The sequence below is a fragment of the Argopecten irradians genome, chromosome 8, assembly GCF_041381155.1.
Source record: "Argopecten irradians isolate NY chromosome 8, Ai_NY, whole genome shotgun sequence".
Classification (NCBI taxonomy): Eukaryota; Metazoa; Mollusca; class Bivalvia; order Pectinida; family Pectinidae; genus Argopecten; species Argopecten irradians.
Window position 1 is genome coordinate 17,794,550 of NC_091141.1, and position 67,762 is coordinate 17,862,311.

The 67,762-nt window shown below is 34.5% G+C and overlaps 3 protein-coding genes across 5 annotated transcripts; all 3 read right to left on the minus strand.

Moving 5' to 3' along the window:
* Window positions 1–9,405: 9,405 nt before the first annotated feature.
* Window positions 9,406–33,051, minus strand: LOC138329551 (transmembrane protein 117-like). Of its 2 annotated transcripts, none has more exons than XM_069276624.1 (6): window positions 32,840–33,051; window positions 16,140–16,884; window positions 12,290–12,525; window positions 11,748–12,005; window positions 11,083–11,206; window positions 9,406–10,222 (listed from the first exon to the last, which is right to left on the minus strand). In XM_069276624.1, exons 1-6 carry the CDS (start codon window positions 32,906–32,908, stop codon window positions 9,636–9,638), a joined length of 2,019 nt encoding a protein of 672 aa, XP_069132725.1. In that variant the 5' UTR covers window positions 32,909–33,051; the 3' UTR covers window positions 9,406–9,635. The 2 variants fall into 2 exon arrangements, with proteins under 2 accessions (XP_069132725.1, XP_069132726.1); XM_069276625.1 differs by lacking the exon at window positions 32,840–33,051 and adding an exon at window positions 19,000–19,231.
* A 5,913-nt stretch (window positions 33,052–38,964) lies between these two features.
* Window positions 38,965–60,002, minus strand: LOC138329552 (excitatory amino acid transporter 3-like). Of its 2 annotated transcripts, XM_069276626.1 has the most exons (11): window positions 59,557–59,995; window positions 52,146–52,220; window positions 49,446–49,568; window positions 48,855–48,942; window positions 46,791–46,833; window positions 46,200–46,293; window positions 43,422–43,548; window positions 42,847–43,080; window positions 41,072–41,266; window positions 40,242–40,376; window positions 38,965–39,241 (listed from the first exon to the last, which is right to left on the minus strand). In XM_069276626.1, the coding sequence occupies exons 1-11, from the start codon at window positions 59,747–59,749 to the stop codon at window positions 39,049–39,051; spliced, it is 1,500 nt and encodes a 499-aa protein (XP_069132727.1). In that variant the 5' UTR covers window positions 59,750–59,995; the 3' UTR covers window positions 38,965–39,048. The 2 variants fall into 2 exon arrangements, with proteins under 2 accessions (XP_069132727.1, XP_069132728.1); XM_069276627.1 differs by lacking the exon at window positions 52,146–52,220 and having other exon boundaries at window positions 59,557–60,002.
* Window positions 60,003–62,690: 2,688 nt separating this feature from the next.
* LOC138329558 (uncharacterized) lies at window positions 62,691–65,510 on the minus strand. The gene is made up of 2 exons (XM_069276633.1): window positions 64,402–65,510; window positions 62,691–63,767 (listed from the first exon to the last, which is right to left on the minus strand). Exons 1-2 carry the CDS (start codon window positions 64,945–64,947, stop codon window positions 63,546–63,548), a joined length of 768 nt encoding a protein of 255 aa, XP_069132734.1. The 5' UTR covers window positions 64,948–65,510; the 3' UTR covers window positions 62,691–63,545.
* Window positions 65,511–67,762: the final 2,252 nt, after the last annotated feature.

Genomic DNA, 67,762 nt, shown 5'->3' on the forward strand with positions numbered 1-67,762 from the left:
CTAAAAATAAAAAGGTAATCAGTTTGTTTATATTTATATCTATGCTTATTTAAGACTTTTATTCCATTTTTCTTCTGAAGGCTAAAACAATTGAGATCAAACTTTTATTTGACCTTTTGAAGACAACATAAAGTAGTTCCATAAACCATAATATACCAAGATACCTACTAGGGGCACAATATCTATATGTATAGCACTGGTATGAGCACATGTGCATGATACGGAAATGCACCCAGGGAGTTTAAATAATTAAAATAAAGGAGGAAATGGGGAGAAGGAGTTGACTTATGAGGACTAAATTTAGACTACCCTTTCACGAAATGATTGCACAAAGTAAGCCATTAATTTACCTAAGAAATCAAATAAAGAAAACCAATGGTTTTCATATTTTCAGCCAAAACCGAGGGTTAATGGAAATTTAAGTCAGGGATTCAGATTAATTAATTAATATCTTTGATATTACAAGATAGACAAAAAATTGATAATTCAATAAAATCAGAGAAGCAGTTCGTAAAGTAGAAAGGTAATTAAAAAAGAACTTTGATATATAAAATAATTTGTTGATTTGATGGACATACAGTAAAATGTATTCACTTTACAAATGATAGAGCAATGATTCATGTGTATTTGATGAGGGCAGTGACCATAAAACTAATGAATTACTGTACACGGAAATCCAGAAAATTGATGAAAGAAAAATAAAGATCTCACAAAAACTAACAGGGATGGGTTCAATTACATAGCAATGTAATTAATTAAATTACACATTACATTTTAAAATGGCGTTACCATTACCATTACCATTACCATTACATGTATTTTGCAATGTAATTAATTAAATTACCATTACTTTATCAATGTAATTAATTAAATTACACATTACTTTCACTTTTTACTAGAAAAAAAACCCCTTTTACCCTATGGACTGCGCACTATGTAAAAATAAGTATCTTTATACAATACTATCCATGTACATTAAGATATGCATTCATTAATAAGGTACTTTAGATATCCAAATATTACATTTATAAGAACAGTCGTATTAGTATGTATTTATATTTCACCGGTCAATACAATCATGTTAAAGTACGTTTAATTTTTGAGGTTACATTGATAATTATCAGACTTTAAATATTGGTGTGACCAGAAATGTACATAGTACGGTTACTTAGATAGTCTTTTGTAGAAGTAACAGAAATAAAAAAAATATTAGGTAATAATTGTGTTTACACAATATATTATAACTTTGCCACCTTTGAAATTCTATAGATGTGTGACGGTCAATGTAATGCATTTTACCCCATATTGTTGTCTATATAATTAATGCATATTCTTTTTCTAATGTGTGCTGTAAACTAAATCTTTTATTAAGCCATATACCTAGTGTCACTTTGAATGTCACATTAGGTGTATTTCTAACATATTACTTATTTTAACTATTTGAAAAATAAAATTATTTAAAAATACCTTACTATTTTTTTAATCTGATCTTTTTGAAAAATGAAAATGGAGGGCTTTTGTCCTAGGGCTTAAGGGCTTTTGTCCGGGGGGCTTTGGTACCCGTACCTAACCTTCCCAAAAAGTGAAGGTAACAATCAATTGTTCTCACTTATGCTGTTTGCCCCAAGGTATGATTATCTATAATTATGGGTAGCTGGTCTAGACCCTCTGTTCTTCAAATCAAACTTCATTTTGTACCTTATTTAATACAATTAAGGGCATAGGTGGGAAAGACATTGTTCTCACTATTGATCATGAATGCTATAATAAATAAAGAACTGTTATCAAACTAAATGATAGACAGTACATGTAGCTAATCATAAGGATATTAAAGCTAAAATGTAAAGACAAAAACTTAAGTAAGAACAGAAATCAGGAAAATGTAATATGACAAATCTATCTAAATTCATGTCCTTGAAAAAACATCACATGTAATTGAAATGTAATTGTAATTTATTTTTGTAATGTAATTAATTAAATTATCATTACATGTAATTGAAATCTGCTTCAATTACACATTACATTCAATTACTTGAAAAATTATAATGCATTACAATTAATTACCATTACATTTTTAATTACCCCATGCCTGAAAACTAAACTGAGGTGGATGTTCAGAATGCAGAAAGAGATTAGATGGAAAAACCCTTGATCTGTATGTAAAATAATGACTGGAAAATAATACCTATGAAATCATGAAATTTTACTTAACTGTTAAATTTGATTTTCTCATTTTAGGTGCAAAACATGGAAAATTTTACCCCCAAAAATAACTGCCTATAGTAGTACAGTAGTATTGTATTAATTTTACGAGATTGTCACAGGATGATCTGGTAGGTGTCTATTTCTATTATCACATACACATACCAAGGATGAACGGGAGTTTAACAATGCTTAAATACAATTTAATATAATACAGAAAACACAGTAGTTCTATATTGATATGACACATATCGAGTATGTATACATGGTTCATGTAATTCCTGATACAAGATAATTCTTCACTTAGTGATAATGGCAAGGTATATACTTATACAATGATTATGGTACATATCCCTTATACAATGAAAATGGTATGGTGTTCCAGTGATATGGAATATTCACATGTACAATGAATATAAAATGTCTCTTTACTCACTCGGCTAGTTTTGATTGCAGGCGTCTATGGTATCCACTGATTTATTGCTGATATTAAGCATGCATAAACATATTTAGCTGACTATTCACCTAAAGCATGAAAGATAATTAACAAATGTACAATGTCAAATTAAAACAATAGAAAATGTACATTTATAATGATATTGATGATCCACCTAAAATCAAACTAATTTAATTTTTTTTATGTTACCAGTAATGTCACGTAAAATGACCGTGAAAGGAAACACTATTATAATTGATTCCAAAATGATATTTTGATAAAATGTGTACTAAATAAAAGGGAGTAAACTGTTAGCAATTATTAAAAAAAAATCCCATGTACTTGGACTGCTTCACGATACATTTACCAGTAAAATTAGGTTGATAGAATATATGTGTCAGCTTACTGTACCCAATTTTCCATGGGAATATTGCAACCCACAAAAATGTATTATGATTTTTGATTAGTACAACGCTAAACATATATCCAGCAACATCATAGTTACACTGTGAATGAACGCATGATACACTTCATCAAAGGAGAAGGTACGTTAAGACTCGAAAATGACCTCAAAATTAATTCTCCAGTAAAGAACAACATATTTTGACATATAACTGTTGAATAAATTTGCTAACACATTACATCCCGAAAATATCCCACATGTGCCAATTATGTTCACTATGACATCATCAACATGCAGTTTCCCGCCATTTTTCACAAAAATCCTTGAAAAATCATACTTTTTGAGTGGTTTTCTCTGAAAATGAATGTGGCCGCCTTCGTGGAGCAGAAAGAGATCTTTACACATTGTGTATCGTGTATTTACGCATATCCATGCAAAATTTAAAGTGGCTCCAAGGTGGCGGCCAAATCCATTTCAAGCCTTTTCTAACCTAAAAATGATGAAATTCTAGCAAAATTAGGCGAGAAGAGGAAAATCATCAATTTGATGACATCATAGGTGGAGCACATTGTGTACATGGTTATAAAAAGTTATATTTTGATGAATGGCAAGTATGAGAGTATTTATTGATGTGAAATTGATGTGGATCAGAGTTAATATTTTTCGGCCTGAAAAATTAAGGCCAAATACTGGTCCTATCATATCTACTCCTTTAAGTAATTGCTTTATCAAGCAATACACAAAGTTTTAATTACTGTATCATATTTAGCTCTGCTCTTTGCTAAAATATAATTGAATTCATTGATAAATGATAGATTGTGATAACTAGAATTGATTATGACAAGATCAAGCATAAATAATATATGATGACTGCGAGGCAGTTTTTAGCTACATAAAAATGTAGTAACATTAATTTGTGGTACTAAACAATGGTACATGTTTATATGAACACACAATCACATATCTCTATACAGTAACAGACTTATAATAAAATGATTTTTATATCTAACAAATATATAGGTAGTACATATTAAAAATAGGACAGAATATAGAATATCAATAATTTATATAGTGTACAATCATAACATCAATCGCAGAGAATTACAGCAAGTATCTGTCATGGTGACAGTGACAAATTTTATTATTTTATCCTTGGCTTAATTAAAGATACAATATATCTAAAATGGATTTTTTTGTGTAAATCTTTATATATATCTTAAATTACATGTTGTTTTGTATTTATACATTGCAGACTTATCTGATCTTGAGGGTATTCTATATTTGCATACTACAGTAATCAGCTCTTTCAGGTAGGTATTAAATATGACATCATGTGTTTGCGAAGGTAACATTAGAGAAAATGATGTAAGTTTCACTCACAACAAAATGATGTCACCAATATGGATACCTACCCGCAAGGTAGGTCTCTAGATCTGTAACATGCAAAGACGGAATGGGTATTCATTTTTAATTAAATAGCTTCAATGCTAGAATAAGAGTTAGCTCATGAAGTTATGATATTTATAAACTAATGTTGCCATATGACTGAGATAATTACTATCACTGACAAGAAGCTAAAAAATGACAACATAAATACTGACAACCAAATCATATAAGGACACTGGTAATTCACACATTTGAGATAAATTAATAACAGACATGATACTGATCTTCATCTATGTCAGCAAAATATATATAAAGGGCACATCTGATACAAAATTACAACCTTTTCATCATATTTCTATATTAGGAAAAGTAAGTACCGCTACATGTATGCATACATACATATACATGTACATGTATACGTACACATGTACATGTATTCATTATAAGGGTCACAGAAGTAACATCAACAGGATTTTCCAGATGACACGTGATTCCATTAAATGTAAGTCTGTAGGATACAAATTACTTCAAATGGTAATTATGGGACAAAGAAGTAATTTCAACCGTGTGGACAAAAAAAATATTGTCAAATTTTCAAGGCAATCTGCCCCTTTATCAAGACACAAAACGAACAAGATAACATAATGCAGATCACCTTGAAAATGTTTTTTGTCCACACGATTGGAATTACATTTTTGTATTTGTACCAACATATTAAGGTCTAGCCTTATTCTCGTTCAAAACAAAGGATGGAATATGATCATGCCAATACTGGACAAATCTATTGTCTGCATTTCAATCAGGCAGGCTTATAATTACTATAAAATATTGGGCCTTATCATACCAATGAACATATTATATTATATAGAATTATGTCAATTATTTGTCACAATAACTATGATACTACTTCATCCTTGAGAGTAAATTAAGAAGCAAGGGCAATATGCGTTAGCTGGTTCCAGCTTTAGACATTCTAACGAGTTCATATTAGAAGAGGGATTTAAAAATATAATTAGACAATGCCCAATCAAGCATCATGATAGTTTTTTAAGTGCTGTTTTTTCAAAAAGTGAGTTGAAATACATTAACTTCAATAAGTACAGATTAAAAAATATCTAGCAGAAAAATACATATATATAATGGTAAAACAAGGGACTTGTAAATCATCTCTATAAAAAGTATTATCTGTTTTCTATCCGTTTAAATCACAAATGAATTCAGACAACTTGTAAGGCATCTAGGGCACTCAAACATTATGCATTAAAATCTATAGTTTACTGATAACTATATATGTACGTCTGATGATTGATGAACATTATACCCGCAACACGAATTCAAAATGGTCATTATAATTCTGAATTGAAAAATTCATGAACAATTCTGTATTATTTCTAACATCCATTAACAATTCTATCATGAACAATTCTATATTATTTCTAACAACCATGAACATTTCTATATCATTGCTTATACCCATGAACTATTTTATTTTAAACATTTTTGAACAATTTAACATTTCTAACATTCTTGAACAATTCTATATTTCTAACATTCATGAACAATTTTGAATTCCCAACATCAAGAACAATTTTGATTTTCTAACATTCTTGAACAAGTTTATACTTCTAACATTCATGAATGATTTTATATTTCTAACACACATGAACAATTTAATGTTTCTAATATCAATGAACAATTCTATATTTCTAACATTCATGAACATTTAGATTCAAACATGTATCTGTTATGTTTAACATCCATGAACAGTTTTATGTTAATTTTAATATCAGTGGCTATTTCTATAGTAACTCTAACATCCTACCATACATATATCATGGTAAGTAAAAACACTCAGGAAGTCTGGCAGATGGACGTAGCTTAGAAAAATAAAAATCTTCAGTAGTAAAATACACCTCAATCTAGACACCATTTATTCCAATGCTGTATTTCTGGTTAGGAAAGTTGGCTCCTAACACTTACTGGTATTTTCTTAATATTTTGTAATGCTATATCTTCTTAGGAATAATTATATTGTTGTTTAACAATGCATTGATACTGTTACGCTATAGCTATCTAATGACTTCTCTTTAAGCGACTATAATATTTTCACGATTTCATGGAACATTGCTCTGATTGCCAAAGAAATGGTTGAATCATATATACCCCGAAAGCCTGATAGCGAAAATTTTGACCCACAAAAACATTGCTTTTCCACTTTAACAGTAGCCACAACAAGAGGCCCATGGGCCTTAACGGTCATCTGAGTACCTTGGCAATAATCATATAGGAAATTAATTAGATATAGTGTCATGGTTGCCATTTTCGATTGGAGATCAACCAGAGATGTAACGACACTTTGTTGGGACCATGTCAGGCTCCTTTCATGCAAGTTTCAGCCGAATCTAACCGGTAGAACTTGAGAAGAAGTTCAAAATGTGTTTTCAAGATGGTGGCTTTGGCGGCCATCTTGGATTTCGGATCAACCCGAAAAATAACAACACTTTGTCGGGACCATGTCAGGATCATTTCATGCAAGTTTCAGCCAAATCGCACTGGTAGAACTTGAGAAGAAGTTCAAAATGTGTTTTCAAGATGGCGGCTGTGGCATCCATCTTGGATTTCAGATCGACCTGAAAAATGAGAACACTTTGTCGGGACCATGTCAGGATCATTTCATGCAAGTTTCAGCCAAATCGCACTGGTAGAACTTGAGAGAAGAAGTTCAAAATGTGTTTTCAAGATGGTGGCTGTGGCGGCCATCTTGGATTTCGGATCAACCCGAAAAATAACAACACTTTGTCAGGACCATGTCAGGATCATTTCATGCAAGTTTCAGCCAAATCGCACTGGTAGAACTTGAGAAGAAGTTCAAAATGTGTTTTCAAGATGGCGGCTGTGGCGGCCATCTTGGATTTCGGATCGACCCGAAAAATAACAACACTTTGTCAGGACCATGTCAGGATCATTTCATGCAAGTCTCAGCCAAATCGCACCGGTAGAACTTGAGAAGAAGTTCAAAATGTGTTTTCAAGATGGCGGCTGTGGCGGCCATCTTGGATTTCGGATCGACCCGAAAATAACAACACTTTGTCAGGACCATGTCAGGATCATTTCATGCAAGTTTCAGCCAAATCGCACTGGTAGAACTTGAGAAGAAGTTCAAAATGTGTTTTCAAGATGGTGGCTTTGGCGGCCATCTTGGATTTCGGATCAACCCGAAAAATAACAACACATTGTCGGTACCATGTCAGGATCATTTCATGCAAGTTTCAGCCAAATCGCACTGGTAGAACTTGAGAAGAAGTTCAAAATGTGTTTTCAAGATGGTGGCTGTGGCGGCCATCTTGGATTTCGGATCGACCCGAAAAATAACAACACTTTGTCGGGACCATGTCAGGATCATTTCATGCAAGTCTCAGCCAAATCGCACTGGTAGAACTTGAGAAGAAGTTCAAAATGTGTTTTCAAGATGGCGGCTGTGGCGGCCATCTTGGATTTCGGATCGACCCGAAAAATAACAACACTTTGTCAGGACCATGTCAGGATCATTTCATGCAAGTCTCAGCCAAATCGCACCGGTAGAACTTAAAAAGAAGTTCAAAATGTGTTTTCAAGATGGCGGCTGTGGCGGCCATCTTGGATTTCGGATCGACCCGAAAAATAACAACACTTTGTCAGGACCATGTCAGGATCATTTCATGCAAGTTTCAGCCAAATCGCACTGGTAGAACTTGAGAAGAAGTTCAAAATGTGAAAAGTTTACGGACGGCGGACGGCGCACGGCGGACGGCGGACGGCGCACGGCGCACGACGACGGACGAAGCATGATGACTATAGGTCATCCTGACCCTTCGGGTCAGATGACCTAAAAATGCATTTTGAAATAATATTATGTCTTTTCTTGAAAAATTAAGTATGATTATCCATGGAAGTACATTATGCCATATAGATTAGGACAGTCTTTTCAGTAAGATCTTTTCAGTAAGCTGGGTCTTTTCAGAAAGTTATACTTATTAACAAAAGTTAAAGTCAGTTATAATTAGTTGTAAAGATCATCCTTAATTAACAGACTGATGATGATAATGTGCACTCTTGGCAAACACATGTGATCTTAATTGCTGGAACAATGAGGATGAGAGAAACATAACAGGCTTTATAACTGTTATAACGCCATATCTCTTCAAGTTAAAGATTTCAATGAGGAAATTTATACTCATTAATAAAATATTTATAGTCCAAATGTACAAATAACAGTACATATTATAATCATGATAATCAACAGGTAAGTTTTCATAGTAAGAGCAATTTGACACAAGTAGACATTCTGATGAACATAGAATTTTCTCTCCACAGTAAAATAACTTTGGTCTTTCTAGCATGATAATCTAGAACGGAACATTTATATGAGACTAATTGTATAATCATGATAGTAACTTCACCATCACCACATAAAAGGCATCACCAATCAAGGATTATTCTGTATACACACAAAAAATCTCATTTTGGGAATAAAAAACATTCCTTATCTTAAATGATTTAGCCAAAACATCTATAAATACCATGATTTCCGACTGACACCAAATTCACCAAGGTTGATAGTAACCGATAACTCCTGTGTACAAGGAAAACATTTAGAAAGTACAGAACTACTCTTCAATGCCTTTAGTCAATAGAGAATGGTATGTATGAAGTTGAGATACATTTAGTTAAAGATCTGTGAATACATGTACATCTGCGTGAACTCAGACGTCATTTTACTTGTTCATCTGGTTCATCTGTGTGAACTCAGATGTCATTTTACGTGTACATCTGTGTGAGCTCAGATGTCATTTTATGTGTACATCTGTGTGAACTCAGATGTCATTTTACGTGTACATCTGTGTGAACTCAGATGTCATTTTACGTGTACATCTGTGTGAACTCAGATGTCATTTTACGTGTACATCTGTGTGAACTCAGATGTCATTTGAATGTTATGTCACATATATATATATATATATATAATATATATAATTCTTTGATTTATAATCATTAACCAATCAGTAAGGAGTTGGTTAAAAATATTTCAATTCCTATATATCGCCACATAAAAATATCTTTTAGAAAAGTTCAAAAAATATACTCAGTATCAAACCAGGTCAAAACCAGGAGATGTACAAACAGTCCATATATTAGCTTTACAGAGACCCATTCAGGAGGGTTCGAGTTCTACTTATTGATGTCAGCAGGTGCTGACCAGTTCTCAGGGTAGCCTGATCCATTTGAGGAAGGATCGTGTTGAGAGCCTTGTTTACGACGGAAATGTAACAGTCTAGGTACAGCTTGAACTTTTCTCCGTAATTCCATTTTTCGGAAGGAGCTTGATAAATTTCTGAGAGAGAATCTCCTCTTCTTTCTACGTTTCTTCAGTCGACCTCCATAGGGATCATCCTTTGTAGGCTTATAACGACCAAACATCCATACAGTTATACCAAACACAATGAAAGCCACAAGAGCGGGGACAAACGCCAATCCCTTCAATGCTAGACTGAAGTCATAGTAACGTGTGCTTACGACCATATCTCCCTCGAGATAGGACGCATTTGTTGACGGATTAATGGTGTTGTTTCGGTATGTCCAGGTAAGTAAACTCTCATTGAAGTTTTGAAGGCTATAGTCGTCCAGGACGGTATGAATTCGGCCCTCGGAATCCACATACTGACCGTAGTCGTAAGGTTTATAAAAGATCTGGTTCTTCCACATGTTTAGGTCAAGCAGCATAACGATGAACAAAATCCCATAGTTAAACCATTTTCCTGGTAAAAGAAGAAGGAAGTAATATTTCAAATTAATTTTACTAACACATGTACATTCATCGTTATTCTCAACATGTACAAATATTGTTGCACAGCAACAAAAGAAAATGGCATATTTATAATAAGCTAATTAAGGGCCTATAACTCAGTCACAAAACATTTAAAAAGGTGGTAATATTATTTCACAAACTCTTCAAGAGAGCTTTTAAGCTAGTTATAAGATTTGAAGCTTTGGTTTGTTTGAATTAACGTTCCACTAATAGTCAGGGTCGTTTAAGGATATGCCAGGTTTAGAAGGTGGAGGAAAGCCTGGGGTCAGTACGTAGTATATTTGAAGAAAAATTCCATACATTTTGATGCAGTAAGTGCACAGAACCAAAAGAATAAAATAATGGATATTTTTGTTAATTGTATGCTCCTTACACTTTCAAACAAGCTAGTAATTACAAAGCCTGGCAACATCCCCTAGACCCCACAGTAGGATACATTTTAATATAGAACCTGCTGGTATGTATGTTTCACGAGTACTGATATAAATAGACACTGATATTGTCCTAAATCAGGTTTGGTGTTTCTATTGTAACTGAGAAAATATTAAAATTGATAGGTAACAAATAGCAAAAGGGACAACCGGGGCAGTAGTACAATATATACAGAAAGTTTGAAGGAGCTACATTTGAACGGTTTTGGCTATTGAATCAAAAAAGTATGTCAGACATACGGATGGATGGAATCTAATTCAATATTTCCAGCAGGATAAACAAAATATTGCTACCAAGTTTGAAGTAAATAAATTAACATTCAATGCAAGTTTTCCACAGAAATAAGTGACAGACAAAGAAAAGGAAAAAAATTCTCACCTGTGATATGCACTTGCCAGACTTCTTGCTTGAGACACTTGGGGATATCAAATTTAATGTGTGCTGTATTGACACCAGGCATTTTGATATCTATGGCACTCATAAAGTGGGGAAAGTCCCAGTCCTGTAGAAAAATATGAATGTATCATCTAAGAGAGTCATACAATTATACATGCATGCATAACATCTTTTCTGAAATTTTCTCTTATCATTCTACAAATAATTGACAATATGCTGAAAAATTGGCAAACATTTTTTTATAGCAATGCCTGCAAAAACCTGCCTTAGCGAGTACCTCTGTATAAAGACCACCAGCTTATTATTGAATAAGACCATTTTTCTAGGAACCAAAATGACAAATTTCAACACAATTCAACCTGTGTATAAAGACATCCTAGTTATAAAGACCATTTTCCTCTGTCCCTTGGCCATGGGTGGTCTTTATAGATAGGTTTAAGTGTATATAAAATTTTGTTCATTTTGATAATTTTCTGCTTAATATTAAAATTGAAATGTATTAGTTGCAAGGGCTCAACTCGATTTGCACTCTTCTAAGAAGAGAAGTTGTCTCAGCAGATCTTTCACCTGACATATGGAAGAGCTTCCAGAACCAGAAGAGAACAACGTAAACAATAAAATCTGTGTGTACATGTATACAATCATACCTGACACACAATCAAGATATCCATGACCAGAATAAAGGAGGCTAGGAAAGCCCTAGATAGTTCGTTAGTTGGCAGGAATCCTCGGTTCAACTTCTCCCACTGTATATAATCTGTTGCTATGACAAAGATGACGATGAAGGATGTTACTAAGGTAACGACCCAGAACAAGATGATACGATTGTAGCGGTTGTTCCACCATTTTCTGACTGGCTTGGCCCAGCCTGGGTATAGCTTCTCTTGTAGCATCATATCTGTCACCTTAAAGAAATGTAAAACAGAGCGTTCTTACAGTAACATATTTGTTAGTAATATCAGCTATTACAGTATACCTCATATCTCTATCTACCAATGTGAACATATGGAAATTTGAAAATTAGGATTTAGGTCTGAATGTATATAACCTACAGTTGAATATGCATTAAAATTACCATTAAATCAAATTACCATCCAGGCCGTGAAAAAATATTCCTATATGTGTGAACATAAAATTATCATCCAGGCCATGAAAAACAGTATTCCTATATGTGTGAGCATAAACCTACCATCCAGGCCGTGAAAAAGTCTCCACACCATGTGCCACAAGCAGCAGCCTTCATAAAGATGGAGTTGGAGAGTCCAAGATCCCCGGAGATCCGGTACACCTCCGTACTATCCCCTCCCGCCGTCAGGAAACCGTTGTAGATCCAGGACATGATGAACAACGAGATGAGACTGCACAGAAACATGATCATCCAGGATCCCTGGTCCTCCGTGAACATCTTCAGACGGAACAATTTGTCTGAAAGAGGAAAATGAATTCCCTGATAGACAACCAATTAAAAACAGCTCAGCATCACAGAATATATCTTTCGTCGCTGCATACTACAGAGTTGCTTCCCTTGTGGAGACGTATCCATTGTGACGTCATTATTTTATGAGCAAAATTTATTTTGTGTCCCCTAAAAAAAAGACGTTACGCTCACAAACAAATGATGACACAATCAATACCTGCCCACAAGGGCATATAACTCTGCAGCATGCAAATACAGATTATCCATAGGTAAGGATTATATTATTTTCCTGTAACATCCAGAGACAAGAAACACATTATTCATCAAGACAATAATTAGAACATTTACAACATAAACAGACAATTACGGTGACCAACATTTGATCTTATGAATTAAAGGGCTGGTTGAATTGATCTCTCAGTAACAAGAACATGTATACCTAAAACTTGGTTAGTATTTTGATTAAACCTAAATAAACAAAGAAAAAGATTTTAACAAAAATGTTTAATATTTTGAAAGTCATATTGTACATACTAAAGTAATGAATTCCATTTGAAAAAATGTTGTGTTCTGTTTTATAAAATAAATGAAATTCATTTATTATAGATTGTATGTATCCTCGGAGCGTTATCAAATATACACCTAGCTACTTGTATATGGTAAATACAATATAAAAATGTATTTGTGTAAATATTTATAGGTGTCTGGCATAATGATAAATCCTCAACAGAAGTGCATGAACAAGATATAAAATATATATAAGTACACAACAAGCAGTGATGAGTAATTCAAACATGTTGTTAAAGGATCTGTTTCAAATGCCTTGTTAATTTTATATAACTAGTACTGATAACTCTAGTACACGTATAACTTTTTAGCGTCAAAGTGTATATCATCTTCATTACATATCTCCAGGTCTATGATACATAAGGCCAAACACACATAGGTCATTAAACGTATTATTGATATAGCAAAATATATTAATTGTGGCTTATTGGGTTTAACAGCCTAAGAGCCAGGGTCATTTAATTTAAGGATAACCTAGCTGCTTTAGTAGGTGGAGAAAGGCTCGAGAACTCAAAAAAACCCACTGATCTGTGATCAGTACCAACTGCCCAAGTTGTTTTAGAACTTGTGACCCACAGATAGAGGCCCAGGGCATGTAATTATGGTATAATAATGTGTTACAGTACTGTATGTCATTTTAATCACTCAGGCATCACTGCCCCTAGCACAATACAAATCATGAAAGTGCATATAATCATGAACTAAAGATATCCTGATTAGCTTAAATATCCTGATAATGTATAATTAGCTTTGTCCAGATGTTAACCTGTGGATAGCCCTAAGTGTAGCAGCATGAATGAGTTGTGTACATTTCATGATCTATCAGAGTTACTTCCCTTTGTTTTACTCTATCGAGCATCTGAGCTGATGGAATGAATTGTGTAGATATGGTGCAAGGCTACTATGATAAAGATGTCTATTAATATTTTGTTTTTATAACTTGCTTAAAATTCAATTAGCAGCCAGGTTTATTTTGCAAATGGAGGTAAACAGAAGTCAGATCAGCTTAAGTGGAGAAAAAACACATTTGCAGTACATGGTAACTGCCCTACCTGGGTTACAGTTCATTGATTAGCTAGTGATAGAATTCAGGTGATATTCAAATCTATCAATGTAGCAGCCCTTTACAGACAAAGATCCTAATCATGATGTTAAGCTGAGAGTCAAAACGTTTTATCTTACCTCGCAAAGAAATATATAATATGATAAAGTTATCTATGAATTAAGGGCTATTTTTGCAATAGATGTACAGCCTGCACTTGCTAATAACAATCAGTAAGCTTTAAAGCAAAATAAAATCATTATTTCTAACTTACCTGTTTGTCCATCGATCACTAGTGCGCTTAACCATATGCATATGATTAATGAATATTTGGTTTTACCATAAATTGTACTGAGTGCTCGCATGCGCAGATAATATATAGTAAACCCTTGGGAAATCACATATTTGCATCAGGTTTTGATGAACAATATCAATTTCTATAAACTCTTGAACAACTTGTTGACATATAGAAGGACAAAACAGAGCGTTTGTTTATGCTTTTAGACCAGAGATATATAATTAACAAATGATGCGGAAGTGATCATGGCGATTTCTCGTGTGATACTATTCCATTGAGGCAGTGAAATTTAGGGCAAAGTGGTGCAGTACACTATTAAATGGTGTGAAAATGTGAAGGAAATACTACAGTATTTCATATCATATCAACAATGTTTTCAAAAAGTCAGCAAACATATAACACAAAAATGTGGCATGTTTTATATATCAAAATGATGAATTAAAAATTATTGTAAAAGTGTAATGCATGATAATAGGTTGATATATAATTAGGCAATGGTGATGTTAAAAGCAAAATATATTGTCCAATGCAAAAAAGTTCCATTTTAAGTATATACATGTATGTAAGAACATCATAGTTTAAAGCATTCATAATAAAGGGAGATAATCCACTAGTAAAATCATTCCAAGCCTGAAAACATTCTGGTTAATATTGAGTGTTGATATATTCAACATTTGTCAACATGAGGTCATTATTTGTTTGATTAGTTTAACGTCCTATTAACAGCCAGGGTCATTTAAGGACATGCCAGGTTCGTTGGTGGAGGAAAGCCGGAGTACCCCCAGAAAAACCACCGACCAGCAGTCAGTACCTGGCAACTGCCCCACATGGGATTCAAATTCGCAACCCAGAGGTGGAGGGCATGTGGTAATATGTTGGTACATCTTAACCACTCGGCCACCGCGGCCTCATAAGGTCAAAGTAAAATTGTTACCAGCAGATTAATAATAAAAACAAAGACTTTATTACGAGGAGTAGTATTGATTTTTTCGTGCATGATTAAATATATTTTTGATTAGACATCTTGGTTTATATATAAACACTCAATATAACTTTTCCATTCCAAGCTTTTTATTTTTTTACCTGATACCCTAAGCTTACTGGAATGGTAAAATGATGAAGAGCATGTAGATAAATTGTCAATGATATTAGCTGATAATCTTATCAAATTTTGATCTTCATTCAAAGAGTCATTATACACATCGCCAATCTTGTAATACATGCCCTGAAAACAATGAATTCCAATCTCAAATTAAAATTACTTAGTTCAACAAGGAAACTAACAAAACATATACATGTAGCCTTTTCTTTAGCTAAGATGTTACAATTCAGAAATGGAAAGTTAAAGGATGAAAGAATAACACAATGACAACGAGATCTATAAGAAATCTACTAATGATAAAGACACTGAATAAAGCTCATCTGCATATCACTATACTTATATAGCATACAGTATATTTACATATGATACATAGACATAGCATTCTTCAAGTTAGTTTTTGAGAGCTCACGACATTAATTATATTAGTAAGTCTACATATACATTTGTATATTAGTGCAAGAAGATTGCATATAGATATCATCACTGTTGTATAGGTAGTACAATAATATAAATATGCATTTGTTTTGATTCACTAGCTAAAGCAGTCAGAATGGTCATCAGCACTGCATGGTACAGACAAAGCTTTACACCATAAAACGTAACGGATACTTACTCAGTAGTAAAACATGAATAATAAGTTTTCCGATGATACAGCCGATGACAATAGCGCCAAGCCACATGATGACCTTCAGGAGACTGAATGCATTAGGTGGATAACGGGTACAAACAAAGGCAAAGTCGTTCCCAATTAGTGGAATATTACACTCCTTCATACTGTGTGCTACAGGGTCCTCAGCGTAGATCAGGAAATTACAGAACGTCACAAAATATGCTATGAATATTCTTACGTAGGGGTGCTGGAAATAATATCGTATGTCTTTCTCCATGAACAGAGAAACAACACTCATTGCGTCGGTGACATCTTTACCGTCAGCTTTGTCAGGTTTATCTGCACCTGCCGTTTCTATGGTAACAACATGGTCGTCTTCGATTGGTGTAATTGCATCATCGTCTACTTCTTTAGCGTTATTGTTATCTACTTCCTTTTTATAAGCTTTTTCATTTTTCGTTTCTGTTTCTTCATCTTTCACTGGTTCTTCGCCATTTCCAACTTTTTCATTTTCAGTTTGTTCTGATGTTACCTTTTCTGGTTCATTGTTATCGTCCTTGGGTGAATCCTCCTTCACTGCTTCAGCAGGAGTTTTGTTTTCTTGATCCTCCATTTCCAGGAGATGCTTTGTATCCTCACTATCCTTTTCACTCTTTACCTTAATCAGGACTGGACTTGGAGATTTTCGTCTCTGTTCCGGAGTTTCTGCATCATGCTTTTCAGAACTTTTCTCTGGATCCTCTTTGATCTAAAACAAAATTTAAGGGGGTAAGTAAATTTAATTTGAAAACACTATTACAGTTGCTAGACTTACTTCCAGTAATATAGTCCGCTAAGCCTGCCTATATCATTAGGCTTTTTTATTCATTTTTTTTTTGCTTTATATATATTAGGCAAAAAGAAAATAAAAAAAAAATAAAAAAACCTAATAATATAGGCAGGTTTAGCAGACTACCAGTAATAAATGAAAAAGCATCAATCTGTGTCATGGGACAGTTCTAGTTATTGAATAACACAATTCATTATTGTATTTGTATGCAGAACTGTACAATGAAAAAGGACAGGCAAATGAAGTAGGATGCGTGTTTACTACGTGCTTATTCTGTCATCATCACTGCATGGTAGAGACAAAGCATTTCACCATAAAACGTAGAAATTACAGCACCTCACAAAATGTGCTAAGAATATTCTTAAGCAGGAGTGCTGGAAATAATATTGTATGTCTTTCTCCATGAACAGAGAAACAACACTCATTGCGTCGGTGACATCTTTGATGTTGGATTTTAACTCATTTACCCCTGTATTTTCACAATGGACTGGTCTAGTCTTTGACTTAGTGAAACATAAATGTGTTTTCAGGGTGAATGAGTTAATTTATACTAATGATTGAATATTAAAGGATTACTGTTACATTTATTAACCTCCTTTATTTAATTATATTATACCAAATAAAACTGTAAAGATGAATACTGAATTGTGATATTGATACATGGTTAATTACAATGCATACTGTATTCACCGAAGTCAGTGCTAGCTGCATGGCTACCTTTTTCCTGTTCAATTCTGAAGCATTATATAACACCTAACCAAAATTAATTTTATGCATACCGGTAACCTCCTCCACCTAACTAAATTTACAAGTTATGTTAAGTCTATAATGCTGTATAATCAACTGGCTTTATAATATGCTGTATGTTTATAGCTCACAAAAAGAATGACATAGACTGGAGATCATATCCCACTAATTAATAATTCAATATATAATAAAGTGACCCTCTTACTGAGCACCCGCATTTATTGTGTCAAGATTGCTGCAGTATCATGATCAATTGGTAGCTTACTACATGTATACAGGCACAAAAAGAAGGAACAAACACGTATCCCAATATGTGGTCCTCTTCAAATCTGAAGCATTCTCTATCAGAGTTGTACCTTCCCTTTGTTTCACTTAGCGAGACTTCCTTATTCATTATAGATCCACACTAATTGTGTAATGATTGCTGTAATACATGAGTTTATATGTCTAATGTATATGTCTGCAGTGTGAATGATACATACCGTATTCGACCCCATAAGCGCCCAGGGCGTTTAAAAAATTGAAAAAGTGAAAAGGTGCTTAATAAGATGAAATTATTGCAAACCTATAATTTTGTGTAGTCTTGGTCTGTTTTCATATTGAAATTGAAGGCCTCAAAATGGGGAAGGGGCACTTATAGGGACATGGGCGATTATTGGGTGGAATACGGTATATAAACAGAAATTAATATTGTGGTAAATGTTTTACATAATTATACACATGTAATCAATTTGTGATTTGTCCATAATGTCAAGTAAGTAGAGTAGTAATATAATGTTGATACATATAATTGGGGTAAAATATAAGGGTGGTATGCAAAAAGAAGGACAGGTGTAGACTTTAGGCAGCTGTTACAAGTACATTGTACATGAATGAAAAACGGCAAATCAAGGAACAGTATACAACTTGTAATGTAGGAAGCACAGCTGTCCCAGCATCAAATTTAAGAACAAGGATTTGATTAAGGTTGATCATGATCAGGGCAAATCTAAATCTGACAAGGGTTTATAGGCATGAGTGAAACTATATATACATTTGTATGTACACGCCAAACATGTAGAGAACCTGCAATATATATACTGAATCACTCAAAGGTGTATCTGTGGGTGTAGTCAACAGAAGTACTACAGATCTAGGAATATATTCATTTACTCTTACAATAATAATGCTCAAATAATATCAACTGATGACAGAGTGGATTTTGATTTACAAATACAGGTAAATTTTACACTAAAAACTATGCATGATTCATCTGAGGATCCGGATATTTAGATAATAAAACTATACCTGGCTGTGGTCTGTCAAAAGGGGCTCCATGTTGCCTGCACTTAGTCAAAGTGAGCTGATAAGAGCACAGACCTACCAGGCGATATCAACATAATATTACATTACACGTCTATAGGGTGTTTACCAACACTGGGCTACACCTAGTGAGGTATATGTCAACGATTAGCGAATGTCACACAGCTATCTGAACACAGGAATCTCGGTTTATGATACTGTTCCTTTTCAGTGTCATGGTTCACTGATCACACGACCTACATACCTGTGTGATGGTCTATATAATACACAATATACATGTTTCACCTTGCATGGCAAAAACTTTCATTGGAAGGAATATATAAAGATGGAAATATGAAATGTATATCATTTGATTAAAATTCAATGGACATAAGGATTATAGTTACATTTATATTTGACAAAAAATATAAAGTACATGTATACACTGCATATATATATCTGTCCTGATCGAATTAAGAATTAATTGTCCTCTAGCTAAGACATCCTGATTCACTCCTCGAGCTCTATAATGTCAAAACATAAAGGTGTACTAGATTTATGAAACATTACGTATACACAGTAACATATTATATTTGATAATGAAACACATATAGATGTCAGTAAATTTCTGGTACATATATATATCAACCAGCTGTTATTATATGTGTGACAATAATCATATATTGTACTTTAAATTACATACCGAGTATGATCAGGCCATTTGGATTATACATACCTGATCACCTGAGGTTATAACAAAAAGTCAAACCTGATATTGTAATGATATCATGCTAAAGTTCACCTATATATCATGGTACATACGTGTTAAAATAGATACAATAGTATGTGTTTTGTGTATAATCCGACACCAAACACACCTACCGCCCACACACACACATATTACATGTATATACATTAGCCACAGATGCTTGAAGTTTTGACGGTAAAATATTTCCTTTTCAAAATGGATAGCATATTATATTTTCAAAGGTAATATGTTTATCTTTTTATAATAATAATAAAGAATATTGTTACAGTCAGAATATTAATTAACTACAATTAAAAAACCTATACATTGATGTATATGGTGAAATGTTTGAGGTTTTTGTTAATATTTAGTTACCATTTAAAATAGCTGAAAGGCCTAATCACCTTCTGTGCTTTAATTTTACTTAATTTGGGTATGAGCTTTTAATTCATTTGTTTCAAAAAAAGCATCTGTTACATGTACTGAGACTATTCTGACAGTACCTGTATCAATATGTACAGTAGACTAGGCCAAATATAAACATCAAAAATTCAAAAGTACAGTTGGTAGTAGACTAAAGGTTACACATTGTGCACACGGTGTGAACTACGAGTGGACACGGAGTGCACGAGGTTTAGACTACAGGTAGACACGGACTGCACGAGGTTTAGACTACAGGTAGACACGGAGTGCACAAGATTTAGACTACAGGTAGACACGGAGTGCACTACGTGTGAACACGGTGTCCACTACAGGTGGACATCGTGTCCAGGTAAAATGTCCACTACATCCAGACCACAGACAGACTAGATGATATGCCACAGAAATATGAGAAAATATGTATGGATTCTGCAGTCTATATGGACTTTGACAGATATAAATAGTTAACATAATATTTATTGCAACATAAAAATTGCCGTTAATTACTGGAAATCATTCGTACTGTAATGTTTATTTGAATAGATACATATAATGTAAAATGTATCAATATATATTATCATACAATTTAATTTATAAATAAGGACGTTAATTATAGAATTTATAAATGCAAATTAACTGCGTTGCAAATTAACTGCGTACGGTAAACCACATACTGGTTATGTCTAATCAATGGATAGTTCCCAGTAAAAACTATTTTTCTTAGCTAGTGATAAGCAGTTAAAGATGAAATTCTTTTTCGTACGCATAAAGTGATGAACCTTGCGTGGAGTAAGATTTTTAGTATAAGCAAATCGTCGCCAAAGAGATATTTTGATCGGCAAATTATTTTGATTAAAAAGAATATATTGATGGGTATAATAAAAGCAAGGACATATAAACATAAACAAATTAAATTCTTCATAAAATGTTTAACTATGTATGTATGGAATATAGTTTTCTAAACGGCAAGGTGCGCGAAATAGTTTGTATAATACTATAATACATATACATTTGCTACATGGAACCTGGCGCGTTGCAAAACATTGGAAAAATGAGAAATCGTCCATAGACGTTAAAAATCGGCATTAGAAATGACACTTTATTACACTCAACCCATTGAGGAACCTGTAAGCACTGGCTTAAGAAAGCAAAAATTTATTATCGGGCATGTGGCTGCTCGTGAGCATCAACACTGTTCAAAGGACCGATCGCTAAAATGTAGGTCACATGTCTGATCGATAACAAATCAAACACTAAGAATCAAAATAAATCCAACTTCTACCCATTTAAACTGTAGATTCATAGTTGTTGATTAGATTCTGAATTTGTCATAATTATTTTAATTCTAGAAACCTTGATAATTTGACAATATCCTATTCTGACCTTCTTTTACAAACCGCGTGAGTTATATGATAACAATATATATATATTAATGTATGATCCATACATGTAGTAAATTGTTCACTTAAATTTGCCTGCTCGAAAGGTAGACCCCTAGGCTAGGACTGCAGTTGCCATGGTCACTTGGACTTCATACTGTTCCATCAACCACACGGGTATGATAATCTAAATTACCTAACATTGGTCAGAGTGGGGCCAGGGGCCTGGGGCCTTCTTTGGGCACCCTTCAATATGTTCAGTCAAGTGTATCACAGACTAACAACACCTGTATACATGTAGTACCTTATCCCAACCCCAGGAGGTCCATTTATAGCATGCTGTACTTAGGTGGCAGCCTCTCTACATACATACATTGTACTCATCACACAAATACGTACAGTTATACAAAAATGCTAGTCAATAGGGATATGTGTTTTAACTGGTAGTGCATTTTAATTTATTTGTTAATGAAGCTTTATACATTAAAATTAAAAATAATCTAAATACCAAGTGTATTGTTAACGAAAACATTTATTTCAAGATTATTGGAATATCATATTTCATCCAATATCTTCATTAATTTAATTTTTTTTACACTGGCTTTTTACATATATCAGAAACCTGATAATCATGACTATGCATATAAAATACCATATTACAATGTTGAATAAGTACCTAATCTACATTAATTTTGATTATAACATATACATGTATTATTGGTAAATTCAAGGTTGTGACAGACATGCATGATTTACGCATTGTACAGCTACCGTCAGCTCCACTTCACGGCTGCCTGTCGTGACAATAATTGAGGTGTATTCAGCATCACTTACTATATGTTTTGCCAGCCAGTTTTTACCTCATACCTCATCCCAATCAAGCATGTACATGTATCTAATAAGAATGGTTCTTATGTGTTTCAAACTTATGAACCTATATGATTTTTAAACGGTAAAGTATATTTGTTTGTCTTAACAAACTTCCATAGAAACAATTCTAAAATCACATATTATATAAAGATACTGCCCCCATTCTCATAAAGCCGTGCAAACACAGAAGGTAACGATTCTGCCCTCTGGCCATCTATCGATGGTCACCTTGAAGCACCTGTATAGCTGGATACTGTGGCTTACCTGTATGTTTGACAAGTTATAATTATTGGACCATGACGCAATATACGATCAAGATAACTTGCATGGTTGGGATCATAAACTTATTGTGTGTACGGGTAATTAAGTATCAAAACAAGCTGAATTGGGTACTTGTAGGTAGACTAGCCACCAATTAGTGGAGGACGTCATATAGTTTGAAGTGGATTTAATTCTGCATGATCTTTTAAAGACGTTCAGTTTTTAATAAAGAATATGTAATTAAGCTATTTTTACGTACAATACTTTTAGAACTTAAAATAGCAAGACAAATATTATAAAAGTGTATATATTTTAATGAAAGAAGATCTACAATGGTATCGCTAGACAACTGATTGATAGGCACCAAATCTTTTTGGTTAAAAGCTATATGTATTACCCGGTATATGCTTGTATTACTGATAGCTTATTATAAAAGAAAAAGTGTCTCAAAAGCACATTAGGACTGGTTTTTGCTGCAATTCAAAGTTGTTTTTGACTTGTGAAAATGCTTGATGTAAATGATATATATATATTTAATGCAATTTACCCATAAAACATTTACTTTTGAAAACGTAATATAGACAATTTAAGATAAGAAATGAAAACTACTGATATAAAATTAAATAGACATATACTTAATGAATATAAATCAATCTTTATTACTTTTGCAGTGAAAAGGTTTTATTCATGTATACTAAAAAATATTGTATTATATAGTTATATATACTGTACATTAAATTGTAGATGTTGTAATAAAAAAAAATAAACACTTAAAAATTATAATTATGTATTATTTCAAATTGAAGAACTTATTCTTCCCCGATCAATAACTGTAAAACATCACCTTGTCTGTCTAGGTCTCAATGTACCTGGACACGATGTCCACCTGTAGTGGACACCGTGTTCACACCTAGTGCACTCCGTGTCTACCTGTAGTCTAAATCTTGTGCACTCCGTGTCTACCCGTAGTCTAAATCTTGTGCACTCCATGTCTACCTGTAGTCTAAACCTCGTGCACTCCGTGTCTACCTGTAGTCTAAACGTAGTGCACTCCGTGTGCACAAGGGTGTAACCTTTAGTCTACTACCAACTGTAAGCATCATTTCTGGCATCAAGTGTCAAGTGTGACAGATAAAGTGGTGACATATATGACAAGTTATCAGATATTAAGAACTAACCATGATACCAATTGACCTGTCACACGTCATTGAGTGCAGTTATATTAAATTAATACAAAAGCACTCAATGACTTGTCGGTCGATGATCATAATCATGAAATATATCATTTATTCTAAATAATACATGTAAGCTAATTAAACTATGCCCTACAGTAATGTTAGTTAGTCTGTTACCGTGTCTTTACCAGTTCAACATTGGCTTTGTTTTGCAATTTTGACAACTAACTGTTAGTATAGGCATAATGCACTGTACCACTGGTAGCCCTGTTCTGTTAATTTTCGTTCTTAAACTGTTATTTTAACCATATTCGTGATTTTTTAAATACTTATGTTGGTTATATCTGTTTTACTGTTATTATCAAAATTTTAGTTATCTTTAACTAAAAGCATGTTATTATTTTCTAGCACACGTTATATTTTTGCTGCTGTGTTATCTTTATCTTTGCATGCGTTTGTCTTTTTTAAATGATGTTAGATTTAGTGGCTGATGTTATTATTTATTTTGCATTGTTATTCATTTCATTTCACGTGTTAGTGTCAGCAATGATTGTTAATGATTTTGTTTCCCATGTTATTGCCAGAATGTTACGTGATTTTTATGTGAAACTTTGTTAGCATCAACAGAACATGTGATTATTTACGTGACCACGTTACAAGTATCGTTGGAAACGTTATTTTGTTTTGAAAGCGTTATTTTTTTTCATGGAAATACCACTGCCTATTGTTCTCATTGACCCCCTACGGCGACAGCGCAGTGAGCCAGCGGGCAAGCTTCGCTAGTGTGTTGACCACTCACCCATAACGAGAGCACGGCTCCCAATATATAGTCGACTGGCGGTATCGCTGTCACTGTATCGCTACCGTATCGCATGTGCTGTGCAACTGAACATGGAATATATATAGTTTTCAGTTACTATATTTACAGTTCTAGCTAAGTCTCTGCGAAAAAAATCCTGTATGAATAGATCCTTAGTACTAGTTACTATATGTTACATCCGTATTCTTAGGTTAGTAAACGTCCAAATTTGTCAAGCTAACCAGTCACTTCTAGTTGTGTTCAAGTACCTAACACAAATGCGGTCACTCCACGAGCTAGCTTTGGACCATATCAAATCGATATGTTGCATCATCAAGGTCACTATGTCATCGCGAAATATCAGCTCTAAAACAGTATGAGACAAATCTTCATGGTCGTGTTAGAAGTCCCCCTTCAAAATTATGAAGATAAACGACTAAGCCCACAGAAAAAAACAACCCCCAGGTCATTAAAGGGCCGCTTGTTACTGAGGTCGGGTCGGAATAAAATGAATTGAAAAAATTGTCAATTCAAGATTCAGCGAGAGAAGTGATGACAAGGAACGGAGTCAATTAATACCAATCAAGGTACGCTTGTTATGTGATTGGGTAATAGTATTCATGACATAGCCCATGAGGCACGGTGACATTTTTCATAAAGAATAATGTTCATTTTTCAGACAATTTTAAACATTATAGCCAGTCAGGTGATACGACTTCTTTAATTGACTATTTGTAGACTTCTTTCAATTAACTGTACGGATAAGCAAAAGATGTAATGTCGTCCACGTGTTCTCACAGCATGTCATCACTCAACTACTGTACTAAACGATACTGATTTAACGGAGCAGTGGTTTTAAAAGTAGTATGCAGTTTTGACAAAAACAATAATGTATTCATAGACTTTATGCAGCAGATTTTGGACCTAGAAGATATGACGAATATATCCAATCTATCACTAACGTTTCTCTTTTAACCTCATGTTTACGGACCATGGACAAAGGTTGGCCATTAACCGTCAGCGGGTACTCTCTAAATCACACGCGTGGCCATTCCAACGAACCCATAACGAAAATTGGCGAAGTCGTACCCAGAAAGTTACCTGAGAACTAATACGGTTGCGTGGCTTGGCATGTAAATCGCCGCGGGGTTCTAGCGTGACCAAGACAACGGGGTCATACCTCACGAAAACACGTGGAAAGCCCACCTGTCGTGCTTTTGATTCACAGACTTGCCTAACCAGTGTACGGGTACTCTAATATGTAATTAATCCATGTCACTGCAACTCAGAAGATAGTTTCAAAGATTTCATTATATAGTCTCCCAGACACATTAAAATGTGTTACATGGATTATACAAGTTACATTTTTAACTGCACGTGGCAGGATGGACAATATATATCATTACCAATTACTAAAATATGGAAAATTAATTTGAAAATTAACAATACTTATACCGTACTACTATCATAGCTTTTATTCACATCTACAAAAATACCATCATTTTTCTAATGAATAGAGACACCTTCTTCAATGATTGGATATTACAAATACCTATAAAGCCACCCATCTTATGAAGAGTGGGATTACTATAATAATACTGTGGGATATATTTAATACGTATATTTTTTTTGATTTCTTCGTGTTTACATACAAAAAGGTAGTGAAATTCATACTCGATATTTTCATTGCATAAATGGCATATTCTTTCCCGTTTCTCAACATTACGCCATCTTCCAGTCTCAATTGGAATTTTTAAATTTGATATACGGAATTTAGTTATGTATACTCTATTCATTTCCGATAATTTTATAAGATAATTTTCAAATCCAAATTCTTTTTTATATATTAGATAAGTCTGTCTCTTGAGGAATTTTCCACACCTGAGAACCATTTTTGTATAAACTGATCTTGAAGGCGTTGTTTCATAAAACTTTTATAAAAACTGTTAATCATTTGTATTTCATTGAGGAAGATATTTGACTGACCAGATTCGTCAAAAATATTTTTAATGAAAGATATCCATTAAAATGTGTATATTCCTTCGAAATGTAACTTCGAGATTAGTTTATAAAGTATGCTACTTAATTTATTTTCATTTTGTATAAGTCTATTCCAAAAACACAGCATTCTCAGTTTGATATTTACTTCGAGTGGGAATCTTCCCAGTTCCCCATACACCATAAAATAGTAGTCGAAGAACATGTACATGTACATAAGTACACATGTACCAAAAGTACGACTACACAACTGTATGTGTGCTAATATTATACAATACTATTTATTTTATCTAATTCTTATCGGAACACATCGTCGTACCTAAATGAATAGTTAAGGACTCCAGAACCAAAACCTGTAACTAGATAGAAAGTTTCTTTTTAATCTGTTAAAATCGTGCATATATCTGGGTTTAGTGTAGTAGATAAACAAAGACGTGCGTGTCCTGAAAAGTCGTATATTAGAACGTGAAACTTTTTTTTTTCATTTTGAAATATTACCATTTAGTCTTTATATAAAATATCTCATAATACGTTGACTTGTATTTTGAAATGAAAAGTTGTTAAATTCTGTTGGTAACTCGATTTGGTCCGCAGTCCCTTAAATAAAACACACCATATTACAGTTTACGCGTGGCTGCACACGTGATGACCAGGTACTGATAAAATTGACAGGAACAGAAAGGTCGTCATGGTTCACGCTGGGTGGATAGTTATTTCATGACGGGGAGGGGTGTGCGGTCTGTATACATGGGGCGGTGGCGTTTGTGTGACATGAGTGAGTCGAGAATGCAGACATTTCTTCGATATTTTTAGAAATTGAAACTGATTAATACGTTCATAAAAATCACCATAACTCAACCGTATGTAGAAAAAAAAAATCTATGTATTATTACTCAATGATATGTCGAGCATTTAATTACGCCCCTAATTGTTTTCTAAAAGGTATTGTTCATAGACGGCACTGATTAAGATATACACTTAATTCATTAATATTAAAATATGATACTTATAGATAATACCTGTATATATGTTATCTGTAATTTGATGTATGGATAAGCAGTAGTAAAATGCAAAGTTTGCAGAGGTATCACTATTTTAATTACTGATCAAATTAGGAACATAGTCTAAACCAGACTGACAGATGTTGTAATGGATTTGATGATCAGATTGATTTCTTTACGCAATGACGCGCAAGCGTGATATGGGTCTGATGAAATCCATTGTTAATCGTTGGAAGTTTCGAGTGGGATTGGCATTCGGGTGTCGACAGATCGGTGAGAGGTTGAAGGTTACCACATCAAAGGAACTCTGTGATTGGTGTTACAAAACGCCATTTATAGGGAAAATATATCAAAGTTTTTCAGGGATGTAAAAAAAATCAACACGATCAATTTTATTGTCCTCTTCAGCTTTTCAACAGTTAACACAAGTGATGACGTCAGGTTGGTATTTCCTTCGATCTTCTCTTGTCTTACACTATGATATCTGTAACGAGAACCTCAGGTACATTTGTATACTATATTAATTGAATATCAATGATCTAGAACTACAGAATCGTCTACAAGGTGTGTAGACAAGCTTTACAAATTGGAAATTGGTAAAAATTAACACGTGAACTTATGTCGTATAATTTCATTTATTTCAAGATTAATCCTCTTCAGCTGATAAGTTTTGCATCATAACGTCATCCTGGTATTTTCTTCGATCTGCTTCTCTGGTCTTACGATATCTGAAACGAGAACCTCGAACAGCATTTAGTATCAACACAATTCACATCAGTACAAACAGTAATTCATATTTTACCGCTCGTATCGGAACTCCCCCGAAAAAAGGTTGAAAATGCATGTTTCGCCAGGTAGCAAGAATTAGAGAAAAATAAAGTAGTTTTAGTGCATGCATGACGTAAACAGGGGTAGTCTACAATCGGATAGCTTGGCCCGTTCCACGAACCTAATGTTTACCTGTGCAAGCCGTGTGTACTCGGCCGTCACGGCTCGGCGCGTCCGCTCGATAATTACCAACGTCAGTCAGAAAATCTGTTAATCTTCGCGCTGAAAGTATTAATATAACCGACGAAATATTTAATTCTATCGCCGAATGTGTTAATTTCACTGTCGCATCGGAAAAGTTTGACCCCGACTTTGTAGCATTAGATAGCCGTGCATGTAAACAAAGGTGGGTACTTGTAACTGATAGCCTCTGATGGTTTGTTAGTCGGCCGTCACGGCGGCGACAGCGGACAGAAAAATACTTAATTTTACGGCAGAATACTTAATTTTTCTGATCGAATTGATCGAATTGGAATTCGAAGGAAAAGTCCTAATATTAAGGGTTAACACGGAATAAAAATGCACATAAGCTTATCCTGACGAAACTTGTTAAAAATTAAGTATTTTGCCGCTATTCTAACAAATTCTGAATATTGGTGCTGGAAAACAAATCTTTCTTTGACACATAATCGGATAAAAATGTCAATTTATCATAAACCAATACATTTGTACATGTTTCTGTTGTCATACATACATAAATAAAGCATCGACTTGTTTTCATGTATATATGGTAATATCACAGGGATCCGAAAATTAGCTACATTTGATATATTTTATTTATGGACCCACCAGAGACCATTTATAGACGTTTAAGAGGTTTAGATCAAAATTCAGAAGCCTCTAAAATTGGTCTTAGGGCCCTCTGTTGGTCCGTATAAAACTGTATTTATCAACAAAAGGAAGCAAATCTTTATCTTCAAATTCCGCCGTCAGCTGTCAACATAAAACTTGTTCGATGTCATACTTATAAATGATGGCAATTAGTACTTAAGGTTCCACTTGAAGTTTGGATCGATTCAAAGCTCACGAGGAAAGATCATCCCAATGTCTACCGGGAAATATCGCGGCCTGTTTATTTATTAGTTTAAACAATACTTTTTACTCAAGTAAACTTCTTATAAGCAATCACATACAAATGGATTCAACGATTACAGAAATTTCCCAAGATGTTCTCAATGGGATGCAGAACCTGGAATGGAAATATTAATGTCTGATCAAAATCGTGATTTTTATTCATTCCTATAATTAATGTACATAGTTTTGTTTCTTAAACCGTTCTGGAATTCAAAATAAATAAAAAGAAGTAATTATTGTGTTTGTAATGCACTAAAACAGATTGACAATTAAAATATTTCTGACAACATGAATTTTGACACGTGTAGTTCCACAATATTTAAATGTTATAATTATCTGCAGTTTTTGCGTGATTTCAATGTAGATCTAATGTCGATACGTATAAACCCCCATCCCCATATACAATATATGAATAAAAATTTTATGATAGAATATTACATGTTTACTAAATTACAGTAAAACTATTAAGTCTCTGGTTTAAATATTTGTAGATGACTTGTGTGCATATTCTGAAGATTACTATACTTAACGTAACCACCCGCCCAGCTAATCCCGTACTTCGCTAAGATTTCAACCAATTTGCAACTCATAAAGAGAAATTTTTACGTCTACTAGCAACTTTCAATGTTACGGTTCCCTTTCAATATCTTTGTCTATAAAGTGTATACAATTATTTTCGGCCATTTTCTCGCTTCGTGCTCCTACTAGTGCCGCCTTAATATAAGCGCCCCGTAAGTCGAGCGTCGTAAGTCAGGGCGCATCACGATTCCGTTAACCTTCTCCACCGTGTATAGGTCTAGTGTGAATTCCTGTCTAAACAGGATAATCACACTAGCAGACATGGCGAGAACCTATAAGTGCTGTCACTCAGAAAGGGAGGCAGAGAAAGAAAGAAAGAAAGAGCGAGGGAGAATTAAATATGTAGGAAAATGTTAATCGCTAAGATGAATACAAGTATGTGTTACATTTTACTACAGTCTCTAGAAAGAATGCATAAATCATTGAAAAAAGGTAAGAAATCTACACGAAAGTTTTACCCTCATTAAATATACATAATTATCCACCAGCCTCCGCATCCAGGTGAAATTGTACAGGGTTACGTTGTTCATCGCGGTTCTCACAATTACGCTTTCGTCCCGCATTGCTTAACATTTTATAAGAAAACGAAAATTCAGAACAATGCTATTTAACAATAAAAAAAATCAGAGAAACGTAGCAACAATCCGAAATCGCTGAAAAGACGTTTTTGAAAATCACAGGTAGGTGTGTCGAGCGCCGTATGCAAGCATTGATAGTGATGAGCTGCGCTGCCTCGCAAAGGGTCGATGACGTCACGCACCAAATAAGTCTCGTTACCACAATACATGTCCTGACACCAAAATGCGGATATCTAGGTGTCCGGCAACTAATGACTCCGAGTGTCTTGAAAGGAGAACACACCTCATTTTATCATGACACAAATTCTTTGATAGTAGAGTATAGTTTTCCTTTAGCTAGATGACTCTATGTCGCGGTACCATTTTTCAATAATCTTTGTTGAAGTTAAAAGTTAACGGCTTAAGTTAACAAGCCGATTCCAAACAGTACATAAAAAAATAATGGTAACGGCCTTCTAGCGTAGATACTAATACTTAAAAAAAGAAAATAAATTAAAAGATCCACGACTGCTTGACCCGCGGGCGATTTTCACGGGTCGCTGCGCATGTTACATGTCCCCGCGCGGTAGCAAATTAAGTCGGATACAATGGAGTTTGTTTTGACAGTGATTTTAGCATGAACTTGAATATATATTTCACTTTTCATAACGTAGACAAAACGTACAATACAGTGTATTTAATTAAATAAATGCATGTCAGTTTGCATCATGCGTATTGTAACTGTATTCAAGACACGTGCATTTGATATTTATTTGTGTCTTCCCTGTACGATACGACATATCATATAGAATTATAGTAGATTTTGTAATGTTCATTTTGAATATATAGCACTTGTTCCAAAATATGCCTCAAATAATGTTGTAATATATATAAATCAGCCATTCAAGAAATGTACACAATTTCGTTAATCAAAACAGATTCCATAATATGCATAACTTCGACAAATAATTTTGTTAATCAGCCATACAAGAAATGTACACAATTTCGTTAATCAAAACAGATTACGTACGTTATCAGAAACATATTTATATATTATATTTATAACGTAATAATCAATAAACTGGAAATACACAATATGTTAAAAAAACATCAAATCTTTGTACAGTGTAGTTAAACTAAGACCGATTCCAAGGATTTAAACGTCCTTGCCGATTCCAACACAACCCTAATATGTCAGGAATTTTCAATAAGTTTATACAGTGAATGCAAACTTTGGAGAAAAAGAACTGTAAATATAGTAACTGAAAACTATATATATTCCATGCTCAGTTGCACAGCACATGCGATACGGTAGCGATACAGTGACAGCGATACCGCCAGTCTACTATATATTGGGAGCCGTGCTCTCGTTATGGGTGAGTGGTCAACACACTAGCGAAGCTTGCCCGCTGGCTCACTGCGCTGTCGCCGTAGGGGGTCAATGAGAACAATAGGCAGTGGTATTTCCACGAAAAAAATAACGCTTTCAAAACAAAATAACGTTTCCAACGATACTTGTAACGTGGTCACGTAAATAATCACATGTTCTGTTGATGCTAACAAAGTTTCACATAAAAATCACGTAACATTCTGGCAATAACATGGGAAACAAAATCATTAACAATCATTGCTGACACTAACACGTGAAATGAAATGAATAACAATGCAAAATAAATAATAACATCAGCCACTAAATCTAACATCATTTAAAAAAGACAAACGCATGCAAAGATAGAGATAACACAGCAACAAAAATATAACGTGTGCTAGAAAATAATAACATGCTTTTAGTTAAAGATAACTAAAATTTTGATGATAACAGTAAAACAGATATAACCAACATAAATATTCAAAAAATCACGAATATGGTTAAAATAACAGTTTAAGAACGAAAATTAACAGAACAGGGCTACCAGTGTATTGTAATCAGAGATTTAGACAGTACATGTCTAGACCCTAAGCTTAGTCTAAATCTACGGGCTAATGTGTGTAACATGTTAGTGGTATGACACGCCCCGATTGTTTACATAGTATATGTGTATCTGCTAAACATAGGCCTGTGATATTGTTTAATTAAGTCACCGGCACTTAGCCCAGTCTATGCCTATTAGGCCTAAATATCCAATGACCTCTTGCCAGTTTGCTAATTATAACCACCTCTGATTTTTCGCTGTCCTTTTGTCTTTCGAGGAAATTGATTTCTTCCTTCTTGCTTTTGACGGACATGATGTCCTATCGCCATTCCTCTTTAGCTACGGTCCACATGAGTCACACAAGCGTGGAAACACCCCTAAGCGACTCCACGGGTCACCAAAACATCAAAAAATGATTTCAACCTTAACGATTCAGTCGATATCCAGGGCGAAGATCGCGAACCAGTGGCGTTACCCTGCCTAATGTTGGACCGAAGTTTCGTATTTTATTCTCTTTCTTTATCAAATATTTATTTTTCTATCAGGTGATGATTTACAAATTTTTTCATATGATGAACAAATAACACCGTCATAAACCATTCAGTATTTCAATAATATGTAAATTCTCCAGAGAGTGTAAAAGTTGGAATTTGTTAGAGTTATTTCCCTTTGCACGTGTTTTTTGGCCAGTTGACTGTAAATCTTTCTATTTTCGCGGAGGAATTATTTCACGGTAGTAAAGGATCACGGAACGCACCTCACGCAATAATTATCGGGACATGTACCCGTAATCACAATCTTTGCTATAATTAAGTAACAAGGTGTCATAAAGATATGTACGATGGCCGACAGCGGCCGTCACCTCGTACACGGATATTAGAAAAATGTGTACCTGAAAAATGTGTACCATGACACCTCGTACACGCGAATTAGAAAAATGTGTACATGAAAAATGTGTACCGTGACCAATCGTATGTACACATATTTCTATAACCTCCTAAGGCCTACGCTGCGTTTATAATATATATGTATGAGCGTGAAATATAAGCTTTTAAAATAAAAGTGTTGATATATATGGCCCATTCTGAACCTGAGCTTCCGACATACTATCACATTGAAAGATTAACTTGAATTATGTCTATGTTATAGAGATATAACACAAACATCTTAGTGTACTCTAAATAAACCGCGAAGCGGCTTAGGATTAGAATACACTCAGATATTTATGTTATATGTCAATAAGATATAAAAAAAATATTCAAGTTAATCTTTATAATTCGATTTACTGAAAACGATCTATGAATAATTCCAAATTTATTTTTAGACTGTTTGTGAAATCATTACACCATTGTCTCAACCAGAAGCGACGTTACAAATGGCGACGCCATTTTTTTGCCTTCATGGGCTGATAAAATAAATTGTTAAGCCAATGAAAATGCTTATTACAAGCAAAATTGAATTATTCAACGATAATTTAATGTTAGAGTTTCAATAAAAGTAATAAGTGCCAAACAAAATAATACATTACGTGACAGTTACAAAAGGTTAACATTACATCTCCATTCCTGTATCAGTATAAAACTAGGTTATAGAAAATGTGTACATATGATTTGTCACGGTACACATTTTTCATGTACGCATTTTTCTAATTCGCGTGTACGATGTGACATGGTACACAATTTTCCATCCTCGATATTCCAGGGGTTCCGATCACTTACGATCTTGATCGGAAGCCCTGGAGTATCGAGGATGACAATTTTCAGGTACTCATTTTTCTAATATGCGTGTACGAGGTGACGGCCGTTGTCGGCCATCGTAGATATGTATGAACTTCATGTACATTGTTAATTATTGCAAAAGAGATGTTAGGTCTACAGCAAGGAATTTTAAGTGACTTATAAATCCTTGGTCTACAGTAAGCTTATATTTTATCGGTCTTTCTTTTGTTCTCACAGATTTGATAATTTGACGATTCAACTCCTCACGGCGACGGCCATTACAGATTAGGAGCAGGATGGTGTCTGTGATGGCAAATATTTCAAACATGGCGAATAAATGATAATATAGAAGTGTAGGCTGTGCATGGACTCCAGGAATCTTTCAATAATAACACAGTTACCCCTCGATAAAATACAGTAAATCAACTTGGCTCGAGTGACGAAAACAATAGTAGAGAATGTAGAAGGCTACCATAGGGAATCTGGATACATTCTTGTAATATTATGGAACGAGCATATGATTTAATCACCGAAAAAAAGTTAAGTTATCGATCTAAGTCAGAAACTGCATGACTACATCACTGAACAACACAAGAGGTTGATTGAATTGAAACCCAGATTCAGGAATAAAGTAAACGTATCATAGCTCAAATGCCGGTATTATTCTTTCATAGAACGGAACAAAGATGTCCAGATTATTACAACATTTGTTACCGTGGTCGACTAAAGACATGTCCAACCTCTTCATGGTTATTGCGTGCCGAACGTTGCAAAATTCAATAAGTGAAATAAAATGTGTACAGAAAAAAATGTTTTGTAATATATCTTTAAATGTATTCAATATGTTTAATTTGTGTGTAAAAACAATAAATGTTTGTGTATTTGTTTTTAATATTTATACGTGAAAATAAAATATTTGTTCAATTTTTTTTTGTGTGTGAAAAATATATTTGTGTGTAAATATATATATTTTTACACACAAACCATTAATTTCACACACAAATATAAAAAAAAATACACACACATATTTTTTCACACACACAAATAAAAATAATGACCACATATAACGATATATTACAAACACATTTTTTCGCACAAATGATTTTACTTCTTGAATTTTGCAACGTTCGGCACGCCATACATGGTTATGTAATTCTTATTGACCACGAAAGGGGATTATGTGTGGACTCGACTGTGGTAGCAAAATTTTATTGTACACACTTTTCCTTCGTGAAAGGTTCGAAGAATGCAGTTAAGAATTGAAACCTTGAACACCGACATTTAAGAATTAAATGATCAGAATGGTATTACATGTATTCCGAATTTGCATATTACAGAGTTATCTGCACTTGCGGGAAGGTATTGATTGTGAGATTGTTTCGGAGAAAACGACGTGAATTGCGTTCACAAAATAATGACGTAACAATCGATACCTACCCGCAACGGAGCTAACTCTGTAATATGCAAAGACGGCATACAACATTGCATTGAGCAGATACTGGGCGAGGGGAATAGGGTTGACGCCATGGCTTAACGTGTGCTACTGAATTAAATTTTGTGTTACTGAGCACATTGAAGTGAATGCACGAAGTCTTCTATTCTGATGAACTGACTTAATCTGCCGGTTGTGCAAAGAAACTTTCAACGCTTTTAAAAAGAAAAATAGTAAAATGAAGAATGCAGAAAACATACCTACACGTGTAATACTGACTGGTCTAGGATAATACACTCATGCTGCATGAGGCTGTATTGAATGACTGTGACCCATGTTATAAAGCTTCAGGACATCACAGCGTCAACAAAATTACTATTTTCTAGATACAGCATTTTTTTTGCAGAAACTATGATGAATTTACTTTAAACGATACAAACAACAGAGTTGTGTTGAAAATATCACACATTTTTCATATATGGAGAATTGTCTTGAAGTCGCGTTTTTTCGAATTTATTTAAAAATGGTAAAAAATTATAGTAGTAAAATTGCAATAAAACGTCGAGGTATGAGAGAACAATACTCTTTCATACGTGGATATGAACAATCTGATTAAAATCATATCTTGATTTCACGCCGGTTAGGTAAACCTCCTCTTTGTTGTATTGATATAACAGAGAGGAGGTTTACCGGAACGGCGTGAGAATCAAGATATGGTTTTAATCAGATTGGGATATGAAGGATGGGATATTCTACCATCAGGATCACAAAATGTTGTAAAACCCTCGGCAAGCCTCAAGTTTAACAATTTTTGACCTTGGGGTAGAATATCCCTGTCCTCCATAACCACATATGAAAGAGTCTTATAGTAATATACCATATAAATGCTGTTACAGGTCTAAAGAGTGATACAGTTGATGGTCTAAAGGATGAAGACAACGAAATGATTTCCAATAGAATTAAAGAGTTTGACCAAAAGAAAAGTGAAGAACTCAATATATCCACCTACAGAAATCTTAGGCACAGATGGCCTCTCCAAGAAAAGAAGATACTATTGTAATGTTACATGGACTTACAAATGTCCATGCTGTCGTCCAGGGCCAGGTTTCATGAACATTCCTTAACTTAAAATTGTCCATAGGAAAGCAGTACATAATTTCAAAGAAAAATCTCAAGTTAAGGGGCCTTCCTCAAAATCCGTTATGCTATCCTAAGGATAATTTTAAGTTAAATGATTCCTTAAAGTTAAGGAATGTTCATGAAACTGAACCAAGGTTAGAGAAGAAATAGAAGGAAATCAAGAATCAATCTGAGTGAATGACATCAATGCTGTACACGTTACGCCTTTCTCACAAAGAGATGTCATTGACTTAGTAATTTTTTCTTGGAAAACTTAATTGGAATTGATATTCAAGGTAAAAGACGAATCTGGACATATCAATGGCACACTGGCAACCTCGATATCAACAGGAAAGGAGTGACCATCACGAAAGACATCAGTGGAACATCTGTATTATTTCTTACAGAGAGAAGAAGAGTCGACTTAGGAAAATGCAAAGTATCACTTGGTGAAGAACAACTTCCTATGGAAAGATAAAAAAAATATACGCGGGCATTACTTTTAACGAAAACCTCAAAATCGACCTCGCTATGCAGGAGTCGACTAACAAAAATAGAAGAAAATTGAACAGCTTTATTTCGATAGGAGTTCACAAAAATGGAGATAAATGCAGAAATTCAACAGTACAAACTCTTCTTCTGGAATAAGCTTTATACAGGGGAGGACTTCTTGCTATGGAAACAATTATTTGATGTCAGACTGAAAACATATACGGCACACAACAGAAATTCCTTGGGATTTATACCGGGTGTGCATAATATTATGAAAAATTACAATATCGAGATTTTCTTTGGATTAAACAACCCTGACGACGACATTCTCTCAAAGAGACGACGGAAACAGTTCATGAAACGTATACTACAAACTTGCGAGGTAGAGCGCTAGAAATTCAGGGAATCATTGGCTGCTAAAGACAGTCTACACATATTTGCTAGCATACATACTAAGCTGGACAGACACCCCCTGTGGGAAATCTCTAAATTAAGTGAAGGATACATGGCAGATGAGTGACCTACACCTATCATTTGTCTTGGAAGCCGTTCCTATTGCAAATCATGTGGTAATCCTCCTAGCACATTTGATTTTGTGTGAATGTGTTTAATAAGCGATGGTGTCATTGCTGACATTTGCAATTCTGTTAGCTTATCATTTTGTATGTACATAAATCTATATATTTACATTTTGCCACAGCGACTCCCATAACTCTAATGATAATCGTGATCTGCATTATGAGCCAATAAATGCAGCCTAGACTTGGTGTAGTAATATCTACATAAATGGATCTGAGTCTTGTTTACTAATACCATGTTAGTCCGCGCGGGAAAATTGACATTGTAGTTGAATGACCCAGTTTGGTTATGAAAAAAAATCTTTAAAATGTCTGGATAATTGAAAGTAATCTGAATAGCTATTGAAAAACATTGAAATTTTGTTATCTTTTCAATTTTTAATAGGCACTATTTTTTATCACGTTGAACTTGACTGTTGAGGTTAAATGGCTGAAGCGGGAAATTCAAATGTTCACTTGCATTTAAATTATGATATACTTTGAACTAGAAAATCAAATGTAAATATAAAAATTAAAGGATTGTTAGATTGCATTTATTGGAGATATGAAAGCAATCTGGGTGGCAGATAAATATTCGTATCGCCTAACGGGCGCTATTCTACCTATCTGCCACCCACATTGCATTTATATCTCCAATAAATGCCATCTAACAATCCTTTAATTGTTTATTAATTGCACGTAAAATGTTGTCGAAGTACAGACAGTGTTTTTGTTCTTGCTTTCTGTAGTAATTCTGTTGCTCAGCAATACGATCATTGGTGTTACAGTTGTATTTTTTCAGAGTATTTCTGTATATAAACGTTAGTTGGTGTAAATGTTTATGCTGTTAAGTGTTGTTTGAATTACATAATTCTATAGATTGCATAGAAATTGACGACTACAGTTATATAAAAGACATTGAAAAGGGTGCGTGGTATCAATAAAACTGTCTTTTTTCCGACTTGTTAAAAACCTTCTTAAAAGAAGCAAAAAATGATTTTAATGCGATTGCCGGAGGCAAATTCAAATAATCACACTAATCAAATCATGGTCACAGTTTAATGATACTTGAATGTGTTTGAATTTATGATAGCAAGAAAAATAATTTATTAATTCAAATGGCAAACGTGATTATTTAATGAATCTTTAATAAAATAGAATTAGAGTCTTCCTTGTCCAGATAGTCGCCATCACTGTCCACGCCATCTACTTCCGTCGCCTTTTCCGTACTGGGAATATCAATTTCTAGTTTTCCTTTACAAAACTTGTCGACTGTCATTGTACAAATAGTGCTGGCCATGGCATTGCTGGTTGTTCGTAACCTGTCCCTGAAACACGTTGTAAAACATATATAAGTTCACTATCTTCATAATATGATTTTTTCCTATTTACACTTCAATATACTACAGCCTTATTCAATATCATTTGTCTGAAATATTCATATATACTCATACCTGCTCATAAAGACCACTGAAGGGACCAAGAAACAAATTGTCGTTATAGCCATGTGGTCTTAATACACAGGGAAAACTTGCTAAAATTGACCATTTGGACCCGGATAAAGTTACAGAGGTGGTCGCTAAGGCAGGTTTGACATATCAAATTAGGGCTATTGCTACTATACATCTTTGTCACATAAGTTCTCAGTATTTTGCACATGAATTTTGGTAATTCTATTAAACACATCGGATGCGAGATAATTTATTCGGTCTGAGCAACGACAGCTTTGGAATATGTATTGACGATTTCACTGAATCATTTATGTAAGCTAAAAAAGTTTCGTGTCCATGCATTCAACAACAATTTTATAATCATATATACGATTATTATTAATGGCAGTACGGCCATGGCATTTTGCTTTACCCATTATCATCTTTTAATACTAATTTCTGACGGTTGTGACAAAGTATGAGAATCATGCAGTGCGCATGCTTAAAACGCTTTTTTGTTATCTCTGACTTTTTGTGTTTATTTATTCTTAAAGAATATTTAAGTATATATATTTAAGTCTCCATTTTAAAGAATATGGTCGAAGCTACTGAGCTCAATGCATACACTGATTTGCTTTTTTTGTGTGAAAATGAACTGTTCATGACGTCATAGATATATCGCTGGCGACGGGTAATCATTTCACGACTGTTTTTTGTGCGCATTAAATAGTATTGTATCTTTAACTCTAAATCAACTTTGTAGTTTACATTGATTATAGCGTCCCTACAATATCAATCAGTGAGTACCGTTCAATATTTAGAAAGTGTGTCACATCAATGTATGTCAGTATATGACGACAGATATTTTCGTTCTTTTTGTATAAAAAAGTGAACTTACGTGAACCACTCCAACGTAAGGAGAATACCCATAGCGTCACCATCCACATCGATCGACGTCAGCAGGATGAGGATAACGACGAGGGAGGAGCTTGGAACAGCGGGAAGAGCCAAGGACGACAATGAACAAAGGATCCTTCAAAAAGGTAAAGACATATTAACAGGTTTCAGCTTCAAGGAAAAGCCTGAAATCTTTTTCGTTGCAGTCACTTTGATCATTATATTGTAACGTTAGTATTAGGAAGCGTCTAAAACCGAAGCTTAAATTATACCTGGTGCTTATTATCATTATTAATTAGTTTAACGTCCTATTAACAGCTACGGTCATTTAAGGACGTGCAATGTTTCTTGATGGAGGAAAGTCGGAGTACCCGGAGAAAAAATACCGACCAGCGGTCAGTACCTTGCAGCTGCCAACCATGGGATTTGAACTCACGATGTAGAGGTGGAGGGCTTGTGGTAATATGTTGGGACATCTTAACCACTAGGCCACCGCGGCCCCGTAATAACTGGTGATAAATATTTATCAATTAAGGATTAAAAATAAGGTGAGATAAATTAAATTCTTTTTAATCATATTGTTAAGGAAACCTAATCGCATACCGTGACAAAATTCTTTGGACTAAAACCCCACTACCTATTAACTTGTCGATTGAAATTTAAATGTATTATTAAACGTATTTAATACTGCCAGAGTGTAAACTAAGGGGAGTAACTCTGGTAGATCAGAGTGCGGGTCTACTACCCGTCAAGGTTTCAGAGACTAATCTCAGGCAATTTTGATAAAACGATCATGTATAACATTGAACCTAAACAAAACATGCTACTAACCAAACAATGATCACTTGAAGAAGGTTCAGACTAACGCCTTGTGCTGCGGCCAGGAAGAGCACAGACAGGATTACAAAGTGGGCACTGCCAATCCGACACTCAGCGGCACCAAACGGAACCGTAAATCTCGACACTCTCTTATCCACGTGGAAATCTTCCTCGCAAATTCGTAAAATTTCTGGAATTCCAATGGCTCTGGAACAACATCCATATATTGCAATTGTTTTTTTTATTCGTTTACAAATGCTTTGCATTAAAGGGACATGAACCTTAAATAATTTGTTCTGTATGCTTAGTTATGGTTTTCAGATGTTTATTGAACATTTTATTACAATGATTGGTTATCTAATTATTTTCTAATTTGCGATGGTTGACAAATGAAGTTTAAGCCATATTTGTTATAAAACAATTTGTATTTAGCGTAAGAATGATAAGTCAAAAGTCAAACGAGACTTTTCATTCGACAGGGCACCGCGAAGGGAGGTTCCTGACTTACTGCACACATGTACATCAAGCAAGTATAAAGTGGGGAGTAGCTCCCGTCTCTTGCATTTCAGTGATCCATTTATATTTACCTACTTTCCCAATCGCGCACGTTACTGACTCTTGACGTACACTGTTTTCTATCGAAAGGAGTAGATATGATAGGACCAGTATTTGGCCTTAATTTTTCAGGCCGAAAAATATTAACTCTGATCCACATCAATTTCACATCAATAAATACTCTCATACTTGCCATTCATCAAAACATAACTTTTTATAACCATGTACATGATGTGCTCCACCTATGACGTCATCAGATTGATGATTTTCCTCTTCTCGCCAAATTTTTCTAGAAATTCATCATCTTTAGGTTAGAAAAGGCTTGAAATGGATTTGGCCGCCACCTTGGAGCAACTTTACATTTTGCATGGATATGCGTAAATACACGTTACACAACGTGTGAACATCTCTTTCTGCTCCACGAAGGCGGCCACATCCATTTTTAGAGAAAACCACTCAAAAAGTATGATTTTTCAAGGATTTTTGTTAAAAAATGGCGGGAAACTGCATGTTGGTGACGTCATAGTGAACATAGTTGGCACATGCGGGATATTTTCGGGATGTAATGTGTTAGCAAATGTATTCAACAGTTATATGGCAAAATATGTTGTTCTTTACCGGAGAATTAATTTTGGGGCCATATTCGAGTCTTACCGTACCTTCTCCTTTGTTTGTGTTCGCTTCACGCACGTTTTTGACCCACCATTTTGTTTACATATGCAGTGTATTGTGGGAGGTCACTAAAGTTCAACACTACTATATATCTTTACAAAATTCGACCTGGGCGGTTCAAAATACAGAAAGATGGAATTTCCATTATAATCATTTAATTTGATACATTTGCACAATGACTGGTATATATTACTTAGTAAAGTATCTGACACGTCTTAAATGTGTATTTTACTCAAATTTACATGTTTTGTTTAGGTTCATGTCCCTTTAAACAAGTATACTTTTCACCAGGAAGGGATACCCGTGATGTAGGCTACACTGGAAGTGTGACCAAAGGATGTAAGAGGTATCAAAATAGACACACACTAATGAATATACAGTTTCAATTATTTTACAATGTATGTACATAATACAACAACGGATTTTATCATCAGTATGCTTTTATATGGTGGTCATGACCAGTAAATAATCGTTTCTGCTATCACAAGAAATCGACTATATTGGACAATAACCGAAATAAAAATAGCAATAAAAAGATATTATTTCAAAGGAGTGCTTACGAACTAGGTGGACCGAATACAGCCATCCAAGCCTTCGCTGCTTTAAAATAGAAGTATAAAGGATTCATTCTGAATAATATAAATAAAAGGACAGGGAATAAGATTAGCTGTTGGAAAAGAATGCCAGTAAAGAAGGCGACCACTAGTAGACCAAGACTACTAAACGTGTCCTCTATATCAGCCACCCTGGCCACAGATACTGCTATCAGACTGGCAACGCCTACAGGTGTCGACCTGGAATATAACACATACCGATGTTAATAAACATACGTGCAATACGGTGGTTTCGAGGTGGGAAAAGTACAATTTACCCAAAGATGACGTCATAATCACTGGAAGTTGGGACTAATCGACGGTAAATCGTACTTTAACCGCTTTGTCGCTTTGGGATCTCGAAAACCCCATATTAACAAGGGTGAATGTACGCAAAAGTTCTGAGAGTCATGTAAGTGAACAAGGGCAACGGAACATGTGTTCCGGAAGAGTAAACTCTATCAATGGTATCATGATGTTGCCAAAGGAAATGTTTTCAAAAGGTTTTACAATATGTTTTAGTATTATCACCTACTACTTACCACATAAACCAAGTGAGGATTTTGATAAATGCAGATGACAATGCTTCAAACAGGTCAACAATAATCCTGCCTTTCTCGTCCATTTTACTGACGGCCATTCCAATGACGGTTGATAGAAACAAAACACCTGTGAAAACAACATGATATTTTAAAGAACCACTACGTTTTCGAACACAATATATAAGCGTCCGAATACCTATATCAATGGCCTAAAATGAAGTTAAAACACCAAACAAATGCAGGATTCCTATTGTAATTCTTTGTTGACAACAAAGGTTCATTTCGCTGCGTTGCCTTCTGGCTCAGTGATAGTCACCAATATACTGTGTGGTAATTTGGACGACGTCGGGCCACATAAGGCGGCACGCGTTATGACAATTAACATTTTATTGTTTAAGGAGTCCGATACGTGTAGTATTAACTTAAAGCTAATATTTTCAGCGTCTCACCGAGATATGTTTTATGATTTTATCCAGTATAAAACTCTTTGCCTGATATAAATGTTGGGATTTCGTTCGTAAATTGTACAAACACGCATGACCGATTAGTATGAAACATTGTTCTATATTTATATTTTATATGTTATTTTTCGTAATTATAGCATTAAAAGGCCCTTTCGGTTTGTTCATCAGAACATCTTTTTGTTGTTTGGCATTATGACTTTTTCATCTTTCTCTTGATAACATATGTATTTAATATCAACGCTGGAAATAGGAATTTAAAATGCTTCAAAGGGGATTTTATGGCGTCTTTAGAAATAAAATAGGAACTTAAGTTTTATGTTACTCCCATTTTTTTAAAAAAAAGAAAGCGCTGAAAATTATTTTGTCAAATAAAATGATTTCCCGATAGAAACTGGAAGCTGGCACAATTTCTATAATGCATATCACATCAAAATGTTGAGTTTTTAAGTGTAACGGATTGGTGTTTTAAGTGTACAAGTTATAAGATTTGGAGGTACCCATTCTCGATTTCCAGGTGTTACGATCACTTACCATCTCTACATCCCTGTACTATGTCATAGCAAAGCTGAGGGTAAAGCTGCGTGGGCGTCTTCAAATGAAGTCTCTGCAGGTCTGTGATTTGGTGTTGTTTTTCCTTCTGAACTGCCTTCAGTTTCGCAATGTGATGTTCCAGGGGTGTAGAGATCCTAAGTGATCGTAGCTCATGAAAATCCAGGATGTGAGGTACTCAGTTGAAAAGTGAACAAGTGAAATTCCGAACTATTTTTATTGTGAAATTATCCGTTCCGTCCTCATTTGACTGTGTTTCACTTGCAGTTATACAAAATGCCGGTTTAAACACAACACAACTAGAATATTTTAGAAGAAAAAAAATAACCCAGTAAAATAACTGAATTATATTAAGGTTTTGCATACTTGGACTGCTCTGTTACAACTAACAGTACTACATAACAAAATTATTTAAACCGGCAAAACATATATACTAATTAATCAATTAATAAGATAAGATAGATGTAACCTAGGCGACCCTAAGTTAGGTAGAGAAGCTGGGGCGATCCCCAGGCTGAGGCGGACACTTAGATAGCTGGGGGGATCCCCAGGCTTAGGCGGACACTTAGATAGCTTGGGCGATCCCCAGGCTTAGGCGGACACTTAGATAGCTGGAGCGATCCCCAGGCTTAGGCGGACACTTAGATAGCTGGGGCGATCCCCAAGCTTAGGCGATCCTAAGTTAGGTAGAGAAGCTGGGGCGATCCCCAGGCTTAGGCGGACACTTCGATAGCTGGGGCGATCCCCAAGCTTAGGCGATCCTAAGCTGTAAGCTAAGGAGAGATGGGAGGTAATATAATCCTCAGAAACTTAAGCGATCTCAAGTCAAGTCGTAGTTATTATCTGAGTAAGTACAACGATTTACAGAGCGACCTCCAACATGCACTTACAATGACATAATTTACAAGCTAGACAGCTCTCCAATTTACAAACATAAAACTCAAAGCATACTAAAGTACATGACTAGAGTGACGTTAAGAATTTATATTTCAGTTATATACAACAGTTTTTTACCAGCTTTTTACTCTGTGGAATTTCCATTTAATTTTCATGTTGAAGCATTGACCAAATTGTGCCATTCATATAAGTTTTATTTTCGAAATAAAATAATTAAGTGCTCTCAGTTCAATAAGACAATATTTAATAATTGAAGACACCATTTTGCTTAGGAACGTTATGTATTATTTTATTGCAATTTAATATTTTCAATAAAAAACATTCTTGGTAAATTGCAATTTTGTGTTTATGGTTCTTTGATGATTAACTGATCGCCTCGTGTTCGTAAACGCACATGTGCCTATCGATGTCGGAGCGAATGTCGTAGCATACACAATACAAATTTCAAAGTCACGTGCGGAACCCGGGCGGTTTATTTGACAGCTGGCGATCGAGATCGTTTTATAAAGCCCATGTACCTCAACCCATCCTTGATACTCCAGGGGTTCCGATCACTTACGATCACTACACCCCTCGACTATCTCATAGTGAGACTGGAGGCAACAGAATAGAACAGGTAATTAAGTCATAACGGTACACTGTGGTTGACAGTGTGACTTTGATGTTAGGCGTCGCTCTCTCTGTAGTCTTCAAAGAAAATCTTTGCTAGCCTGTGATTGGTCAAATGTTTTCCGCTGAGATGCCTTCAATTTCATTATGAGATAGTCCAGGGGTGTAGAGATCGTAAGTGATCGGGACCCCTGGAGTATCGAGGATGACCTCAACCATAACCTATTCTCTTCCTTAGTGAGTGTGATCACCTACTTACCGAGTACATTGGTGCCAGCTGCAGTACCAACAGTCCGGGCCAATCTAGTGTTGGTCGAGTTTAATTCTGTCTTGACGTCATATCTCGTCTGTGTCTGTTCAATCCAGCAAAATAACAACATGGATTAAGTCTGATTTACATGATTACAACATTCTATGTTACCCGGATGGTTTTAATCTGTTAAACGCTATACCTTGTGCAATGTGTTTTGATACCAATGTATATAACTGTTATAATGACATTGTGAGCATGGCGCGCAAAATGGTTAAACTTATGATTTTGAATCCTTTTGCTACGAATCTGCATGATTTTCGCCAAATGAAACGTGTGAACAAATGTTGACCGTTCATGGATAACATTCCTACCATTGTGAACACTTTCCTATCTACCATTGTTTACTTTATATAATCATATAATGTTAAGGAGATACTTTGACAATTCATGTACAATCAATGTTCATCTTTAAGACTTAAATGCTGCAGTCAATTTATGACTCCTTATAAACTGCTATATTATACACTAGCCAATTTAGACATATGAAAGGGGCACAAGATACATTATATCGATACATGTATCACGTATATCGCTTACCTTCTGGAAGCAAACAGTCAGTATATTGTCTGGTACGATATTTCTGTAATATAGAACATAAATTTCAGGTTTATGTAAACAAAAATATGTTGAATTTAGAAATATACGTGTAACCCTGGTCAATACTAGCCGCAGTATACCGCTCGGCTAGAGAAAAGTTCTCTATAGTTCGATCGGTTGAGCCTAAGACAAGTAATCCAGAGGTCCCGAGTTCTAAATCCTGGATCCTGTTACATACGCAAAACAAATTAAATATACCTTTATATACACTGTATTGATAGCAACAGCTGCAATAAAAACTAAAATAATTGATTAATAAAGTAAGGAAAAATGAAATTACAGTTTATTCATATTAGCCAACATTTTAATTAATTTAAAGCATAATCAAACAAAAAACTACATGTAGCATTATTTACTTAAAGTTATATGTGCCGTAATTTTCATGCTCACGAATCAAGAAGAGCTTTTATTATGTTGTTCGCAACCAAAAATAACAACATTACTATAATTACAATGCTTATGTTTTAATTTTACATGTACAGATAAGAGCTGAAAATGATAACATGACACTTGTTTGCCCAGTTACGACACATTTACCTTTAATACGGCAACAGATGTTGTGATTCTAATAAAAACAAGCAAATTCGCGGAATTTCCATCCCCGCTTTCAGGACATATTGTAGGTAAATATTATTGAGGTTAGGTTTGACCTTGGTTGGAACATGAAAAAATAAACTGAGATCTTATTCGGAAGTAAGACATTTAACTTTGTTACCAAGTTTGAAGAACATCTGTTGATATTTATTACAGTTATTTTACGGAAGTGGCAGAAAATGACTACTTTTTTTTATTAAATAAAAGGGCCATAACTCTGCTAATAAAGATCTGCCAAAAGTGGCGATCGAACTTGGCTAAGCCCTAAAGGCATTTAACTTTTTTACCAAGTTTTAACAATATAAGTTTTAATATCAATATCAGAGATAACTCTGATAAATAACATCAACTGAAAGAGTTCATCGAACCTGGCCAGGCACTTAAGGCATTTAACCTTGTAACCAAGTTTGACTGAAACTGACTTTTTTTTTATTTAAGAAAAGGGCCATAATTCCGCTTAATAAGGTCCGTTGAAAGTCGCGATCTAACTTGGCCGAGTCCTTAAAGCATTTAACCTTGTTACTAAGTTTGAAGAAAATCGATTTACATTTGTTATACTTATTGCACGGAAATGGCAAAAAATGACGTTTTTAGTAATTCAAAGGGCCATAACTCCGCTAAATAAGGTCCATCGACAGTCTCGATCGACCCTGGCCGAGCCCTTAAGGCATTTGACCTTGTCACCAAGTTTGAAGAAAATCGGTTTACATTTATTACACTTATTGCACGGCAATGGAAGAAAATGACGTTTTTAGTAATTCAAAGGGCCATAACTCCGCTAAATAAGGTCCATCGACAGTCGCGATCGAAGTTGGTCGAGCCCTTAAGGCAATTAATCTTGTCAACAAATTTGAAGAAAATCGGTTTACATTTGTTAAAGTTATTGCACGGAAACGAAGTGTTACAGACAGACGGACAGACAGACAGACGGACGAACCCAAATTAATATTCCCGTTTCGGAGAAAGCGGGGGATAAAAAGACACGTGGAAACGAAACGTAATCGATAAACGTCATAAAAGCAGAATTTAAAATGCATCATTTTAATTATTAACATTTATTTATCAATAATTGTTATTGAATTCCCGCATACCTAAAAGGACTGAAACATGTGAGCATAAGATAATTCATTATATGATTGTAATGCAAACGTTTAATAATATAAACAAAAGAAGTCAATATATCGTTAAGTTCTGCGTTTGTATCTTGGGGTACCGGTATGTTACCAAATATTTATATCAATACTTATCATTTACTTACCTGGATATTCTGAAAATGATACCAGGTATCACATAATTACATCATTTTTAAACGTATTCAATATTTCAAGAAACATTTTCATAGAGCAAAGTTTACTGGTAGAGCTTGAAAAATAACATTACCTTCCCCTCCTTTTAGATAATCAGTCTCACCTAATAAGATCGGCAAACATGTCGTGAGTCTGTATCGATGTACTGATCGTGTCATACTGACCTTCGTCACTGACTGCCATACCCTCACCTAAAATTGATTTTTATCTAAGGATTATTCTCAATATCTTTTGGGTTTATTTAGTCATAGACAAAAATGGATTCCGAAGGACATTCGTATCTATAAATACAGAATGTTCGTTCGTTTTTTTGTCTATGACTTCTTAAACTCATAAGATATTGAGAATAATCCTTATAATTTAATTTGAATAACTTAGTAAGGTACTAATTATACATTAGTATGAGTATTTTTATTAAGTTTTACAAAAAAATAAGTTGGTTTGAGGAGCATTGATATCTTAGCCAATGGTTTGGTCAATGACTGTGCCGCTTTTAAAGAAATCCGATAAAACGGTCTTCATGTATGACGTCATTATACTCGACGTGCAATTCATTCCGTTTATGGAAAAAAATAACCCCAAACTTTTAACTATTAAAAATGAGTGTAACATATGAAGTTAAATCATCAATCTATAGTATGTATATGATTGAAATTGAAATCATTATCAGAGGCTACAATAGTACTATACGTACCTGGTCGTACGATGTAGTAACATACGATACCGGTCAGTGAGCCGACAGAATTCGCCAACAGTACAAAGCCCAGAGATAATAGACTGATTCGGCCATGAGAGCGGGGATCCATGGTAGCGGTACCTAGGATTGAATTAATTGTAATAGTAAACTTAATAAACAGTATTGGTACGAACAGAAAACAATTAGAGAATCGGTCAAGGTGTTCCAGAAATGTAAGCGTCTTCTGATTCATGGACGACGCCTAGCATACATATGTGATTTTCAAATGAGAATTTAATATTACGTTGTGTTTTCATAGGTAGCGTTGGCTTTTCTTCACCTCTTATACCTGGCTACTCTAATGAAATTGGCTATTAAAAGACGTAAACTAAAATAACCTAAACCAACATTGCGACAGTAACATTCATATAACATTCAAAATGTCTAAACGAGAGTGGCATGTTCACACGGTCATTTGAGATTAGATGTGATTCCGCGTTTAGAAAGTTTTGGTGAAAATAGCCACATTTTTTTCCTTCCACCGACGCCACGCATAGACTTACATGTAGTTGCTACTTCATACGTACATTTATATTTATATATCTTATTTGGAGACTGAGATGATAAAGAGTAAGTTCCTATTTTAATATTTTTGTTATGCCATCTTTTCAACCAGTACATTATCATTTGTAAATTTATTAAATAGTGGTCCACTCTTATCTCAGTGATTTTACCATCGAAGTTGTGAACAAAGTCAAAAACTGATCTCTACCTAAATCAATGTCTCCTCAAAGCATTACATCTCCATCTTCAGTTTGCATTGTAATAATGGTTTATCTAATTAGACCAGCTAGCGATAAGTTCTCCCATCGGAAATTTACGCAAGGGTCGCTTGATTAAGAACATTTCCCCAGCGCGTAATATTTTGTGAATGTATGAACTGTGTATCTAAAATAAAACCAGCGTGAACGTTTTATGCTTCTAAATTCCTAATTTAAGAACTCGCGAAAATATCCATTTTTACAGCATGTTGAATGCTGCTGGACTCTACGTGGTACTGTGAAATATAAATTTTTACAGTATGTTGAATGCTGCTGGAATCCAAGTGATACAGTCAGTATGTTGAATGCTGCAGGACTCCACGTGATACTGTGAAATATACATTTTTCCAGTTTGTTGAATGCTGATGGACTCCACGTGATACTTTGAAATATACATATATATGTATGTTGAATGCTGCTGGACTCCATGAGATACTGTGAAATATACATTTTTACACTAAGTTGAGTGCTGCTGGACTCCACGTGATACCGTGAAATATACATTTTTACAGTATGTTGAATGCTGCTGGACTCCATATGATACTCTGAATTATACATTTTTACAGTGTCTTGAATACTACTGGACTCCACGTGATACTGTGAAATATACATTTTACAGCATGTTGAATGCTGCTGGACTCCACGTGATACTGTGAAATATACATTTTTACAGTATGTTGAATGCTGCTGGACTCCACGTGATACTGTGAAATATACATTTTTACACTATGTTGAGTGCTGCTGGACTCCACGTGATACCGTGAAATATACATTTTTACAGTATGTTGAATGCTGCTGGACTCCATATGATACTCTGAATTATACATTTTTACAGTGTCTTGAATACTACTGGACTCCACGTGATACTGTGAAATATACATTTTACAGCATGTTGAATGCTGCTAGACTCCACGTGATACTGTGAAATATACATTTTTACAGTATGTTGAATGCTGCTGGACTCCACGTGATACTGTGAAATATACATTTTTACACTATGTTGAATGCTGCTGGACTCCACGTGATACCGTGAAATATACATTTTTACAGTATGTTGAATGCTGCTGAACTCCATATGATACTCTGAATTATACATTTTTACAGTGTCTTGAATGCTACTGGACTCCACGTGTTACTGTGAAATATACATTTTACAGCATGTTGAATGCTGTGATACTGTGAAATATACATTTTTACAGTTTGTTGAATGCTGCTGGACACCACGTGATACTTTGAAATATACATACATGTATGTTGAATGCTGGTGGACTCCACGTGATACTGTGAAATATACGTTTTTCTCTCATACCTACACGTGTAATATTGGCTGGTCTTGAGAAACACACTCAATTCGCCTGGAGTTTATTCGAGCCACGTGACGCAACAGCGTCAACAAAATTACTATTTTCTGGGTGCAATTTTAACTTCTTTTTTTCCAGAAACAAAGGTAGATTAACTTAAAAAGATACAACCAACGAAATTTGCGTTGAAAATATCATGCAATTTTTATGTATGGAGAATTAAACTCCAGTTGTGTTATTTTCGAATTTATTTTAAAATGTCGGAAAAAGGCATTGTAGTAGTAAAATTGCAATAATATGTCGAGGTATGAGAGAAAAATACTCTTTCATACGTGGATATGAACGATAGGGATATTCTACCCTCGGGATCAAAAAATGTTGTAAAACCTTCGGCAAGCCTCGGGTTTAACAACATTTTGTGACCATCAGGTAGAATATCCCTTTCCTTCATATCCACATATGAAAGAGTCTTATAATATAATATTTTTGGCAGAAGGTATAGTGTGGTATTGTATAAAAGTATCCATTTAGTAGATTTATCAGACTAAAAATACTTTAAATAAAACCAAGACAACTCATGAAATAGGTGTACATACCGTGAATAATACTGCAAACGATGACTGGTACGATGACAACTTTTAGCATCCTCATAAATACTTCACCTGGCAATCCTGTAACATTTGTAAGTAACTTGAAGTAAATTTACTGGTTCTCTTAGAATTCCGTCTTTGCATATTACAGAGTTATCTCCCTTGCGGGTAGGTATCGATTGTTACGTCATTATTTTGTGAGCGCAATTCACGCCGTTTTCTCCGAAACGTATGACGTTACGCTCGCAAACACATGACGTCACAATCAATACCTACCCGCAAGTGCAGATAACTCTGCAATATGCAAATTCGGAATAGTTTGATAGAAGGTAGGATAGACCGATATTGTAAATCATTACATAGATCCACACAAGGGCGTTATCATATATGTGGCTCAGTTTTTTGTCAATATGAACACATCATATTGCTTTACTCACATGAGGCTATTATTGAAAATCAACACGATCCTCTTCATAAATAAGAACTGTGAAAATAGCTAATTCTTTCAGCAAGCTGTATAATATGTCTTTCTCACGCGTACTCGATATCATTTTTTAAATACCACCATTTTTCGAACAAAATCATTTTTATGTACTACAATTCCTTATTCGATTCCCAGATCACTAATAATAAATGATTCTAAATGTATTCTTAAGCCTTTTGAAGTTCTATCTTACCTTTAAATACTTACTCGATTCCAAAAAAAAAATGTTTAGTAATTGGGAATCGAATAAGTAGTTAGAGAATCGAATAAGTAGTCAGGTATTTCATATGTAATGAAGTAATTGATTTAAGTAATGAATATATAAATTGTATGCAAATGTGCATTTTGGACGAGAATTTGGGAACTGTTATTTCGAATGTCATCAAGTGTGTCTGAAATTCGGTTAAATTAATTGAATTATAATACGAAAACTTTGTTATAATGATATTGTATAAGATAAATACCCCTTTAAACATTTCCACTCGTTTATAATTTAGTCATAAGTTTTATCGACAAGCTGAATGTGGCATCTATATTTATATTCCCAACAAATGTAACGTCACACATGTAGCACTTGTTTTAGTGTTTCCATCAGTAAGCACATGAACATAACAAAAGAATTGTTAACCAGAATATAGATGCGAAGCAACGAGGTTAACTTATTATATTTTGTTGCAATCTATCTAGTGTATAATCATCGTCATGTTTATGTACTGTATTCTATATTAAAATAAAATCTGTTATCATTGCCGTGTTTTTCTATATTAGGAGGTTGCTATGACCTGAAATTGACCTGAAACCTTTTCCTCAATTTCAGGCCAATTTCATATGCGTTTCATTTCAAGTCAAGGTTTTGATCTGAATTGACCTTTTGGCTATTTTTAGGTAAATTTGACCTGAAGAATTTCATCTGAAATTGACCTGAAATTGACCTGAATTTACCCGACTTTACATGGAGACATCCTGTCTAGGTAGTTAATCATTTCACACTTATTTGATTCCAATTTACTCATTAACATAATAAATTATTATAAATGTATTGTTAAGCATTTGGAGGTACTATTTAACCTTTGAACTCCGAACTTAGTCATAATTATTTATTCGATATCCTGATTACTTATTCGATTCGACATTACTTAGGTAATTAATAAGTAATCAGGGAATTGATACCAGAAATAAATACTAGTATATAGAATAGATCTAAATGTGTGGTTTTGAATTTAGGTACTTAGGTAACAGGTGTTTATTGTTATATTTTGTTACAATCTGTTACCATCGCCATATTTAAACTGTTTAACTTTTATACTCAAATAAAAATCTGTTGCCATTGTCATGTTTACTATATTTGGAGGTGTATGTAGGGACTAAAAAATCAATTTCAATTTTAAACAAACAATACTTTATTGATAAAAGTCAGAAGGATTAGTTATCAAGCACTGCCTATATAGGTCTTCCTTCTAAAATAAATTTTGAAAATTAAAAATTAAAATAATTAGTATCAGAATTTGTAATCAATATATTACAGACCTTATTCAATCTTTTTATTTAAAAAAAGAAACTGGTATAAATACCGATACGATTTATCAAAGATTAACACATTTAAAACATACTTTTTTAAAGATTGAAACTTTAATAGAATATTTATAGTAGCTTTAAACTTTAGAACCCCCTGTGAGGAAGGCTCTGGGTTCTGTCCCCTGGCCGAGACACACCAAAGTCTATAAAAGTGGTAGTTTCTGCTCCTGCTTGGCGCTCAGCATGCAGGGAGTGGGACGACTGGTTCGCCCGTTGTCAGTATAATGTGACCGGGTGGGGTGTGTTGCTTGGTGTCTTCGGCGGCATGCTTCAGTGATATAGCACTATAAAAAGGGCAACAGTTCCACTATACAAGAAGACACTACATGAATATACCGCAGTCTCCTAAAACACGCACCTCGCACAACATACACGCAACACACCGCATACATGGGAGGCCGTCCTTACATGACCATAGCTGTTAATAGGACGTTAATTAATCAAACAAACAAACAAACAAACTTTAGAACCACATTATCTGGCTCTGCAGGTTGGGCGTTATGCTGCAGTGATATAAAACTATAAAAAGGGAAACAGTTCCACTATACAAGAAGACACAACACGAACATACCGCAGTCTCCCAAAAGACGCACCTCGCACTTCACACACGCTACACACTGCATACATGGGAGTGCGTCCTTACATGACCCTGGCTGTTAATAGGACGTTAAAATAATCAAACAAACAAACAAACAAACCATATATCAGTCATTATTATTTATTACATAATTTGTTTACACCAATCTATATATGAGAAAATGTTATATTTTCAACTATTATCCCAACCGTTCAATAAAACCTTTTTATATTGCACAGTTCGAAGTTATATTGCACGCTTCCATGGAAACGTTATATTGCACGGTTCGAAATGTTATATTGCACGGCTTTAGGAACACCTCGGTGTTGTTCTATAGTTTTGTAGAAAACTTCCGAGGAATCACGCGTAACAGTGAGTTACGTTATTATGACGTCACAAAGGTTCACGCTCACGTTATAAATCTCGAATCAAGCACGTCATGTAGTCGTTTATCGAGTATAGGACGGACACGGCAAATGCGTTGAATTAAAAGGCTGCATGCAGGTCTAATAATGTGAAAGAAGACAATAAGACATATCCAAACCAGAGATTCAACGTTCTGTTCAACGTTCGAACCTGTTCATTGTTCGTATGCTATACGTCAATCTTCAATTGGATTTGAAGCTTCTCCGTACGATACGGTGTTGAGATTTTGTTAAGTGATTGTCGTATTCGCTTAACAATATACAACTGAGAAACTGGTGATTATGTAATAAAACAAATATCCCATGGGTTACTGTGCTCTAGTTCATAATATTTACCCCTCGGTGGTGGTAATCAACAAATATTATATTGCACTCGGCCTTCGGCCTCGTGCAATATTAACATTTGTTGATTACCATCACCTCGGGTTAAATATTATGAACTAGAGCACAGTAACCCATGGGATATTTGTTTTATTACATATTATTACATAATTTGTTTATACCAATCTATATATGAAGAAATATAATATTTTCAACTATTACACCGACCGTTCAATAAAACCTTGTTATATTGCACGGTTCGAAGTTATATTGCACGCTTCCATGGAAACGTTATATTGCACGGTTCGAGATGTTACATTGCACGGCTTTAGGAACATATCGCTGTTGTTGTTTAGTTTTGTAGAAAACTTCCGAGGAATTGCGAGTAACAGTGAGTTACGTTATTATGACGTCACAAAGGTTCACGCTCAATTTCGCGCTGGATTTATAGATCTCGAATCAAGCACCTCATGTAGACGTTTACTGTACCGAGTAAAGGACGGACACGATGAATGTATTAGATCAAAAGGCTGCAAGCAGGTCTTATAATGTGAAAACAGACAAAAAGACATCCAAACCGGAGTTACAACGTGACGTACGTGGGCTATACGTCAATCTTCAATAGGATATTAAGGGTTTTTTTTTCCGTACGGTACGGTGTTGATGATTTTGTTAAGTGATTGTCGTATTCGTTTTATAAAAAAATATTCAATGAAAAACTGGTGATTATGTAATAAAACAAATATTCCATGGTTACTGTGCTCTAGTTCATAATATTTACCCCTCGGTGATGGTAATCAACAAATGTTATATTGCACTCGGCCTTTGGCCTCGTGCAATATAACATTTGTTGATTACCATCACCTCGGGTTAAATATTATGAACTAGAGCACAGTAACTCATGAAATATTTGTATAATATATATATCCCTTGTGACGTCATTATTTTGCGAGCTAAATCCACGTCGTTTTCTCCAAAAAACATGACGTTTCGGTTGAAAAAATTGACGTCCATAATCAATACCTACCCACATGGACAGATAACTCTTTTATTATGAAAATATAGAATTATCAACATAAAAAGCTGTGTTCACACAGTGTTGACAAATTCGTATGTATGGACAGAAAACAATAAATAATGAAAAATTAACACGAACTGAGTTGTAATAGCATAATTTATTATTCAATAAATATAAACATTATGTCCACCTTTCCGCTCAAGTGTAAATAACATTTAGTAGAAATCGGCACATGTCATAATACGGCCTCCATGTCATGGAAGTAAAACTTGGTCAAAATAAAGAGTTCAGTTATAGTGCTGTATAGTACTGATACAACATGTCAACTAATCAGTTGGCTTTCATTGTCAACTATAAGCGAAAGTGAATATGAACGAAAATATGTGATTTTATATGCGAGCAATAATTTGAAAACAATACATCTCAAAAATTTATATCACTGATTAATTATCTCGGAGATCAATTTTCGTAGATCGTGAAATATTCCTTTTATTTGTGGTGGAGATTTGCTCCACACTTTACCAAACAACTGAAGACAATAAGTATATAATTATATTTGTAACTTATTCAAGTTCAATCAAATTCAAATATTGTGATCGTATGAGTAGCATGCCATCATCGAGAAAAATATAGTAATCTAATATGACTTTTGTATCTACAGGTAAGATGATTTTGTGTAACGGCATACGGTAAGACCATGGTCATTCATAACTCAAAGATGACCATCACATAATGACATACAGAATGACACATGGATACCATTAACATATACTTACGCTTTGCATAGATGTTGAAAAATGGAACGCTAAATAAGTATAAAAAGCGATGGATTATTTGAACTACCAATTAGAATATAGAACAAATATTTAATAAACTACTACAAAGTAATGAAGTAAATAAAAATAAGCAATACTAATTTAGCTGTTATTATAACATATGTTATATGTCCATCTAGTATTGTCATTATTGGATGTTCTAACCTATTGATAGAGCGGAAAGGAAATCGACAACATCACTAGGACCACTATGAGGCTACTTCCATCAACTGAGCGATTGTGAGAATGAGATGTGGATGAGAACTCTGACGGGGGTCGTCTCAAAATCTAATCGCGTGATATAAAGGTTGATGTATATGTGTGCTATCGCAACCTCATTACAGTTGTTAAAACTAATCCGTTTTACATGTATTTACAAATAGGCAAAACGTAATATTGTAATAACTAAACATATACACTGTATGTGGCGTAGTAGGACCCGTCATTTAATTAGTTTGTTTACTAACATGATTTATGAATCAAAGTGCGACAGTCAGTAGATGAAATACAAATTGAATTTAAAGAAAAAGAAAAGAAAAATATATACACACACATTTACACTGGTACACGACTAACGTAACAAATCAAATCATACTTCAGGCAAGCCTCAGGTTGACCAGCAAAAATCTTTCACTCGGACTGAGATATCTCTGTCCACTTGACAGATCCATGTAAGCTTCTATTATTCTCCGATACTTTACAAGAATATACCATGGTTGATAAAGGAAAGATTAATAGGATTTCCCCCTAACTTGAGGGAAGGACAGAAAAATCTCTACCCGAGGAGGAGATTCCTGACTGTCAAGCTCGAAGCTTGCCGAGGGTTAGACTGTCGTGTGAATCAATGAATCTTCTCCTGTCCCACTCTCTAGGTAGATGATGATCCTTTCTCTGCCCCCGTAATTTCCCCCAAAATGATAAAAGCTACAAATACGTAATTAAAAAATCCCAAGAATAATCAATAAATCAACTTGTATATTTCTATTCTACTTCGTCAAAAACTTTGTTAAACTTGTTGGACGGTGACAAACAAGAATCTTAATCATTTTGAAATACACACAGTCATAGACATACTAACTAATTATTTATGAAAACTAGTTAAATAAGTCTTTTTACTGGGTAAACCGATGGAGTATAAAACTCTATCTTACACATGGGTGTGGAAGACAACTCACACGCACTAGACAATTACGTGAACTCAACAATTCATGCGACGTAACCGCGGCGTGCATTGTCATCCCTTTTGACGCACGACAACGCTTCTGTGATAATGGCGCGATGAAAAAGCTTGAAAGCAAGTGAAATTTTATGGTTTCGTTTTTTAAAAATCCGCAATTTTTATCGATATTTCTATCTCGCACTAGGATAACTTAAAAAAACAATTGTTTGACGTTGCGATATAAATATCATGACATCGCGGGAACAGTTGCGTTACGTCACGACACCAATTCAATGACGTCGCAACGACGTCGACGACGACGATTCATTCAGGTCACATTATTGCATTGCTTACACGATATCATAAGAGACAACGATGTGGCGCACAGGATAAGAGAAAAAGAATAGTTCATCTCCTTTTGTGTATGATGACAAAAATATCGGGTCTCAGTGTACAGCCTCGTGTTTGACAACTTTATTCTATTAAACTCTTGCCTGACTGACATAATCACTGTATGTTGAACACAAGATCTCTAACCAACAATAGGTGCCCATACTGGTATTATCGACTGTAGTCATATTTTATATGTACATTGTAGTGTGACAAGTGCAAATTGTGCGTTGTCCTTTTACATAAATAAATTAAATTAAATTAAATAAAATAAATCGATTATCTGTTTTATATTCATATTGTAATGAGCATAATATAAAAAATAAAATTCTTTCATCTCCACAAGACGTGCGGCGAACAAGTGACCCTGGTGTCACGGAACGGCTGTCTTTTTTTTCCAAGAATAAAAAGAATTTTATTTTTCCCGTCAATAGAACGGAACGACTGTCTTAACGACTGAGCTAAGCGCGCTCATATATTTCAATACAATTACATTATATAGTTTTAAAAGCATAAGAATAACATATAACGTTTTGAGACGACCCCCGTCAAAGTTCACATTCACAGCTCATTCTCACATCCGCTCAGTTGGTGGAAATGTCTATTACTAACACGAGATTGAATGTATTTATATTTATAAAGAAAACAGTTACCTGTCCACATGAGCGCGTCCTCCGAAATCTCCACATGACGGAGTAAAAACCCGAGTCCGAACCCCAACACCACTCCACCACACACAGCCAAGACTAGGGCGTGGCTCGCTAACTGACCACACCTCTTGGGGGCTGTAACGATGGAGACACTCTCCTCTTGACCATCACTGACGTTCTCTCGTGTGTTATGCATAACCTAGCCGGGTGATTGTTTCTACACAGACTAGGTCCACACGACCAACTTAATCAGTAACTGTTTGCTGGTTGTTTAACTATTTGTTGAAGCAGTCATCTATGACAAACATGTATCGTAGTTTTTCTATGCTCTATATTTAGCTAGATAGTTTCACCAATGAATGTACTTATAAAGAACCAGCAGGTGACACATAGGATACCACATCGATTGCTATGAATCATGGAATAATTTACAAGAGAGTTAGATTATTTTATATTTCAAGATCAACCATATTTTAAAGAAATTTTCTTTAATATATTGCATATTGGAAAGGGTGCACTGCTACGTGTTGTGTTAATAATTAAGTCTATATACTCATTAGTAAAGGAGTTCACACGACTAAATTCGGTAAGATTACCTCGCACCACCTTCTTAGTATTCTGTATTTGCATATTACAGAGTAATCTGTCCTTCCAGGTAAGTATTGATTATGACGTCATGTGTTTGCTAGCGTAACGTCATATTTTTCGGATAAAGAGAACGTGAATTGTGTTCACAAAATAATGAAAAAAGCAAACCTAAGAACAGTTTTTGGCGACATACAGCTGTTGGGATTGAAAAAGGAGATTGATAATTTTGTAGAGTTGCAAAATCTATCAATTACCGTTAATATTACACTTATCACCATGTTGTGAACAATTTAATTAATATAAATAAAATGTTAATTTTCATAACACGGGTCGTTTTATGTTTCCCGTCGTCGTCCTAAATACCGAGCGGTAGTTGATTATCGCTGCGCCAGACGATAAAAATAGCGAAATGAATCTCCACTGTTATCATTTACTACGCAGGAAAACTTACATGTTTGGTGTTGTTATCTCATCTAAGACCATCGATATGTATTTTCTTATATTATCATTGTTTTGAAGAAATCTTTAAATTCTGACCCGGATAGGCCTTTAATATCAACTAATATGACTGAAAGCAAGGCTTTAAAGAGCGCAGCCAGATGTTTCAGTAACCATCAAAGTCACAATATACGTAAATAGCAGCATAAAGTAAAGTTAGATTCGAAACTGATATTGTTAGTATTTGTAGATGTACTTAATGATAATGATTTATTAATGACTTTGGTACAGCAGCTGTTGAAAGTCGACGCTTGTAAGCATGCCTTCATTTTAAACTGGTCGCCATAGAAGTTACGATCGTTGCCGAACGGAACTCGGTAGGTTCATGACCCGTTCTTGAAAGATTTTGGAATGACTTAACATTGTTACGCTGGTCACATAACGTTCTCGGCAACGACGTTACAATGTCGGCTAACTTCGGTTTGTTTGATAAGAAGTACCGACTTAGCCATGCTCAACATTTATTTTGATTTTATCAAAGCTTTATAAATCATTACTGACCGTCTTGTTTCCTAGCATTTAACAAATTATAAAGAAGTTTTTGAGTCATTGGTATGATATAGAAAGAAGGCAATGTGTGCTTAATGAAATTTGAAAAAAAAATGGAAAAGGTTTCCTTAAAGCAATAAATATCCCATTATATTTGAGAGAGTCAGTGTTGATACTATATTTCTTTACCAAACTCTTCAAAAGAGAGTTAAGTGTTAGTAGAATTCGCCAATAAAAAGACTTTTTACGTAACACCGAGGTTACTATACTGTCCTACTGTCTATAAAGTTATATTTTCATAATGCCAAACCGATGTATGCAAGAGTAACCTCCCTTCCACTACCTTCGTATCATCTGAGTTGTCCATTCTTGACAAATCACTTACAGCATCTTTCCAAATTCTGTCAATATAGTTACCTCCAATGTTGAAAAGCTTATCTAGATCAATATAGTTCCATAAAAGTGTTTTCCCTTCCTCAGGCGATTGATATTTGTACGCCGAAAGTTAACAGAATTTTTAATATTGATCATTTTAATACCCATGTGCATCCCTTTAACCTAATCCATTTTGCCGTGTCATACAAATTCAAATAAATGAGTAAATATTAATGTATTTCATTTTCTTTATCGCGTTATCACTAAAATTAAGTAGTGTAAGAAATAGATGATTCAATAGTGAAATAACTGGTGATTTGATCAGATGGACTTAACCTATTGGAGTTTCATGACGTCGTCTATCACATGCTTATCAGTAAGTGTATCACTATCTTTTAATCAAATTCATTTTTACCATTTGATGTAGATTAACACCGAAATAGGCCCAATAATTTAAACTTTCTAGAAGTCTTATACAGTACCTACTGAAGTATTCCCACTACCAGTTTACTCTCTAAGAATGGCTGACTAGGGTCAGTCATTTTTTAGTTTATGCACAAATGCTTCTACTGACAAATAAGTAGAAATGGTCTTAGACAACACTGCTTTTGATACAAATGGGCGATAAATAGGACAATGCGAGGAGGTGAAACAGAGGTACTACTGGCTACAAACCCATGCATTTTCACAAACTGTTCAAACAATTGGAAAGCTCTGTGTTACTGTAAATGTTTCCAGTAGAAGGAGTCAATGAAGTAGTCAACAGTTCGTGAATGTTTTGAAGAAGGTATCAGGGTCTCTCTGCGCAGTCACCAGCGTGCGCGAAAGAGAACCACAGTACGTATAAAGCTTTGATCAGTTTAAAAGTTTTATATTACTTTCTAGAGTAGAAGTTTCCTAGAAGCTTCTAGTAAGAGAAGAAGCAATAATTTACGTCTAGAAAATATCAGGTATGTTAAAGGTAGAATGATAGTGAAGGAAGCTGAATAATTGTCACATAAATGCGTTATCGGGACTTTTTATAATGTAGAAATACAAAAAAACCCACTTCTTTTCACGATTTGATTTCGCCTTTTGATGTCTGAAATCTTTTTCATGTAGAATTAATTTAGTGATTTAACGATAAAATAAGTAGGATTACAGAAACTGGAGAAAGGAGTTGATGTAACAGTTTCAAAGTTATTCTACAATTGTAAATAATGCGCCGTAGTAGTTCAATCATTCTTTAATTCGTTTGTTCGTGTCATTCATCCGCTAGCAAGACTCTATAGTATTTTGACCTTTCCTTTAATCTGACACTTTTGTGCATTTAATTAAGAATATGAGACAACAATGCATATTATCAAATGTCGGAAATCGTCTCTGAAACCCGTCTAATTATGAAAATATCGAACCTAAAAATATAATTTGCACATTAATTTTTCCGTTATGTACCGCTTCGACTGGACGCAGCATTTCACCCTTGAGTGATTTATGAAATAGAAAAACAACAGTACATTATCAGTTTTTTTAATTTTACTCTCATAGCTTTAGTTTTTTTGCTTTGTTTTTGTTTTTTGTTTGTTGTTTTTGTTGTTGTTTGTTTTTAATTTCGATCAATATTTAAATAACATGAAAAAAAAAACATTTCCAATCTATTAGTTGTGAAATTTGCTCCTTGACAAAGTGGTTTCCTCTTTTTCTAGCTCTGGCTGTCTTGTGTATCCTTCTCACAGTCACTCAAGTTCCAGTTCAACGTTATAACTGGCTTGAATTTATTCTGTTTTGAGATTTTGGCCAATTCCTTTGTATTCAACTATTTGTTGACAACAATACCCAGATCACTCGTCATGTACCACATACAAATTGAATTTTGCATTTCAACATGTATTCTGTATTCCTCAGTGTAACACCCAGATTCCACTAGTACATTATTATTTCTCCTATTTATTGTGATCTACAATTATTCGTGTTTGTATACACTAATGTTATCTTCCCAAATAGTCGCATTAACATAGCAATGGACATGTATAATTTTAAAATCTTTTTAATAATGCAAAACATCACTGAAAGGAACATGGCGGAGACATATCGTAGCCGAAAAGACGAAAGTCGTTTGCGAATTTTTCTCGTACTCTGGCTATCGTAGTAGGTTTGATCCGACCATATGCCTCCCATAAAGCACGCTTCCTCTGTAGAAACATCTGGGCTTCCGTAAGAGGACTTGAAAGTGTTGCATTTAGGATGAATGACGTCACCTGTTCTGCTGTAAACACAGACAGCTTCTGAGGATGAAAAAACAGGCGAGTTAAACAGTATTATTGATATACTACGTGTATAAAGTGGTTCCATAAACAGTATTGATCAAAGCTTTCTCCTAGTTTTAAGGATTAATAATGATTAGTTTTATATGCTCTTCGCACTTTCATATAAAATCTTTTTCTACCAAGAGAGCACCAATCAAGTGGCTCCATAAAAATAACCTTTTATGATATACTCTAAGAATCATAAAGCCGAGGGTTTTGCAACATTTTGTGATCCCGAGGGTAGAATATCCCTATCTTTCATATCCACTTATGAAAGAGTATTTTTCTTTTACGGAAACATTTACCGTATGAGTGGATGTTTCTTTTATTTGAACCTCAAATGAAAGACCAGTATTTAAAGTTAAACTTATCACCGTCACATATTCAATGATAGCCAAAACCTAGCATGTCATTAGCATACTTTCCCTATTATATACGTGCGTTTCGTTTCAATCATTAATTGCCATTCAAACCATATTTTTTCCAAAATTACAAAAATGTTGTTTTGTACAATTTATGGTTATTGTAACTCTATAAACATGTATCTGAAAACATTAACTACGAATAATTCTACTTGTGGAGTTTTTTGCTTTTCTAATCATCTAGCTCTTACCTGAAATAGACTAACTGGGAATGTCAGAGAAGCATTGATATATCCCTGAAACTGCAAGATCCTCCATACTCGGTCCATAAACATCACCTTGTCAGAACAATCTTCTCTAAAAACGTTAAAATACCATACATGAGAGGAAATCCAAGAAAAGATAATATCCTCCAAACTCTTGCTATGAATGTGTTCTAAAATAGTCCGTCGTTTCGTTTTGGTGACGTTGATGACTTCGAGGATGTGTTCTACGTCAGCAGTAAGTGTCTCTTGTTTACAGATGACGTCATACCGTACGGAGCAAGGATCACAGAGACTCGACACTGGAATGGTGTGTCTATCCTCTCTTCTATTCCCCGTCCCTTCAGCCGTCACATAGTCTAAAAACTCTTCAAAGGATATGTTGAATCCACAATAACCACCTCCAATTCTCCGATGACCTTTACCTATGTTCTGAGCCATTTCTCTACCCCAGATCCCCAGTAGATAATACTTGTCCAAGTACGCGGAGAACAGTCTTGTAAATGGGTCTCTGGTAACTAAAACTAATGTCATACCTTGCTTAGTTACTGTATTTAGGGTCGCTGTTTTTTTGCTATGCACAATCTCCCTGTTGATGTAAAATATATCCCTTTTCGGAACTTTCCTATACTCGAGTGCTTTGACCACAATACCGATAAACGTGCTACCGGTTTTTGGTGCTTTACAAAAAGCAACATGATTGGAATTAGAGTAAAAGTAGCTCGGATTGGACACGCTATGAGTCACCTTGGATAACTCAGCACATTTCTGGTACAGGGAAGTTTTTCTGTCCGTGTAAATCTGAGGAGTATCCAGAGAAGGTTTTACATGGAAGTCTTTATTGTTTGACTGACGTAATAACTTCTTTGTAGAACTATATAACTGAGGGAGGGTCGTAAAACTTTCATTGTCTGAAATCAAGTAAAGGATGGGTTATTACTTGTGCTTGTGAAGTAATCAACATTCTCGAGATTACAAATGTAAAAAAAAAATATTTCATTTCATATGTAAAAAAAACAATTTCATTACATATGTAAAAACAATTTTATTACATATGTAAAAACAGTTTTATTACATATGTAAAAACAATTTCATTACATATGTAAAAACAGTTTCATTACATATGAAAAAACTCAGTTTCATTACATATGTAAAAACTCAGTTTCATTACATATGTAAAAACTCAGTTTCATTACATATGTAAAAACAGTTTTTTTTATATTTCTTTTATTTTTCCAATTTAACATATAATACACAATATTATATCAAGCATACTTCCACATGCAAGCAGAAAAAATAAACAAACACACACAAAGACATACATACTCTACACACAAAGTCATGTAATCGAAACACTACAAAAAAGACAACACTTTAACTACATCTTACAGAACATAACAATACACAAGATAAACATTTTGGTTAAACTATGTAACTTCAATAAAAGGGATATGGTGATCAAGCTGAATTTATTCCCTACTTGAATAAAACTTAAAGCAGCAGGAGAGAAAAGGTAAAAACAGTTTTATATAATATGATGTTGTTTGTACGGATTTAAAGCAGTAAAACGTGATTAGTATGCATGTGATTGTAAGACATTTATTACAATTCCCATTCGATAACTGAAGGGATTTTCCTTTTATATGTCATTATTCGTAATGAAAGTATCATTATCAGCAGGGTGAGTATGAAATAAGTGTAAGAAAGCCCTATTGTTTTAAGTATATACTTTATTATCCTCGATATTCTACTCGTTACTATTACTATTGTCATAGCCACAACTGGAATATGCCATCAAAAACTGTTCATGAGAACAGAACTTATCAATGACATTGTTCCTTTGTAGATTATGGAGAAAGCAACGCTAATTTTCAAAGTCGCACAGTAAACCACATGATACCGTTGTTCTATTCTTTTAATGTATACTTAACAGAGCCTTCAGATTTGCTATGGTATATTCCAGGAGTGGATATTAAGACAGTAATAGTAACCCCTGGAATATCGAGGATCACACTTAACATGGTAATGAGGTAAATGATTTCCTAATTATAACATTATAGTTGGCATTATATATGCAATGTACGATAAGTGTGTTGTCACAATAAGTATATCGTGTAGATTGACATTTTAAAGTAGTGTGACTTTCAAACCTGGAAAAAAGTTCCCCCGAAAATAAGTTATTTTTCAGTAATTCACCTTTGCAGGATAATGTGAACCTTACAAGATAGGTTAAAGATTCAAAAGCAAATGACTTACCAGTGTGCGCTCGAAACGTAATGAGAGCCGTTACAAATATGCATAAAGTTACAGACACCTGTATCAACCTTTTGTAGAACTCCACCATCTTCTGTATTGGCGAACTTTTATCAGTTGATCTACCGCTATATATATATCGTTATGACTTCATAAAATGGAAATGCCAAAACCAATACAATACAAGTAGTACAACATGACCCCCTGCCAAGGTAGTTATTGCTATGCCCAGAGACGTACACCATATCGGCACGTCGGACCAATCTAGATATGTATTTATAACAAGTGTTCATTCCCTGGTGATTTATTACTCGATTGAGACTTTTATTATTAATCAGATTTTTTTCTTCGGTTTTTTGTTCTGATTTCATGGTAATTGATTTCAGATTACACAAGTTCAAATTACTTTCCCCCGGTATTTGATATTCAAAACTCACAAAAACAAAACAAACAAAAAAACAAGGTGTTTGATCAGAAGCGTTTTAACGCTAGTGTCCAATACGACATCGGATAGCGTGACAATTTATCCGGATATTATGATTCCGAAATTGCTTCTTCATTCTGATATATTCTCGTTTACGACTCCTTAGCAAGCCTCCGATGTTATTCCTATCAATATTTGATCATTACTGGGAATCTTTGACGTACTTCATGTTACTAAATGCTGTAGATATTGGAACATAATAACACATGTATTGATTATATGGCACATTGTGTGATAGCTTCATCACCTGTGTATTGTTTCTTACCTGTTGGAACGACGTAACTCTGTTATTGAATTGTCTTGAGCTGGAACCCACTGGGAAATAAAACAGAGCAATGTGCATTTCTTTCGTGTTATTTTTATTTCTTTTTAATTCTGAATCTATGTGTTTTTTGAACTATGCATGTACTTTTTAAGATCGTCCAGCAAACTTGATTTCCGTGGAGGTAGTTTCACTTTCTGTGTCTGCTCACACATCCTTCTCTCCGACGTCTATGCCATATTTAGCAGTGATTATTTTTTCATCGGTCAAAATCGAACATGATATTCAACGAGGCTTGCAGTATGTATAGTTCCATCTTATATTTGTTGTAGACTGAGGGTACTAGAATT

Excerpts from the sequence above, each read along its gene's own strand:
- LOC138329551 (XM_069276624.1), bottom strand. The coding sequence starts at position 32,908 with ATGTCCGTCAAAAGCAAGAAGGAAGAAATCAATTTCCTCGAAAGACAA. Across the intron at positions 12,526-16,139 it reads TATTCATGTTTTACTACTGA|ACAAATTGTTCCGTCTGAAG; the intron begins GTAAGTATCCGT and ends TTCCTCTTTCAG. Across the intron at positions 12,006-12,289 it reads ACTTTTTCACGGCCTGGATG|GTGACAGATATGATGCTACA; the intron begins GTAGGTTTATGC and ends CATTTCTTTAAG.
- LOC138329552 (XM_069276626.1), bottom strand. The coding sequence starts at position 59,749 with ATGCATAACACACGAGAGAACGTCAGTGATGGTCAAGAGGAGAGTGTC. Across the intron at positions 49,569-52,145 it reads CGTTTGCAGTATTATTCACG|GTACCGCTACCATGGATCCC; the intron begins GTATGTACACCT and ends ATTCAATCCTAG. Across the intron at positions 40,377-41,071 it reads CTTCAAGTGATCATTGTTTG|GATCCTTTGTTCATTGTCGT; the intron begins GTTAGTAGCATG and ends ACCTTTTTGAAG.
- LOC138329558 (XM_069276633.1), bottom strand. The coding sequence starts at position 64,947 with ATGACATTAGTTTTAGTTACCAGAGACCCATTTACAAGACTGTTCTCC. Across the intron at positions 63,768-64,401 it reads TCCCAGTTAGTCTATTTCAG|AAGCTGTCTGTGTTTACAGC; the intron begins GTAAGAGCTAGA and ends TTTCATCCTCAG.